The sequence below is a fragment of the Cherax quadricarinatus genome, chromosome 36 (genome assembly GCF_038502225.1).
Source record: "Cherax quadricarinatus isolate ZL_2023a chromosome 36, ASM3850222v1, whole genome shotgun sequence".
Taxonomy (NCBI): Eukaryota; Metazoa; Arthropoda; class Malacostraca; order Decapoda; family Parastacidae; genus Cherax; species Cherax quadricarinatus.
In genome coordinates, this window is record NC_091327.1 from 20,298,489 (window position 1) to 20,370,577 (window position 72,089).

The window sequence follows — 72,089 nt, forward strand, 5'->3', positions numbered from 1 at the left end:
GGTTCACTTATCTAGGTCTGGGGTGGGGGCACTGGCATCTGCAGTGGAGGGATATGTATTAATGTGAGTACTAGGAGAACTAGTAATATTCAAAATGAGGTGGATATTCGAAAGGCAGTGACACTAGGCGACAAGGACAGTAATAGGTTTAGTGGAAAAACAGAAATGAGCAGGAAGGGTAAAGAAAAAGGAGGGTCTTTAAATATACATTATGCTAATAGCCGTAGTGCTAGGAATAAGATGGACGAGTTGAGATTAGTTGCTAGTGCAGGTAACATTGATGTATTTGCCATAACTGAGACGTGGTTTAATTAAAAAAGTCGGGACATGCCTGCAGAATGTCACATTCAGGGTTTTAAATTGTTCCAAGTAGTTAGAAATATCGGGAAGGGGGGTGGGGTGGCACTGTATGTCCGAGATCGCTTGAACTGTTGCATAAAAATAACGTAGAACTTAGCCATACAGATTGCGAAAATGATTTGGGAATCATGGTAAGCAGCAACCTTAAGCTAAGACAACAGTACCTAAGCGTACGTAACAAAGCAAACAGATTACTGGGATTTATATCCAGAAGTGTAAGCAACAGAAGTCCAGCGGTTATTTTATAGCTTTATACATCATTAGTAAGGCCTCACCTAGACTATGCAGCTCAGTTCTGGTCTCCATATTACAGAATGGATATAAATTCTCTAGAAAATATCCAGCGTAGAATGACCAAATTAATACATAGCATTAGAAATCTTCCATACGATGAACGATTGAAGACTCTTAAACTACATTCACTTGTAAGACGAAGAATGAGGGGAGACATGATCGAAGTGTATAAGTGGAAGATGGGTATTAACAAAGGGGATATAAATAAGGTTTTGAGGATATCACTTCACGAAAGAACCCAAAATAATGGATTCAAATTAGATAAGTTTAGATTTCGAAAGGATATAGGAAAGTATTGGTTTGGAAATAGGGTAGTTGATGAGTGGAAGAGTCTGCCTAGTACGGTTATTGAAGCTAAAACGTTGGGTAGTTTCAAATTTCGGTTAGATAAATACATGAGTGAGAGGGGTTGGATTTGAGTGAGACTTGCATAAAGAGTAAATAGAATCATCAAAACTTATTTCTTGGGCAGCATTGTAAATTGGGTTGGGCAAATATTTTCTTTGTGGGAAGGATTGTTAAGGACCTGCCTAGTATGGGCCAACAGGCCTGCTGCAGTGCTCCTTCTTTCTCATGTTCTTATGTTCTTAAAACAAATACTAAACATCGTGTAATAAAAATGTTACTTAACATTTTAAAATAACAGTATAAGAAATGTCAAAAAAAAAACAGACTTCACAGGAGAGTTGCGTTAAAATTTGTTAACCTGAGTTAGGGCTGAAACAGACAAGTGGTCGAGGGTAAACTTTGGTAATTATCCCCCCAAAGTATCGCCATAACCCACACCAAAGTTACCTCATAATTTCCACACAGACCGACTTCGTTCAACTCAAAAAAATATATATAAGTGTGAAGTGAAATAAAGTATCTCTTAAAATTTTCTTATATGCGTTGATCTTTATTTCTGCTATTTTTTTTTTTTTTGGTGTGTAGAAATACGGCAGATATATTTATTATAAATATTTGTATCGTAAACTGGATTTTGTTGGCTGTTCGGATAATAATAATAATAATAATAATAATAATAATAATAATAATAATAATAATAATAATAATAATAATAATAATAATAATAATAATAATAATAATAACAGCAGCAATAATAATAATAATAATAGCTAAAATAATAATAATTATTATTATAATTAATAATAATAATAATACCATAATAATATATATCATGGACACCATGCCCAACCCTTCTAGGGCAGGGTAGGTGCCTGAGCCAGAGCTTGTACCTCACAAGACTGTCGTTCCCATTAGCCCCCTTCGGGCGGGGATGGCAGACCAGAGAGGCCTAGCTTCTCCCTTACGAGCCCGTGTGGGTGGGGAATGTGGCTAGGCCTGGGGGCAGTTGGTCCCAACGATGAGGGGGTACTTGTACCTCCTTCCATGGCAGACTTAGGTCTCAGACACTCCCTAGACAGGGAGCCAGGCCCGGGCCACCCCTTGGAAAAGGCCCGGGCTGGGAGGATACCGGCGAATCAACAACAAAAAAAAGAAGTAATAATAACAACAGCAGTAACAATAATAATTAAAATAATAATATTTTTCATTATTATTATTATAATTAATAATAAAAACAATAGTAACACTAATAACAACAATAATAATAACAGCAAAAATAATGACAACAATAATAATAACAACAGCAAAAATAATAATAATAATAATAATAATAATAATAATAATAATAATAATAATAATAATAATAATAATAATAATAATAATAATAAAAGTAATTTTGTTTAACGTACAACAGCCAACACAGATAATATGTGAAGAGCTGCAGCGGTAAACTCGGAGGAAAATCTTTGAGAGTGAACGTGACACACCAGTCGCTGTGCTGAACGACCAACCTTCAGGTCCACGCCTCCACACCGACCTAAAATCTTAACTCTTCCTCTCTCTTGCTTCCTTCACTTTATTTTATAGTAATAAGACTTGCTTGCCCTTGCTATATTTGCAACATATTGGTTCGTTAATATCTATCTTGTTTTGCATTATCTTCAAGAGTAAAGTCATGGTTAATTTTCTTTGATATTGTTTGAATATAACAAGTGATCAGGAGAACTAGACAATACTCACTGGGCAGGTTGGTTGGCTTATTGGGTTTGAAGGCTGTCGACTACACGATGAACATTGACTCTGCAGGTGACCTGTACACTTGCATTCATATATTTTTTACTTTCTAAAAAAGTGGCTAAAATAAACTCTCATTAGTTAGAAAATACTTATTAAATACACTAGTCCTGAAATTGATTATAATGCTGATCAGGAAGATATTGTTTATTTTAATTAAATTTGTAATTTTGGTATGGTTGGCACCACATAAAGTCATGTCTTCTTCATTTTTAAATAAAAGATTGTTGCTGGTTCCCTGAAGCCCAAGCTGCCTTGTGTTTGCGTAAGAAACTCCATTAAAAATAGACGCAAGGTCCATTTTCTGAGACTACTTAGTTTCTTTAGTAAAGAAGTCGACTCAGGGAAGAAAACCGCCAGAGGAACACAAAACATTAAATTAGTCATTTAAAGATGGCTGAAGGGTTCAACACAGATGTTTGGATGATGACATATGTTTGAGGCACACGTTTCTACTAGTTCCAGGGCCTGATTAATGCATGGGCTTCAGGGACTGCAGCCCAGGGGCCTCCGCCGGCTGGAGGGCCTCCAGACATGTTCTCAACAAGTTTCAATTTACTGAGGTTTTGGAGAAATTTGTTTCCAAGAAATTACGCAAAGCAAATGTTGAATTTTAATTGTGGTTAACTTTGTAAAAATAAATTTAATATTTCTTTAACTTTTTTCTGGTTGAAATATCACTGTAGGCCTCACAGTACCTGTAGCCCAGAAGCCTCACAGTACCTGTAGCCCAGAAGCCTCACAGTACCTGTAGCCCAGAAGCCTCACAGTACCTGTAGCCCAGAAGCCTCACAGTACCTGTAGCCCAGAAGCCTCACAGTACCTGTAGCCCAGAAGCCTCAAACTACCTGTAGCCCAGAAGCCTCAAAGTACCTGTAGCCCAGAAGCCTCACAGTACCTGTAGCCCAGAAGCCTCAAAGTACCTGTAGCCCAGAAGCCTCAAAGTACCTGTAGCCCAGAAGCCTCACAGTACCTGTAGCCCAGAACTCTCACAGTACCTGTAGCCCAGAAGCCTCACAGTACCTGTAGCCCACAAGCCTCAAAGTACCTGTAGCCCACAAGCCTCAAAGTACCTGTAGCCCAGAAGCCTCACAGTACCTGTAGCCCAGAAGCCTCAAAGTACCTGTAGCCCAGAAGCCTCAAACTACCTGTAGCCCAGAAGCCTTACAGTACCTGTAGCCCAGAAGCCTCAAAGTACCTGTAGCTCAGAAGCCTCAAAGTACCTGTAGCCCAGAAGCCTCACAGTTCCTGTAGCCCAGAAGCCTGACAGTACCTGTAGCCCAGAAGCCTCAAAGTACCTGTAGCCCAGAAGCCTCACAGTACCTGTAGCCTAGAAGCCTCAAAGTACCTGTAGCCCAGAAGCCTCAAAGTACCTGTAGCCCAGAAGCCTCAAAGTACCTGTACCTCAGAAGCCTCAAAGTACCTGTAGCCCAGAAGCCTCAAAGTACATGTAGCTCAGAAGCCTCCAAGTACCTGTAGCCCAGAAGCCTCACAGTTCCTGTAGCCCAGAATCCTCACAGTTCCTGTAGCCAAGAAGCCTTACAGTACCTGTAGCCCAGAAGCCTCAAAGTACCTGTAGCCCAGAAGCCTCACAGTACCTGTAGCCCAGAAGCCTCAAAGTACCTGTAGCCCAGAAGCCTCACAGTACCTGTAGCCCAGAAGCCTCAAAGTACCTGTAGCTCAGAAGCCTCAAAGTACCTGTAGCCCAGAAGCCTCACAGTTCCTGTAGCCCAGAAGCCTCACAGTACCTGTAGCCCAGAAGCCTCAAAGTACCTGTAGCCCAGAAGCCTCAAAGTACCTGTAGCCCAGAAGCCTCACAGTACCTGTAGCCCAGAAGCCTCAAAGTACCTGTAGCTCAGAAGCCTCACAGTACCTGTAGCCCAGAAGCCTCACAGTTCCTGTAGCCCAGAAGCCTCACAGTACCTGTAGCCCAGAAGCCTCACGGTTCCTGTAGCCCAGAAGCCTCACAGTACCTGTAGCTCAGAACTCTCACAGTTCCTGTAGCCCAGAAGCCTCACAGTACCTGTAGCCCAGAAGCCTCAAAGTATCTGTAGCCCAGAAGCCTCAAAGTACCTGTAGCCCAGAAGCCTCACAGTTCCTGTAGCCCAGAAGCCTCAAAGTACCTGTAGCCCAGAAGCCTCAAAGAACCTGTAGCCCAGAAGCCTCACAGTACCTGTAGCCCAGAAGCCTCAAAGTACCTGTAGCCCAGAAGCCTCACAGTTCCTGTAGCTCAGAAGCCTCACAGTACCTGTAGCCCAGAAGCCTCACAGTTCCTGTAGCCCAGAAGCCTCACAGTGTCTGTAGCCCAGAAGCCTCACAGTACCTGTAGCCCAGAAGCCTCACAGTTCCTGTAGCCCAGAAGCCTCAAAGTACCTGTAGCCCAGAAGCCTCACAGTACCTGTAGCCCAGAAGCCTCAAAGTACCTGTAGCCCAGAAGCCTCAAAGTACCTGTAGCCCAGAAGCTTCACAGTACCTGTAGCCCAGAAGCCTCACAGTACCTGTAGCCCAGAAGCCTCAAAGTACCTGTAGCCCAGAAGCCTCACAGTACCTGTAGCCCAGAAGCCTCAAAGTACCTGTAGCCCAGAAACCTCAAAGTACCTGTAGCCCAGAAGCCTCACAGTACCTGTAGCCCAGAAGCCTCACAGTTACTGTAGCCCAGAAGCCTCAAAGTACCTGTAGCCCAGAAGCCTCACAGTTACTGTAGCCCAGAAGCCTCAAAGTACCTGTAGCCCAGAAGCCTCACAATACCTGTAGCCCAGAAGCTTCACAGTTACTGTAGCCCAGAAGCCTCAAAGTACCTGTAGCCGAGAAGCCTCACAGTACCTGTAGCCCAGAAGCCTCTCAGTTCCTGTAGCCCAGAAACCTCACAGTGCCTGTAACCCAGAAGCCTCACAGTACCTGTAGCCCAGAAGCCTCACAGTTCCTGTAGCCCAGAAGCCTCAAAGTACCTGTAGCCCAGAAGCCTCACAGTACCTGTAGCCCAGAAGCCTCAAAGTACCTGTAGCCCAGAAGCCTCAAAGTACCTGTAGCCCAGAAGCTTCACAGTACCTGTAGCCCAGAAGCCTCACAGTACCTGTAGCCCAGAAGCCTCAAAGTACCTGTAGCCCAGAAGCCTCACAGTACCTGTAGCCCAGAAGCCTCACAGTACCTGTAGCCCAGAAGCCTCAAAGTACCTGTAGCCCAGAAGCCTCACAGTACCTGTAGCTCAGAAGCCTCACAGTTACTGTAGCCCAGAAGCCTCAAAGTACCTGTAGCCCAGAAGCCTCACAGTTACTGTAGCCCAGAAGCCTCAAAGTACCTGTTGCCCAGAAGCCTCACAATACCTGTAGCCCAGAAGCCTCACAGTTACTGTAGCCCAGAAGCCTCAAAGTACCTGTAGCCCAGAAGCCTCACAGTACCTGTAGCCCAGAAGCCTCACAGTTACTGTAGCCCAGAAGCCTCAAAGTACCTGTAGCCCAGAAGCCTCACAGTACCTGTAGCCCAGAAGCCTCACAGTTCCTGTAGCCCAGAAGCCTCACAGTGCCTGTAGCCCAGAAGCCTCACAATACCTCTAGCCCAGAAGCCTCACAGTTCCTGTAGCCCAGAAGCCTCAAAGTACCTGTAGCCCAGAAGCCTCACAGTACCTGTAGCCCAGAAGCCTCAAAGTACCTGTAGCCCAGAAGCCTCAAAGTACCTGTAGCCCAGAAGCTTCACAGTACCTGTAGCCCAGAAGCCTCAAAGTACCTGTAGCCCAGAAGCCTCACAGTACCTGTAGCCCAGAAGCCTCAAAGTACCTGTAGCCCAGGAGCCTCACAGTACCTGTAGCCCAGAAGCCTCACAGTTACTGTAGCCCAGAAGCCTCAAAGTACCTGTAGCCCAGAAGCCTCACAATACCTGTAGCCCAGAAGCCTCAAAGTACCTGTAGCCCAGAAGCCTCACAGTTACTGTAGCCCAGAAGCCTCAAAGTACCTGTAGCCCAGAAGCCTCACAATACCTGTAGCCCAGAAGCCTCAAAGTACCTGTAGCCCAGAAGCCTCACAGTTACTGTAGCCCAGAAGCCTCAAAGTACCTGTAGCCCAGAAGCCTCACAATACCTGTAGCCCAGAAGCCCAACAGGGCATCGAAATTATTATTATTATTTTTATTAACACACTGGCCGATTCCCACCAAGGTAGGGTGGCCCGAAAAAGAAAAACTTTCACCATCATTCACTCCATCACTGTCTTGCCAGAAGGGTGCTTTACACTACAGTTTTTAAACTGCAACATTAACACCCCTCCTTCAGAGTGCAGGCACTGTACTTCCCATCTCCAGGACTCAAGTCCGGCCTGCCGGTTTCCCTGAACCCCTTCATAAATGTTACTTTGCTCACACTCCAACAGCACGTCACCACGGTGACATCACACATCCTTGTCTAAGGCCTACTTTTACTGGGAAATAATCTCCCTCATTCCTACATACTCTAACTTGAGCCTCACTATCCTCGTAAAAACTCTTCACTGCTTTCAGTAACCTACCTCCTATACCATACACCTGCAACATCTGCCACATTGCCCCCCTATCCACCCTGTCATACGCCTTTTCCAAATCCATAAATGCCACAAAAACCTCTTTAACCTTATCTAAATACTGTTCACTTATGTTTCACTTAAACACCTGGTCCACACACCCCCTACCTTTCCTAAAGCCTCCTTGTTCATCTGCTATCCTATTTTCCGTCTTACTCTTAATTCTTTCAGTAATAACTCTACCATACACTTTACCAGGTATACTCAACAGACTTATCCCCCTATAATTTTTGCACTCTCTTTTGTCCCCTTTGCCTTTATACAAAGAAACTATGCATGTTCTCTGCCAATCCCCAGGTACCTTACCCTCTTCCATACGTTTATTAAATAATTGCACCAGCCACTCCAAAACTATATCCCCACCTGCTTTTAACATTTCTATCTTTATCCCATCAATCCCAGCTGCTTTACCCCCTTACATTTTACCTACTGCCTCACGAACTTCTCCCGCACTCACTGGCTCTTCCTCGCTCCTACAAGATGTTATTACTCCTTGACCTATACACGAAATCACAGCTTCCCTATCTTCATCAACATTTAACAATTCCTCAAAATATTCCCTCCATCTTCCCAATACCTCTAACTCTCCATTTAATAACTCTCCTCTCCTATTTTTAACTGACAAATCCATTTGTTCTCTAGGCTTCGAAATATACAGACCAATTAATCTTTTGAGTTTCTCTCACCGTGTAGGATATTATCGAGCATTGACAAGTGCTCTTTACACTTTCGTTATTCATAAGATGTTTAAACTTACGTAGGTCTGCTGTCATCTCCTTAGTTCAAGCCCAGTGGTGGACCTACATTTTTGGGGCCCTGAAACTTGTATTGTTATGGGGCCCCTTCGCAGCCCCTTCTCATACAATAGGCCAAAAACATTTAAGTAATGTGGATTAAAGTGGCTTCTGGGACCCCTCAGGGATTAGGGGCCCCTGAAGCTCCATTAGTCTCATAGTAGATCCGCCCCTGGTCAGCCCTCAGGTAAAGTACACGACTGTCAACACACCAGTCACGTCAAAACTTACCAATGTCTCTTCCTTATAAAATCCTCTCGCCCATAAAAAAAAATTATTCATACTGTAATTCTCACCCTGGTAAAGACATTGGTTGTAAAAAGGTACCAGACAAAGAATCTCATTCATAAACAAACAGCAGGAAAGTATCTGTGCTGCGCTATAGACACTTTTCACTCTTAAAGACATGACACAAGCTGTAGAACAAGCATTTTCTTGTGCCAACGCTTTGCTTTGTTAGAGCTCAGTGACTTGATGAAACTCTAATAGAACCTCAGTAATTTGAGAAAAGTGTAGATGAGAGGTAGACTCACACCTGTGAGAACCTTCAAAGTTCTTGGAGTGTTCGCTGTATTCTTCTGAAAGAAAATACTGTGAATGCACTTGAGGCTTATTTCATTTATTAATTATTACTGAGAAGGAAAGACACGCTGCAGGATAAATTTGTACTTTGACAACGTTTCGCTCAGAGCTCACTTCCGGCTTACTTCTTTTCGCTCTCTCTCTCAGTCATGGCATAATGAAATCCACAGCGGACAGAGACGTCGACGAAAGAGTTATCACCAATTTGTGGGTTAACTGTAAGCAGGTAGAGTTTAGGCTTTTGCGGGCATCAAGACATCAGTCAAAACATTAGATAATTGATCTGCTTTCAACAGTAAGGTCTCCAGCAAGGTTAGAGAACTTGTTATGATGGCAGAGAGCAAAGACGCAAGTCAGGATCTTTTATAGATCTACACATCCAGTTTTCATTACCCGCAAAGGTCGTCTGAAGGAATAAATAAGGCATACCACAGTTGGCTGGTTTATTGGTTCGAAGCCTGTCGACTATGCGAGGGTCATTAACGCTGCTTGTCACCTGTAAGCCACAAGTCATGAATACTTTAATTCCTAAAATAGGGATTAAACTCTCAGTGTATGTACGAGAGACACATACACACCTCTCGATGTATATAACCTGTACTCGACAAGGGAACAGATGTATGAAATAGAAGGAAAAAATTAATTTTCACTGTAATAAATTTGTATATAAAAAATGAAGCATCTCTCTCTCTCTCTCTCTGTGTATGTATATATATATATATATATATATATATATATATATATATATATATATATATATATATATATATATATATATATATATATATATATATATATATATATATATATATGTCGTGCCGAATATGTAAAACTGGTCAATTAGCAAGAACTCATTTAAAATTAAGTTCTTTCTAAAATTTTCTCTTATACGTTCAAACATATATTTTTTTCATTAATGTTGATGTAAAAATTTACAATTTTGCACCAAAAGAAATTTAGAAAACTTACCTAACCTTATTATAACAAGCGCAATTTATTTTAGCCTAACCCAACTAAATATATTTTAGATTTGTTTACAGTAATTTAATACCAAACAAACACAGTGAAATATATTTTTTTCGTTAGGTTCAGAATGATTTTGGCGAAATTATTGCATACACAAATTTTCACTTGTACTATATGGCAAGATGAGCATTGCTATTTAAGCCAAGATCGCAAGTTCTGCCTATTCTGCACGACATATATATATATATATATATATATATATATATATATATATATATATATATATATATATATATATATATATATATATATATATATATATATATATATATATATATATATATATATATATATATATATATATATATATATATATATATATATATATATATATATATAAATATATATATATATATATATATATATATATATATATATATATATATATATATATATATATATATATATATATATATATATTTATATATATATGTGTGTGTGTGTGTGTGTGTGTGTGTGTGTGTGTGTGTGTGTGTGTGTGTGTGTGTGTGTGTGGGCTGCACGGCATACAGCCAGTGTTGCCTCTTGGTTGCTATATATAGGCATGTGTTAATAATTAACAGATTTTACCTGCAGACAAAATCATTGCAAATTTAAATTGCTGACGATATCAACGAAAAGAAGCTTTAATCTCTTTACGATGTCAGTATCAGTAGGTTTTAACCTGCTTACGTTCTCAGTGAAGTTTTAAACTGCTTACGATATCAGAGGAGAGAAACTTAAATCTGCCTGCGATGTTTCTGAAGTTTTAGACTGCCGACGACACCAATGGCAAGGAATTTTAATATGCTTACAGTATAATTGGCGCTTCAACCTGCATAAATTCACACCTGTAGACTAGATGGAGTAACCTAGATAGTAATTAGCTTGTAACTCAAGTTAATTAATGGAGTGTTTAGAAGGTTAGAAGTATTTACAAGTGGCAGAGGACTCAGCAGCAAACCTTCCCTGTCACCATTAATACACGCAGCTGTTACAGCGATACACACAAACCTGTATTTTCTTGCTTCTTATCTGCAAGCAGATTGCAGTAGGATTATCATTACAGTACGATTACCAATATAGTATAATTACCTTAGTGTGATTACCCTCTATAATGTGTATACATTTGCCATAGAAATACTATAGGGAAAGGAGTATATTTCCTGTTTGAAATCCCAAGAAGTGCATGGTTGTGTATATACAGCGACATGTGTATATTTCTGTATTTACTGGTTAATGTAGTATATCTCTGTGTATATATACACCGAGAGATATATTTCTCAACGTCTGGTCAGTGTAAATACACTGAGAGAGTATTTTCATCCCGTTTTGAGGTGAGAGAGTGAGAGACCCTGATTATACTTCTCCTGGCATCGTGACAGCAAAAGTTGGTGCGGTGCCAACACTCCTGGCACCGTGACAGCTGGAGTTGGTGTGGAGCCAACAAGTAGAGGGATGCCTGGAGGCATCCAGCGTGCGTACAGTAACAGGTGGCTCCTGGTAATATATGACAGCCCCAAGAACTGACTTCATTCATGCCGACGAGAGAGAGAGAGAGAGAGAGAGATAATGAGGGAGATCATTCCTTCCTTCAGGTGCAACAAACTGCATTCAAGGACGATGAGATACGGTGCTCTTGATGAGAGGAATTTGGGGCTACTTTATCCGTCCCTCGCATCAAAGAACACTACCATTCACTCACTAGACTTCCTTATAAAAATAATAAACATAATAGCAATAATAATATCTATAATAATACTAATAGTATAATAATAGTAATGTAATAATAATAATAATAATAATAATAATAATAATAATAATAATAATAATAATAATAAGAAGAAGAAGAAGAAGAAGAAGAAGAAGAAGAAGAAGAAGAAGAAGACGAAGAAGAAGAAGACGTAGAAGAAGACGAAGAAGATGAAGAAGAAGAAGAAGAAGAAGAAGAAGAAGAAGAAGAAGAAGAAGAAGAAGAAGAAGAAGAAGAAGAAGAAGAAGAAGAAGAAGAAGAAGAAGAAGAAGAAGAAGACGTAGAAGAAGACAAAGAAGACGAAGAAGAAGAAGAAGAAGATGAACAACAACAACAACAACAACAACAACAACAACAACAACAACAGCTTGCTTGGTTGCTGATATTTTGAGGGCAATTAGCTGTGTTAAGTTAGGCAATATATCAGTCTGCTTATTAGTGGACGAAGGTTCGAACATCCACGGCTCATAAGAACATAAGAGAAGCACTGCAGTAGGTCTACTGGCCCATGCTAGGGAGGACCTACTGGCACTTGCTACCCGTCTTAGGCAGGCCCTGCTGACCCAGCCTAGACAGGTTCTTTACACGTACAACCATACCCACTCCTGTACCTGTTCAACGTGGTTTTAAAGTTTCCCAAGGAAATAGCTTCACTGATTAATTGTTCTGAATGAGCAACACTGATACTGCGATCCACATGTCTAATGCAAAGAAGATAAATGGGTCGAAGAACCGACAAGTTCTTGAGGTAATCAGTCCCTCAGCCTGGCTGAGGGACTGATTACCTCAAACTCTTTCTGATCTTCACCATTCTTCTTTGTATTGGACTGATGAAGCCACTGTGTGGCGAAACGTTTCCATAATAAAGATACCCAAGTGATGCACATATATCTAATTTATCAATGCAAAGATGAGTTGGAAGGAGGCTGTGAAGAAGATACTGAGAGGGAGAGACAGTAGCATCCATCAGATCTGTGTGAGTACAGTTGATCACAGTGACTGAAGCTTAGTGTTTTTCGGAATTATCAGCGCTCTTTGAGTGAAAGCATCAACAGATAAACAGATTTCAGTACATATACTCCGCGGAACTAAACTAAAGTTTAGACAAAAAATGTATCTCAGAGAGCAGGACTCGAAGCCAGGCTATCAGCTACAGATAGCTGACAAACTGACGATTGAACCACTCAGCTTGTCTGCTATCTACACTTGTGAAGATCTGGTGGCCTGAGTTCGAGTTCTTATGAAGAGATTCATGAAAACCAGTTGGCCGATCATGAAATTCCATCCAACTCTCCATCGATGTTCCCTGTAACTCCTCCTTCCACTCTCAGTAAATATATCTTGCTCTGTATTTATCACTGACCAAAGCATCTCAATAACCCTTCTGATCTTTGAATTATACCCTTCATATACCTGGAGTTTACCTGGAGAAGGCTTCGGGGGCCAAGGCCCCCGCGGCCCGGTCTGAGACCAGGCTTCATGGTGGCTCAGGGTCTGATCAACCAGGCTGTTACTGCTGGCCGCACGCAAGCTGACGTACGAACCACAGCCCGGTTGGTCAGATACTGACTTTAGGTGCCTGTCCAGTGCCTTCTTGAAGACAGCCAGGGGTCTATTGGTAATCCCCCTTATGTATGCTGGGAGGCAATTGAACAGTTTGGGCCCCGGACACTTATTGTGTTGTCTCTCAGTGTACTCGTGGCACCCCTGCTTATCATTGGGGAATGTTGCATCTCCTGCCGAGTGATTTTCGTGTGCAGGTTTGATACCAATCCCTCCAGGACCTTCCAATTCGTATTCCCAGCAAAATATATTTGCACATAACCCATTAATCTCGATACATCACTGCTTCCAGTCACCTCATCGCTACAACACTGAGCGTTTGATCAGTGTTCCCTCTAACACACTTCTTTCTTCAACCATTAAAAATATTTTTTTTTACCACAGATTCCTAAACACTCGTTGCAATTTATTCTCTTTACGTACCATGGGATTGGTCTCATGTTTCACAGACTCACAGAATGAGTGTTGACATGAGAGGGTTCCTGGGTTGGGGGGAGAGAAAAGGCAATCAGTTACCTGTAGTCAGGTGCTCAAATATGTTTCCACCAATTTAATTTGAAAGAATCCAGCTGGATCCATGTTCGTTCATTTGGATGAAATGTCAGTTTTTAATAAAAATTCTTGTTATCAGTTAACAGCGGAACTAGTTATGATTGGATACACTTTATACATAAAGGCTCCAGCCAACAAAAAAAAAAGGTGCTAACATGATGCTAGGTATTAACAACCAATTGCAGGTGATTGAAATACAAATAGCAAAATAAAAAAAAAAGGTACAAATGTGTATGTTAAAACTCTTTACAAGAAGAGTGACGAGAGTTTGCTCCGGGTGGTACAGTGTTTACCTCAACACAGCCAGGAAAGAGAACAACACCTTTCATCAGGCAGCTTGATGGAAATGAGGACGTTCTGGATAATACCAAGTATTCTGGAGCACTTTGTGATAGTAACTATTAAAAATTTTGATGAAGGCCATGAAATTTGATAGCTAGGAAACCTTAATACAATTTATTTAACGTTTTAAAAAATTAACCACTTAATCAAAATATAATTAAATTAGGCTGGATATTAGCAAGACGCAAATTAATCACTTATGTTTATAAATCTTTAGTAATTGTGAAAATATTACACTAGTACAGTGCGCATTACAAATGTAGTTACTGTACATGATTGGAAGAGCAATTAAATAATACCAGAAAGCCACGATGCTTAAAATTAAAATGATTGCTCAATGTGTTATGTAAATTATATCTGTATATAAATGGTTCAGAGAGGCGGCAAGTTGATAAACTAGACACATGTGTAACACTTCGGTATCTTTATTATGGAAACGCTTCGCCACACAGTGGCTTCATCAGTCCAATACAAAGTAATCAGTTCATCAGACTGGCTGAGGGACTGATTATCTCAAACTCTTTCTAATCTCCACCATTGTTCTTTGTACTGGACTGATGAAGCCACTATGTGGCGAAACGTTTCCACAATATACATACCCAAGTGTTGTACATGTGTCTAATTTAGCACATTTTATCTGGTTGCTGGACGTGTATCGGCATGTAGATTGCTCTCCAAAGTTCTGTTACAGACATTTACACCTTGAAAGTTCTGTGCACTTCCACTGAGCCGTCTTGTATGTACATCTCCCACCACAGCCATGTAAGTTCTTGCAGTTACACTTAAAAAGTTCATTGCATGTTTCTGATGCCATGGGGACCGTGGTCCACACAGGAAGCAAAGATTTGCCGGCCTTGTGCAGAGTCCAGTCTCGTATTTCAGAAGAGTTTCTTCATTGCAGTTGGTGCAACCTTCTCATGAAAAAGGGGGAAGAGTTGAGTGAGTTCCACCTGTAGCTCACCTGATACATCCTGGTGGGAGACGTGGTAAACTGGTCAAGATGCCGTGCCTTTCTTTTTCCCGATTACCCGTTTAGATTAGTTCAAATGCCTCCTTCAACCAAGTTTCTCTTCGCCTTGCATCTGCTAAGTGTTTGAATAAATGGTTTAGAAAAACCAACACATTTATAAATGGGGACACTTGAGTATCTTTCTTCAGGAAACGTTTCGCCAGCCAGTGGCTCCTTCAGTCCAGTGCAGAAGAAGCCACTTGCTGGAGAAAGGTTTCCATAAAAAAAGATACCCAAGTGTTGGACAAGTGTCTTATTCATTATCTTCTAGGTGTACTATCACAGGCTCCAACGTGCCAGAAAGTTCATGGACAGACAGAGGGGGGGGGGGTTTCCGGAGGACATCAGCTGGAACAGTAGTGAAGTTTTCAGACAACTACTGATGATACCTGTTTGGGTCTGAGAGTTATTCCATCCTAACAGACTCAAAAATGTGGACTTGGTCGTAATTCGAAATGGGCTGAAATAGGCTAGTGCTTGACAGATTGTGGTCAGTGATGTCCAGAACACCCACTGTGAGGAGCCGAAGTAGCAGCTGGGGGAGGGGACACAAAACACCGTTCTTCCTGGTACTGACAAGCAGCAGTTACCAACTAATTCTCATTCTGCAGGATTCGCTCGTAGCTTACAGTGAGATCTAAGTCGGCTGAGCGACTTCCTGAACCTCGTCTATGAATGGACGTTCAAACTGGTGTATACTGACAACAGTGATTCATGATTTAATGTATATGGACTTTTAACTGCTTTTTAAATGGTCTCGCCTAAGAGTTGAACAGGATAGTCTAGGAGCCAATGTGGCCCTTCTGGGACTCTACACAAGTAACCGCTCATAGGACAGAGAAAAGCTTATGACGACGTGTCGGTCCGACTTAATAATAATCATATTTTTATTTCTACAAGTACATGTACAAGGTATACAGTCCTAGCTGACATCAGTGACATTCTACTATATAGAAAGTCGCTTGTTATGCTGAACATTTCGGGCAAATTAGGTCAGTTTTGTCCCAGGATGCGACCCACACCAATCGACTAACACCCATTACCCATTGTTACTGATGGGGAACATAGACAACCGGTGTAAAGAAACACGTCCAATGTTTCTACCTTTGCCGGGAATCGAACCCGAACCCTAACCGTGTGAAGTGAGAGTTTTACCCACCACGCCACGGGGCACTTGGACCATTCATAAGCTTTTCTCTCTCTCCTATGTGCGAGTTATTTGTGTATTGTTCCAGTCACGGTATTGAGCCTTCTGGGGCTCCACTGAACCTTGATCGTTTAGGTCAACTACATACATGAGCAAATGAACCACGTAAATAAGAGCAACCTGACTCTGAGCCGAAGATGTGTCTTTGCAGCTTAAATTCTAGTGTATCTTCAATGTTACACAAATAAAATGTATTCTTTTCTTGATTATTTTGACCGATAGACAGGCAAAATAACTTTTGTGCCTGTCTATCGCTTATTATAATGCCCAAGGCATGACCTGAATCACTGGGTTCCACCATAAAATTCACACTTTGACCATAAATAAAGCTTGGAAAATCCGTAGTTTTCTTGCCCAGTCTGTCCCCATGTTTGGCAAACGTGACTAAGTTGGTGGCTGGGGCAACAAGCCGCCAAGCTGGTATAAGGACACGTACTGCAGCTTTATAAAGTCTCGCTCTTACGCGAAACATCGTCTAAAATAACAACAAAATTCTGTATGGTTAAAACCAGGTTCGTAATACCAACAAGTTGTAGGGAAAGACACTCGAGGGAACACTTAGGACATGGTGAATATTTTACGGTAATAGTAGTTAGTATTAAACGGTATTAGTAATTAGTATTAAACGGTATTAATAATTAGTATCAAAATATATTAATAATTAGTATTAAACTAATAATAATTAGTATTAAATGGTATTAGTAATTAGTATTAAACGGTATTAATTAGTGTTAAATTATATTAGTATTAAACGGTATTAATAATTAGTATTAAACGGTATTAACAATTAGTTTTAAACGGTATAAGTAATTAGTATTAAACGGTTTTAGCAATTCGCATTAAACGGTATTAGTAGTTCGCATTAAAAAGTATTAGTAATTCGTATTAACGATGCAACAAGTCAGTGAAACCAATAACACTAATACCAGTTTAAACAGTCACTCAGGCGAGCAAGAAGTTACGTAGCTAGACATAGATTATGTTAGAGAGCTCCTCCCTGTTAAAAAGAGTCACCTCCCCACTCCAGACGCTCTCTTATAATACAGTGGCTCGTGACTTCGATGGTGATCTTATATGCTCATGCGCAACGGGAGACAAACTGAAAGACTTTTTTCTTTAGTGTTGTGTTGAATTCAGTGTAATGATACAGAGAGGAGGCCTTTGATATGTTTCGAGACGTCAACAACACAAACTGCACGAGGAAGCCAAGTGTTGACTTGTAAGAAGAAAAACATACAAGTTGAGGCACTAGCTTCTATTAGGAAAGCATTTCGCTTTGTGTAGAGGTTCTTCAGCTCATGATAAAGCTCTATGCAGGGCGAAACATTGTCCCACTTACAGCTTGTTCTTTGTCTCCGCACGACCCAACTGGGTCAAACTGCAAAATACAAACAACGCAGAGACAACAGAGAAACAGCTTCCGTATTCAACACAGCCTTCAGTTCTGCATTTACAGCTAAACACAAGAAGAACATCGCCACGCTGCAAAATTTCTTCGTAGGATTGGTATGACAGGTTAATCTACCAAGAGCAGCTAAACATTAACAAATCAAGTGAGCTGGAAGACCTGCCTGCTAGAATTGTAAAATTTGTACATACTACTGGTATTAATATTTAACAGCATAATAAAAAAGGCCAGGTACCAAGCAATTGAATAGGCTTGCTAAATGTATGGATCACGGTTCAAGTGCCCTTTGTCCATTATTCTGTCCATTCAGTGACACTCCTTCATTGCCACTTATCTTGAGTTTATATATATATATATATATATAATATATATATATATATATATATATATATATATATATATATATATATATATATATATATATATATATATATATATATATATATATATATGTCGTGCCGAATAGGTAAAACTTGTTATTTTGGTTTAAATAGCAACGCTCTTCTTGTCGAATAAGGCAGGCAAAAATTTGTGTATCCAATAATTTCGCAAAAATCATTCTGAACCTAACGAAAAAAAAATTTCATTGTGTTTTTTATTGTTAAATTATTGTAAACCTATCTAAAATATATTTTGCTGAATTAGGCTAAATTAAATTTCGCTTGTTATAATAAGGTTAATTTTTTAAGGTTCTTTTGGTACAAATTTATTAATTTTTGCATTAACATAAATGAAGAAATATATATCTTTAAACGTATAAGAGAAAATTTTAGAAAGGACTTAATTTTAAATGAGTTCTTGCTAATTGAGACAAAACTTGTACACTCCTCTATCATCCCATTAACTCAGGTAAACAAATGGAGAATATTATTAGGCACAAGACCATAAAATTTATGGAAAATAATAAGCAGTAAGCGACATGGTTTTCACAGAGAAGAACAACTAAGCTCGTAACTTCATTAATAAAAACCCGCTCAGAAATACTTCTTGAAGGTGAGATCTTGATCCAAGGAATAGGAGTTACCCCTCACTCTTGTCTGATCCAACCTGATTACCTCCCATCCCCAGGCGCTGTGTCACCCTTACTATTTTACCACTTCCCCCTTATAATAATAATGTTAATGTTGCAGTTTTATAACTGTAGTGTAAGTGCGCCTCTGGCAAGACAGTGATGGGGTGAATAATAATGAAAGTTTTTCTTTTTCGGGCCACCTTACCTGGGTGGGAGACGGCCGACGTGTTAATAAAAAATTAAAAATTAAATGATTTAAAGACTCAGAGGCTCAAGCCTGGGGATACAAGGATTAGTGTCCATAGAAAATGTTAAGTAGGTAGTAAGGAGGATCAGGGAAGGATAGAAAGGGGTTGAACAAGGCGCATGGTAAATAAGATAAAAGGCTGGTTTAAGAACATAAGAAAATAGGAACACCGCAGCAGGCTAATGGGCCCATACTAGGCAAGTTCTTCTCAGACCCAAACCCATTAACAAAAATATTTGCCCAGCCCATTTCCAAGGTACTCGAACCCTAGGAAAGAGAGACTTCGAGATCCCATTCAAATCTTGACGATATTTAACAAATTCTGGCACTCAAATATAAGGAACTGTTTGAAGTGTGGAGTAATTCAATAACGTGAAACATGAGAATGAACTTCGTGGTTTAAGAGCTCATGAGTTTCCCTGTCTCTAATATCACGTTTATTTTCCCCTATAATCTACCTTGTCTATAATTACCATGAATTAAGGAAAGATCCTGGACTTCACCTTACTAGAGCAGACAAAGCAAATGCGATAGTAATTATGGACAAGGTAGATTATAGGGAAAAAATAACATATTATTGGAAAACATGGTAACTGACGTGGCTCTTAGACTGAGCTGCAGACACAACACTCGACAGACTGCCTTGACTGCCCTTTGAAGTCGTTATTGCTGAAACATTTGTGATCACTGGAAACCTGATGTTGGTTAATGAACCATCCAGGATTCATGAACCACCCAGGACCATCAGTAGTCCATAGCATAGTTTTAGTGGTAGCGGTAGTAGCTGTGGTGGTAGTAGTGGTGGTGGTAGTAGTAGTGGTGGTGGTAGTAGTAGTGGTAGTGGTGGCAGTGGTAACAGTAGAAGTGGTAAAAGTAATAGTAGTAGTGGTGGTGGTAGCAGTAGTAGTGGTAGCAGTAGTGATAATGGTAGCGGGGGTAGTTGTAGTGGTAGCAATAGTAGGGGTAGTAGCAATAGTAGAGGTACCAGTGATGCAAGTTTAAACTGTACTTCCAAATTTCCATTTAATACATCCATTGACCTTTTCCCTAGAACACGGTGTCAATCTTCGCCCACATCAGCAAGCCAGAAGTGAGGCCAGAGGAAATGAAGGGTAGAGAGATGGAGAGCCTTCTGCTGTGCTATCTTGAACACAAATGTCTAGACAGAAGAAGAGGTAGCCAGATCGAAGTTAGTCCTTCATAGTCTTTATATAATCTTTATATAGTCTTTATATAAATAGTCATGTCTTGTGTTGTCAGCCTCTTTCACGTCTGAATTCCTATATTTCAGTCCCTAAACTTATTTCTCTATTCTGTGTTCATTAAAACTTGCTTCTTTTATATTCTTCCACGCTGCTCCTCCTCCAGAAAACTGGATTATTATAATCAAAAAGAAGCGCTAAACCACAAGGGCTATACAGCGCTGTCCAGAAAACTGGAATTATATGAATCTTCCAAAAGAAATTATGTGTTTACAAACAATAAAAATGACAGATGACATGCCTCACCCAGCACACTGATATTCACTTCTTTCACAGTTCCCATCTGTAAACACAGTGATATCACACATCACTACACAATATTTTCTTATATTTAAAACTGTTCTTTTTTTCACCTACATACCTGAACCTGACCTTCTCTTTCCTCATAAAAACTCTTTACAGTTTTCAAAAATTTGCCACTTTTCTCCCCTAAACCTATATATATATATATATATATATATATATATATATATATATATATATATATATATATATATATATATATATATATATATATATATGCAATAAGATCACAGTAAACAGGTGATTTCAGAATATGTAAAACAACCACTCTGAAAGAATAGAGAAATTCCAAGCGCTTTCGTGACTACTCACATTATCAAGGTTCTTATCATAGTTCCTTGATAATGTGAGTAGTCACGAAAGCGCTTGGAATTTCTCTATTCTTTCAGAGTGGTTGTTTTGCATATATATATATGTATATATACGTGTGTGTGTGTGTGTGTGTGTGTGTGTTGTAACATGTACCGCAAGTTACAAGTCATTTATCTAAGCACATTTAGTTATAATTTCGCAGTAGTCATCTGCACCCGGTGCTCCTCCAACCTTATCTGTTATTTTTCACAAGTGTATCTCACTTTTGCGTTGAGGTCATCTTTAATAATTATTCTCTCATTTTTTGAAGAGTCCCAACCTTCTCTTTTGCATTCCTCTCACCACCAGGCGCATTAACACTTTCTACTGTCTACTTTTCATAATTTTCTTTTATTCTATGACACATCATTCAAGTATATATGAACATATAAATCTCTTCACTTCTTCATTTCTATGCAACTATTCATTCAAAATTAGAGGAACTTCCTCTCCGGATCTCGTTCACTCAGACTCACCCAACTATTTTATTTTTATGTAGTTCTTTCCTTTTCAAACTCTCTCACGTCTGTTAACTTGCGTTCGCTCAGTGCTAGAACTTTCAGTTCTATTCACAACACTAACAATCAGCTCTATTCTTAACGTCCGTATTGTAGCCACACGCATTCACACACTCCAACTTAAAATTTTCCGTTTTTTTTTTTTTTTTTTTTTTTGGGGGGGGGGGGGGAATTCCATGCCTGAAAAAACATAACCAGCCCGAGGGCTTCGAAATTTTAATCACCATTTTCGACACATGCATTGACGGGATTGGGGGATGAGGGGTAGGATTCTGAACTTACTTTCCCATTAGAAATGGAAAGGAAATATTACAAATTCCGAGAATTATAAAGAAACACTAGAGAGAAAAGTGTGTGCTAAATGTAAGACGATGTTAATAAGATATATCTGCCATTATAAATGTTCCAAACATAGAAAAAGAGACTGGCAATCCTGGCAGTGCATCAGACTTAACAAAATTCCGTTTTTTTCAGTAGTGTGACAGGACGGAAGTTGAGTAACTCCGTGGACAGTGGATGTCTCCTGTCTATCGTCAATGACCTCGTCAAGCAATTAAAAGTGGAAGAAGAACAGGCTAATATACAATAACATAATTTACATGAGGTGACTTCATATAGTCTAATTAAATTTTCATTATCTTTCTGATTGTTGTATCACTCTTATGAAGGGTCCGTTAAATTAATTATTTGTCCAGTATATACTAAACAGTTTTGATACTGGAAATAACATTAGTCATACTGTCAGCATTTTTTATGAACATAATTTCCATTTGCATCAAGAAATAAAGTTGCTGTTTTAGGTTTATTATAAAAAAAATCAGTATGTTGTGGAACAGCTTAAGATATTCTCTTTGACCTCGATATTACCTGGTTTAAACATTATAATACTGTTTAATTTCTTCAAGATTGATGGACTGATCACATCTGTACTTCTCCACCGCTTCTGTTGTCTCCAGTTTTAGTCACCTCTGTATGTGACTGAAGAAGCCTGCTGTGTGAGCGAAATTTTTCAGCAATAGAGACACCCAGATATTTTTCATGTACTTTAAAGCGTTATTATAAGAATCGGAAAATAACAAGTTTAATTTTCTCGCCAGTTTGACCATCGCATACTCTAGTATAACTCGCTAATATGTGTCATAGTATATTACTGCTACTTAGGATGCAAATTTTTTATATTTTTGTTTATTATAGAAGCAGCGTGGGTTAAATACATTGTGTTGTTGTCAAGAAATAGTTGTACCAGTTAATTGTCTTTGTTACAATGATCAAATAGTTACAAGTGTCTCGTTGTCTTCATTGAAGAAATGGTTCTATTACTTCGTTGTCTTCGTTAATTTTAGACACAATATTGTTCCATTAGTAAAATTAGTTCATTGTCTTTGCTACTTACAAGTCTTAGGTAACTCCGGTAGCTCATAGTAACCTAGTCATTCATTATCATCTTAGCATCGTGTCCTTCAGCGTGAAAACTCCAGCTGGTCTGTTAGGCTGGACCTCTACCCTCGAGGGTGCATTAATGACGCTCAAAGGCTCTTCATCCGAGGAATAGGAGTTGCTCTTCCCGTTATCGGATCAAGTCTGATTACCTCCCATACAACAGGCGTTTTATAACCCTTACGGATTCATATCCTATAAATCAGCATAAGGATTTTTTTTACGAATTATGCAGATTATTACTAACTTCTACCCACAAAAAAATCAGATGATTCTTAAACAATCCCCATAAATTTCACTGATTGTATCTATATCCCCCCTCTTCCCGTCCACAAAGCTCACAGATTATCATCTAATTCTACCCACAAACTCTGCAGATTATGACTAAGTTCCTCTTCCCAATAACTACACAAATTATCACAAGGTTCTTTCTGAAAACGACTCAAATTATCAATGTTTTCCTCCACAGACTGAACAGATTACCACTAACTTCTTCCTACGAATGCATAGATTATCTCTAAAATCTAGCAATAAACAAAAGTTGTCCCTAAGTTTTACCCACAAACTATACAGAAAATAATTATGTCTTGTCCACAATCCTCCCAGATTATCAATAAACTCTCACAAACTAAATACGGTATTACGTCGTTCTTCCTTCCCAAACTACATTAACTTAAGACACATGAGTGACGTAGATAAGTGATTCAAAGAACCGATAAGTTGATACATAAGACACATGTGTAACACTTGGGTATCTTTACTGGGGAAACGTTTCGCCACACAGTGGCTTTATCAGTCCAATACAAAGAAGAATGGTGAAGATTAGAAGGAGTTTGAGGTAATCAGTCCCTCAGCCCGGAGTCGTTGTGTATTCAACCGATTACCTCAAACTCCTTCTGATCTCCACCATTCTTCTTTGTATTGGACTGATGAAGCCACCATGTAGCGAAACGTTTCCTCAATATAAATACCCAAGTGTTGCACATGTGTCTAATTTACCACATGAGTGAAAGTTGTTACTCTAGCTTTTCCTAAATCAGTGAGTTGGTAGCTGACATGTGTGGTGGGTGAGCAACTAAACAGGAACACAAGCAAACAAGAATCAACCAACATTGCAATAGGCCTACTGACCCATGATAGGCAGGCTCAAATCATACGCACTCATGTACCCACCCAACCTATAGTTAAAGCTACCCAAAGTTCTTGCCTCAGTGACGCTACCTATGCGGAAGAACACATTTACAATATTACAGACACAACGTTTCGCTCTATGAAAAGCTTTATCATTGAGTTGATAATGTTCTAAATAAAGAGGAACTTTGTCACAATGAGAAGCTGTTCTATATCTGTCTTTTCTTCTTTACCGTCGGCAGTACACTGCTGTATCCAAACATATTCAGTAATGAAACTGTCAGTGTCTGGGAACCCTCTAGACACCATATTACAAAAAAACATTTCTTTCTGCGAGTTAAATCGTGAGCACAACTGGCGGATTTTCGTGTTGTCCTTCAAAATACTGATAGACTGGAATATAGAATTCATTCGTGGTATTTTTCTGGTATTAAATCCATTATTAACGACCAACAATCATCGATGGAAAACGAAGCTCTAATTCGTACTGAATCATAGTATTTTTTGCGTTTTATTCGTAATGGGAGTTGATTTCGCTCACTATTGGGACATACACAGCGTATACACAAAGTTCAAATATATGAGAGTCATGAGTCCAGGTTTTTTTTTTTACACTGAATCTCAAAAATAAAAAAAATCGTGCTAGTAACGCAAAAATCTATAATGCCAAGCTTGCTAGCTGCACTCTGATCTACAGATGGCATTAATAAATTCTATACTGCTTTGCTATTCATGCTTAAGCATTCAGTAGTCTTGGCTTCAGCGGAGTTGTATTGAAAGGCATAGAGAGCGTGCTTAAATCCTACAAACATGCGCTCAAAACCTCCTGGTATAGATGAACTACATCGGGTAAATGATCTCTTTGATGTAAAAAATATTCACTATCAATATTCCATATGGACAAACGTATTGTTACTTTGCAATTGGCTATGTTTTACATGCGATAATAGGCTTAGGCCTACAATATCTACGCTTTAAATAAGAAAAACAAGGCTAATCCAGGTCTATTTGCATCAGCCAGCATTCTTTCCAAGAGTAATCTATTTCTACTAGAAATAGAGAGGCATGCAGAGCAGAAGGGAAATACCAAAGTCACTGTCGGAAAGATGAGTGAGGAGTGATAGTACGAGAGTCACAGCCCAGAGACACAGTGAAGCCAGTCTCTTGCTTCCCCTCTCATCACTCCACAACCTGCCAGACGCACGAACTCAGCCTCTCAACACCACACACTCACTACACTCACTACATCTATACACACACACTTTCAGGGACCCCCTCATCGCTTACAGATGCAATATACTGCGAGATCGCGTCACCGTCAGATGGGCAATACGCTGAGGAAACTTACGTAGAACTGTTTTTGTTCGGTAAATGGGAATTCTCTAAGCAGAGAAGGGGTGCTACGCATGCTCAAGCTAGCCAGGGTAGCGGGGGGAAAATTCGATAGAAACTTTCCTCACTTGGTAATGTTCGGTCTGATATTCTCATTGGTGGATGCTTAAAGGATGAGCCTGGGCTTGCAGGCTCAGGGCAGGCGATAGGGCAAGGTAATGAGTAAATTAATGGCCTGGATAAGGCTATAAGCAGCCAGAGGAAGATTAGCGATACTTCCCAACAGGTTGAGTTGTACTCATTGTTCCCACCCGCCGAGAATTTAGTCGGGATTGATTCACATTCTGGAGAGTTAGCGGCAGCAACCTGTTACAACCACGCAGCGTTGCTGCCTTAAATTTTGCCTGCATCTCCACTCTTATGCAATCCACCCACACATACCTGTCAGGTAAAGCATATGAAATACCTAAATATCACACTGCCTAGTCTTCCCTCACACGTACACATTTATCTCGTATATGTGTATGTTGAAACAGTGCAACAAATCCTGAAATGAGCTACAGTGCATGCAAAGTGAATCGGGAAAGCAATGTTTCCCTCCTGCAATAAAGACTAAAGTTGTCATCACTGAATGCTTATTGAGAATGTCTGGAGTGCCACTGACTCGCTCTTTAGTTCACTGGAAGGAGGTATTTATGGGGATATTTTAGCCACGAGAAAACTTGTAGGGAACAGTCTAGGAAGGTAATATCGTTCTTGGATCTAAATGCCGACGATAGTAAAGACTCGCTGCAAAGCGAGGTTTTATTGGGATAATGTCTCGCACGATGAAGAGCTTTATAAAGAGCTACACTGAGCGAAATGTTGTCCCAAGAGAAGATTGCTCTGCAACACTTGTCTTTTGTTAATGTCGGTCTTGTTAGTACCCTAGATCCTGCTACTGTTATATTAATATATATCCTTATTTCTACAAGTACATGTACAAGGTATACAGGCCTAGCTGACATCAATGATATACTGCCATACAGAAAGCCGCTTGTTATGCAAAGCATTTCGGGCAAATTAGGTCAGTTTTGTCCCAGGATGCGACCCACACCAGTCGACTAACACCCAGGTACCCATTTTACTGATGGGTGAATATAGACAACCGGTGTAAGGAAACACGTCCAATGTTTCCACCCCTTCGCCGGGGTTCGAACCCGGACACCTCACCTTGTGAAGCGAGAGCTTATGCCACCAGCCCACGGGGCACTCCCTTCCACAGGGGGCACACCTGTTCTCGATGCGGGTATTACATTTGTTAGCAAAAACATTACCTTGTACGGGTCTTAAGAGCAGACTTGATCAGTGATACTTGTACTGGGTATCAGTGATCAAACAAGCACTGGTGTACTGGTACTGGGTATCAGTAATCAAACAACCACTGGTGTACTGGTACTGGGTATCAGTGATCAAACAAGCACTGGTGTACTGGTACTGGGTATCAGTAATCAAACAACCACTGGTGTACTGGTACTGGGTATCAGTGATCAAACAACCACTGGTGTACTGGTACTGGGTATCAGTGATCAAACAAGCACTGGTGTACTGGTACTGGGTATCAGTGATCAAACAAGCACTGGTGTACTGGTACTGGGTATCAATAATCAAACAACCACTGGTGTACTGGTACTGGGTATCAGTAATCAAACAACCACTGGTGTACTGGTACTGGGTATCAGTAATCAAACAACCACTGGTGTACTGGTACTGGGTATCAGTAATCAAACAACCACTGGTGTACTGGTACTGGGTGTCAGTAAAATTTCGTATTTGAACCTAGATTTCTAACATTTCCATCCCCCATTTTATTTCGATGTTAACAGAGTAAATAGGAATATACAAGTGGACACCATTAAAACACAGAATGACTCGACATTTCAAGAAAAGTTTAGCGAGCTTGGTACATCAAACAATTACCCACATTTGTCTTCAAATTAGTTGGCAAACATGCTTTAAGTTTGCGAGGGAAAACTCCTGTGTCTCAGAACTGCGCTGTTTACATGATATATTCTCTGTAGAACCGTATACAGTTTTCTATTTAAGCAAGTATTAACACTTTTCTTTGTAGATCTACATACAAGTAGAGAATATTAAGAGGATGATTCACTTTGAGTCGGGATAAGTATACGTAAAGAATTTCTGGTCTTCTAATTTTGACAATAAAAAGAATTATATTAACGATGATTTCTTTTCTCACTGAAGCTCCTTAAGTCAAGGGCCCTTGTGGAAAGTTGTTGAACTTGCTTTTATTGAGATGTTTCGCTCTGGAGAGAGCTTTAACAAGTCATGATAAAGCTGTACGTAGGGAGAAACGTTGTCCCAACAAAAGTTTGGTCTATAACTTGTGTCTAAATTGTAACCCATTACTTTCTTGGAAGTGAAGGCGAATGTTGGTGTAATTAACACTGTATACTGCGGGTTTTATTATTATTCCTGTTGTTACTGTTATTGTCAGGGTAACGTCTTCCGCCTGAACAAAATGGAAAAAATAAACAAGTGAATGACTCTACGAATAATAATGAAGATAATTTTCTAAGGATTTCAATTAAAAATTAAATAATGGTAGCTGTGGTTCGAGTAGGATGTTGAGGCAGAAGTTTCTTACGCCCGGCACGCGGGGAAACGGTAGGCTATCAAGTTCGATCTAAGGAAGGGCAGGATAGCTCCAATTCCTTGGATCAAGAGTCATTCGTCATCCTCCAGGAACCTCCCTGGAGGGTTCGTGAACCTCGAACCCTGGTATCAGAAGCTGTTTCTTAACTTTTATATATCTTAAAAGTAATTGTCGGACGTTCTATTATTTTTTAATGTAATTCGTATATTGTTACATTATAATTTATATTATTATTTTATTATTATTATTATTATTATTATTATTATTATTATTATTATTATTATTATTATTATTATTATTATTATTATTATTGCTGCTATTATTACTATTATTATTATTATTAGTATTAGTATTAATAGGTTCAAATAAACTTTAATCTGCACATAAATAAGTTTATTAATTTCACACAGTTTCGAAATAAATAATATAATCATTGTAGTTTCGAATGATGATAAGTATTATTTGTATCATTATTGTTGGAGTCAACGCTCGTAGTGCCCTTATTGTTAAGTGGAAGGGAGAGAGGGAGGAATACGAGGAAGGGAGGGAGGGAGGCAGGGATAGAGAGAGGGAAGATATAGAGAAAGGGAGGAACAGAGCAGGGGAGGGAGGAATATTTAGAGAGGGAGAGAGAGAGAGAGAGGGAGGGAGACACGTAGGTTAGAGATGGGGAGGGAGGAATTAAGAGTGGGAGGGAGGGAGGGGAGTGGGGAGGAAGGGAGGGGAGTGGGGAGGGAGGGAGGGGAGTGGGGGAGGGAGGGAGGTGAGTGGGGACGAAGGGAGGGGAGTGGGGAGGGAGGGAGAGGAGTGGGGAGGGAGGGAGGGGAGTGGGGAGGGAGGGAGGGAGAGGAGTGGGGAGGGAGGGAGGGGAGTGGGGAGGAAGGGAGGGGAGTGGGGAGGGAGAGGAATGGGGAGGGAGGGAGGGGAGTGGGGGAGGGAGGTGAGTGGGGAGGAAGGGAGGGGAGTAGGGAGGGAGGGAGGGAGGGGAGTGGGGAGGAAGGGAGGGGAGTGGGGAGGATGGGAGGTATGTGGGGAGGGAGGGAGGGGAGTGGGGAGGCAGGGAGGGGAGTGGGGAGGAAGGGATGGGAGTGGGGAGGGAGGGAGGGGAGTGGGGGAGGGAGGGAGATGAGTGGGGAGGAAGGGAGGGGAGTGGGCAGGGAGGGAGGGGAGTGGGGAGGGAGAGAGGGGAGTGGGGAGGGAGAGAGGGGAGTGTGCAGGGAGGGAGAGAGAGGAGTGGGCAGGGAGGGAGGGAGGGGAGTGGGCAGGGAGGGAGGGGAGTGGGCAGGGATAGAGGGGAGTGGGCAGGGAGGGAGGGAGGGGAGTGGGCAGGGAGGGAGGGGAGTGGGCAGGGAGGGAGGGAGGGGAGTGGGCAGGGAGGGAGGGAGGGGAGTGGGCAGGGAGGGAGGGAGGGGAGTGGGCAGGGAGGGAGGGAGGGGAGTGGGCAGGGAGGGAGGGGAGTGGGCAGGGAGGGAGGGAGGGGAGTGGGCAGGGAGGGAGGGGAGTGGGCAGGGAGGGAGGGGAGTGGGCAGGGAGGGAGGGAGGGGAGTGGGCAGGGAGGGAGGCTAGTGGGCAGGGAGGGAGGGAGGGGAGTGGGCAGGGAGGGAGGGGAGTGGGGAGGGAGTTTGGAAAGATAATCACAACTTATTAAATGATTATCATTATTATTATTATAATTATATAAATACTGAGTCACTAAACCCAAAAGGGCTATAATGCATCTGGGAAATGAGAGGTAAATAGGTTTGATCCTAGGAGAGAGAAGGTAGCACAAATTCCTCAACTCAAGAGCCCTTCACCACCTTATAACCTCTAACTCACTTCTAAAATATTATAGTATATAATGGCATATAGTGAGGTATAGTGTATATAGTGAGGTATAGTGTATATAGTGAGGTATAGTGTATATAGTGAGGTATAGTGTATATAGTGAAGTATAGTGCATATAGTGAGGTATAGTGTATATAGTGAGGTATAGTGTATATAGTGAAGTATAGTGCATATAGTGAGGTATAGTGTATATAGTGAGGTATAGTGTATATAGTGAAGTATAGTGCATATAGTGAGGTATAGTGTATATAGTGAGGTATAGTGTATATAGTGAAGTATAGTGCATATAGTGAGGTATAGTGTATATAGTGAGGTATAGTGTATATAGTGAAGTATAGTGCATATAGTGAGGTATAGTGTATATAGTGAGGTATAGTGTATATAGTGAAGTATAGTGCATATAGTGAGGTATAGTGTATATAGTGAGGTATAGTGTATATAGTGAAGTATAGTGCATATAGTGAGGTATAGTGTATATAGTGAGGTATAGTGTATATAGTGAAGTATAGTGCATATAGTGAGGTATAGTGTATATAGTGAGGTATAGTGTATATAGTGAAGTATAGTGCATATAGTGAGGTATAGTGTATATAGTGAGGTATAGTGTATATAGTGAAGTATAGTGCATATAGTGAGGTATAGTGTATATAGTGAGGTATAGTGTATATAGTGAAGTATAGTGCATATAGTGAGGTATAGTGTATATAGTGAAGTATAGTGTATATAGTGAGGTATAGTGTATATAGTGAAGTATAGTGTATATAGTGAGGTATAGTGTATACAGTGAAGCATAGTGTATATAGTGAAGTATAGTGTATATAATGAGGTATAATGTATATAGTGAAGTATAGTGTATATAGTGAGGTATAGTGTATATAGTGAAGCATAGTGTATATTGTGAAGCATAGTGTATATAGTGAAGTATAGTGTATATAATGAGGTATAATGTATATAGTGAAGTATAGTGTATATAGCGAGGTATAGTGCGTATAGTGAAGCATAGTGTATATAGTGAAGTATAGTGTATATGAGGTATAATGTATATAGTGAAGTATAGTGTATATAGTTAAGTATAGTGCATATAGTGAGGTATAGTGTATATAGTGAAGTATAGTGTATATAGTGAGGTATAGTGCATATAGTGAGGTATAGTGTATATAGTGAAATATAGTGTATATAGTGAAGTATAGTGTGTTTAGTGAGGTATAGTGTATATAGTGAGGTATAGTGTATATAGTGAAGTATAGTGTATATAGTGAGGTATAGTGTATATGGTGAAGTATAGTGTATATAGTGAGGTATAGTGTATATAGTGAAGTATAGTGTATATAGTGAGGTATAGTGTATATAGTGAGGTATAGTGTATATAGTGAAGTATAGTGTATATAGTGAGGTATAGTGTATATAGTGAAGTATAGTGTATATAGTGAAGTATAGTGTATATAGTGAAGTATAGTGTATATAGTGAGGTATAGTGTATATAGTGAAGTATAGTGTATATAGTGAGGTATAGTGTATATAGTGAAGTATAGTGTATATAGTGAAGTATAGTGTATATAGTGAGTTATAGTGTATATAGTGAAGTATAGTGTATATAGTGAAGTATAGTGTATATAGTGAGGTATAGTGTATATAGTGAAGTATAGTGTATATAGTGAGGCATAGTGTAGTATATAGTAAGGTATAGTGTATATAGTGAGGCATAGTGTAGTATATAGTAAGGTATAGTGTTGTATTGTGTAGTATATAGTGTCGGATCAGCCGGGCTGTTTCGTACGTTTAAGTACGTGCGGCCAGCAGTAACAGCCTGGTTGATCAGGCCCTGATCCACCGGGAGGCCTGATCATGGACCCCGCGGGGGCGTTGACCCCCGGAATACCCTCCAGGTCGTATAGTGTTGTATTGTGTAGCATATAGTGTGATATGTTATATAATGTGGTATAATGTTATATAGTGTAGTATACCCGTGCGAGGAGGAGGAGGGGGGGGGTTAACAAGGAGATCGTGTTTTATCGGCGTCACCCATCTAGTTGCTGGCCCGACTCAGTGGACCTTACCCTGACTGAGGGAGCAACGTGTTCAAGGATGTGGATGTACAGGTGGAAGACTCTTGCTGGAGAGTACCATGTGTTATGTACAGTGAGCTGGGTTAAGGAAGGAACAAACAAGAATAGGGTGGGCGCCACATTCATTGAAAGGTATTATTAAAAAAATGCCGAAAATAAAGTTGCCGAGATGAGCTGATCATGTGGAGAAAATGATACACATTACTTGAATAATAATAATAATAATAATGATAATAATAATAATAATAATAATAATAATAATAATAATATTATTATTATTATTATTATTATTATTATTATTATTATTATTATTATTATTATTATTATTATTATTATTATTATTATACAGGAGGGCCCCGCTTATACAGCAGGTTAGGTTTCGGGCTACTGCTGTAGAGTGAAAATTGCTGTAAAGTGAAACAGCCTTTTTTCACTTTCAGATGAATATAAAACCCTGTTAACATGTTTATACTATCGTATATTGAGTAATAGTGCTAGGCATTAAAAATACATATACAGTACACACATTACTTACCTTAAAATATTTTCGTCCTTAGCTTATAGTAGTGGTGAATATATTTATTGAATAAATGAATAATGGTTATGTATAATTGAAAACCACTGCATTATCAAAACGCTGTAATGCGAAGCGCTGTAAAGTGGAACCCCGCCTACATATTTTTTCCCCCAAGCTGCGACTCACAACAGTCAGCTAGGCAGATAGGTTGGCCAAGTATACATATAATACAGCCAAGCCCCCGCACACAGACAGTGAAATAGAAGATGGATTCTGTATTTTTCGCCCTCATACTCGACCCTCTACAACAAACTGTTGGCTGAATCAAATCTCAGTTGTAGGCTTAATTATACAGCAGTCGGGTTCTCTTTAGTTTTACTGTCTCCATGTGGGTTTATTGACTCTTTTAGCAGTGTTTCTTACACTTTTATGATGAGTGTATAAAAGTAGAACGGAAGTAAGATACATGGAATAACGAACAATGACATTTGTGCAGTGAGACACATGTTGCACAGTGTCTCATTCTTCAACTTGTCAGTTTTGTAAAGCATTTACATCACATGGAATAATGTGAGGATGAGCTGGAGGCAGGTGGTGAAGGAGGCGCCCGGAGGTTATTGACACACCGGACATTCAGTAGTTTCTTGTGAAGGTGAACGCTCAATGGAATTATAAATATTAATGAACTGTGAACATGAACAATGAAGACTCTCCAGGAAGTTTGCTAGCGAGAGTAGAGTTTTAGAAGGTGTGAAACTACAGTGTTTACTCTCTTGAAAGTTACGTGGGAAGGCTGGAGTTCAGTGGAGCAACAACACTGACTCTACGATGTTCGTGTCCTGGAGAGTCACCTGGTGGGAGTAACCGTGAATGGTTTCTTTCATTAGGTTACCTTCCCTAAGCACCTAACACTCAGCTAGTTACGTCAAATAATGATTACAGTTTTATGCAACTACTGTATCCATTGAAGTTAATCTCTGTAGATTTATTTATGATTAATCAGTTATGAATGCAGTTATTATCGTTATTATATCTAGAGCTGACATTTTTAAGAGAATGGAGCATTAGTCAGCTTCCTCCCAGAACAATGCTTGTAAGGTGTCGAGTCAGGAGCTATCACAGCTGCAGGTGGTTCTATATTTAAGTGGCTCCGGCTGTTTTGAGTGTCTGGCTCCATTATGAGAGAGAGATGGAGTCAGGTGGTATCGGCTGGTGTGGTAGGAGCTGCAGGTGGTGCTACATAGTGGTGTGCTCAAAGCTGCAAGTGGTGCCACATAGTGGTGGCTCCAGGTGTTTTGAGTGCCTGGCCCCAGTGCGAGAGAGTGATGGAGGTGTTGTAGTCAGGTGGTGGTGGGTGATTACTGTTGTCAGGAGAATTTCCCAGATAGAGCAAAGGTCCCAGCTGCACCTTCCCCACACCGTCTTCGACACCCCACTTGGAAGTGTACAACAGCTGCGGAAAAAACAGGTAAGCAAAATGGTCAACGTATAACAGAAGGACGGTGGTATAACTAAAAAAATATTGATAGAGTCTGCCCAAAATGGTTTTTGAACAGCCATTGTAGGAAGAAAGCCATAAATAATAACTGGTTGATAAGAGCAGAAAGGCACAAAGCCGTGACTGGAACAATATACAAATAACCCGCACATACGAGAGACGCTTACGACGACATCTCGGTCCGTTTCGGCATATAAAAGGTGATGGAGCCAGTATATATAAGGGCTCCCTCTCCTTCGTGTGTTAGTGTGACTTGTAAATAGTCCAAGTAGGACCGAAACTTCTCCATAACCTTCTCACTTCTATGTGCGGGTGATTTGTGTAAAAATTGCTTGGTTAGTTTCTTAGCTTCAAATTCTATCGACTGCATCAGAGTTATTAAGGCGGCACATTTCACCGAAATGTGGTCAGAACTGTCCTCTCCACAGCATGGGTTACTTGTGAACTTTTCCAGCCTCGGTATTTAAGTCTCTAACAGAAATAAATTAAAATATTGAAATATTTATAATTTTATATATGATAAATAACTCCCCGCTTGTATCAAAACATCTTGCTGCCGACAATAATGAGAAAAATGACATGCTGCAGAGGAAACTATTACTGGAACAACGTTTCTCTCATGGGTTTTTAAAGCTCTACACACAGCGAAACGTTGTCCCAACAGAAGCTTCCTCTGCAATGTGTATCTTGCCTTCAACTTCAACGTAAATTAGTCTCGTTGTAAGATGAATACTGAGTGACCTGTACCTTGAGGATGATGGCTGCGTGTTGCAGACTGTCTCGTCGCAGGATAAACACAGAACGACACCTAAACACAGGGTCGTGAGTCACTGGCATCTGTACAGGGCTGGAGGATTCTCTCTCGATGCGTTCACCCTTCACCCACAGAGCCACCCGACACACCACATCGGCCGAGTCTTCATATAAGATATATTATAATATAAGATACAGTACATTATAAGATACATTGTGGTTATATGCATCGATAGTTGTGTCTCTCCAGTGGTGGGTCATCATATGACTAAGACCCATGTAAGGAAACACTTGTACTCTTTCCTGATAAACTTTACCTAACCTAATAAGTGTATATACGCTGAGAGTTTAAGTTAACCCTTATTTTAGGGAATAAATTATCCTTGGACCGGTTGTGAACACGTTACATACCGACTTAATGGCCCTTATTTAATCGATAGGCCTTAATCCCAATTAAGCAATCATTTTTTTCCCACTAAGATGCATTACAGTTACAACAGCAAGTAACCTGTATTACTTAGCATTTTGGGCAGAAGGAAACAAGGTGAGTAAAATTTGTACAGCATGCATCTCAGGACGGAGGATCGAGCCGGCCCCATTTTTTTGTGGTGAAAATTCCACAGAGGGTTTTAACCGCTTCTCATAACAATAAACAAATGCCCGGAAACCTATCGGACTTCTATGATCTTGTTGCCATACTCCATCATACAGGATGATCTTGCTGTCATACTCCATCATACAGGATGAACTTGTTGCCATACTCCATCATACAGGATGATCTTGTTGCCATACTCCATCATACAGGATGATCTTGTTGCCATACTCCATCATACAGGATGATCTTGTTGCCATACTCCATCATACAGGATGATCTTGCTGCCATACTCCATCATACAGGATGATCTTGTTGCCATACTCCATCATACAGGATGATCTTGTTGCCATACTCCATCATACAGGATGATCTTGTTGCCATACTCCATCATACAGGATGATCTTGCTGCCATACTCCATCATACAGGATGATCTTGTTGCCATACTCCATCATACAGGATGATCTTGTTGCCATACTCCATCATACAGGATGATCTTGCTGCCATACTCCATCATACAGGATGATCTTGCTGCCATACTCCATCATACAGGATGATCTTGTTGCCATACTCCATCATACAGGATGATCTTGCTGCCATACTCCATCATACAGGATGATCTTGTTGCCATACTCCATCATACAGGATCTTGCTGCCATACTCCATCATACAGGATGATCTTGCTGCCATACTCCATCATACAGGATGATCTTGCTGCCATACTCCATCATACAGGATGATCTTGTTGCCATACTCCATCATACAGGATGATCTTGCTGCCATACTCCATCATACAGGATGATCTTGTTGCCATACTCCATCATACAGGATGATCTTGCTGCCATACTCCATCATATAGGATGATCTTGTTGCCATACTCCATCATACAGGATGATCTTGTTGCCATACTCCATCATACAGGATGATCTTGTTGCCATACTCCATCATACAGGATGATCTTGCTGCCATACTCCATCATACAGGATGATCTTGCTGCCATACTCCATCATACAGGATGATCTTGCTGCCATACTCCATCATACAGGATGATCTTGTTGCCATACTCCATCATACAGGATGATCTTGTTGCCATACTCCATCATACAGGATGATCTTGTTGCCATACTCCATCATACAGGATGATCTTGTTGCCATACTCCATCATACAGGATGATCTTGTTGCCATACTCCATCATACAGGATGATCTTGCTGCCATACTCCATCATACAGGATGATCTTGTTGCCATACTCCATCATACAGGATGATCTTGTTGCCATACTCCATCATACAGGATGATCTTGTTGCCATACTCCATCATACAGGATGATCTTGTTGCCATACTCCATCATACAGGATGATCTTGTTGCCATACTCCATCATACAGGATGATCTTGTTGCCATACTCCATCATACAGGATGATCTTGTTGATCTTGTTGCCATACTCCATCATACAGGATGATCTTGTTGCCATACTCCATCATACAGGATGATCTTGTTCCATCATCATACAGGATGATCTTGTTGCCATACTCCATCATACAGGATGATCTTGTTGCCATACTCCATCATACAGGATGATCTTGTTGCCATACTCCATCATACAGGATGATCTTGTTGCCATACTCCATCATACAGGATGATCTTGTTGCCATACTCCATCATACAGGATGATCTTGTTGCCATACTCCATCATACAGGATGATCTTGTTGCCATACTCCATCATACAGGATGATCTTGTTGCCATACTCCATCATACAGGATGATTTTGTTGCCATACTCCATCATACAGGATGATCTTGTTGCCATCCTCCATCATACAGGATGATCTTGTTGCCATACTCCATCATACAGGATGATCTTGTTGCCATACTCTATCATACAGGATGATCTTGTTGCCATACTCCATCATACAGGATGATCTTGTTGCCATACTCCATCATACAGGATGATCTTGTTGCCATCCTCCATCATACAGGATGATCTTGTTGCCATACTCCATCATACAGGATTATCTTGTTGCCATACTCCATCATACAGGATGATCTTGTTGCCATACTCCATCATACAGGATGATTTTGTTGCCATACTCCATCATACAGGATGATCTTGTTGCCATACTCCATCATACAGGATGATTTTGTTGCCATACTCCATCATACAGGATGATCTTGTTGCCATACTCCATCATACAGGATGATCTTGTTGCCATACTCCATCATACAGGATAGCTTTCCTATCATAATACATCACACAAGATGGTTTTCCTTTCATATTCTACCACACGGGATCTTTTCTTCATATCTGAATACACAGTATAGTCTTCCTGTCGCAATTCATCACAAAGATTCAATTTTCACATAACGTAATAAAGTCCGTCAGCTTGAGCTGGGAGACATTAGGTGGGAGACGAGGATATCGTCAAGCACTGCGCTACACAAATAACCCGCACATAAAAGAGAGAAGCTTACGAAGACGTTTCGGTCCGACTTGGACCATTGACAAAGTCACACTAACAGAGGTGGAGCAGGACGGCTATATATAGGCAGGAAGAGGTGGAGGTAGTAGTAGTAGTAGTAGTAGTAGTAGTAGTAGTAGTAGTAGTAGTAGTAGTAGTAGTAGTAGTAGTAGTAGTAGTAGTAGTAGTAGTAGTAGTACAAGAATTGTATATAATACCGACAAGATGAAATTAAGACACATGCACAACACCGCTAGGTGAGTGGAGCAGCAGGAGCATAGGAAAACTTGCTCGTGCGATTCGCTGAGTCTAAGAATTGATCCTCGGACGTTTCTTTTGTGAGCGAAACGCTGCCACCATTGCGTAACTAACTACCCGGAGAAACGTATGTGCTCCCCCTGCCCACGGTTGAGTCATGATTCCTGAATGTATCAGTCTTCAACTAGAGGAAGGTCAGTGATGTTAACCAGGATGACATGGCCACGTGAAAGACATGATATAGAAATAATCAATTATTTTTTAGAAACACAGCAAAAAGCGTAGCCACACAGGCAATAAGACACAAGCGAGCAAATTGGTTAATTATTTGGGTTAAAATCTATCAGTTGCATGAGTGTTATTGTCGATGTGTGTCACCTGAACACAACAAATCAATAGTTTACTCATGTAATAGAGACTACAGTAAACCCTCAATGTATATGCACGAGGTGATGCACACAATATACATTCGCTTTGGAGAAAAACGGCATAAAATACCGACAAGATGGAAAAAAAAACACAAATTGTTATTTCATGCAAGAGATCATTTAGACCAGGGTAGGCACGTATGGAAAAAAAACATGTGCTGGATGTATCACGGGATGAAAAAAGTACTTACAGAATATTTAATAACTGCAAAACAACCACTGTGAAAAAGTGAAATCCCTAGAAATTTCACTGTTATTCACAGAGGATGTTTTGCATATTGTGATATCATCTATTTACTGTGATCTTATTGCATTATTTAATAATTATAATTAAACAGATACCTTTCTTCCTGGCCTTGGAGAGAACGCTGGGGTGGTGCAGACGTAAGATCTTGGCTCTGAGGACTTCCAGTGTGAGAGTGACTTCGCTGTGTGTTTGTCCAGGAAGTTCTGCCTCGGCATCAGAGTAATCACAGCGCAGACTCACCTCTACTACACCCAGATCATCGGTCAACTGCAAAAACATGTCAACAGTGATATACCATGATATCTAGGAGTGGATAATGGCTGTACGTACACACATAAGTCATATTTCAGTCTTGGCGGCCGGGACGTACTGTCACAGGAGCAGTCTTGCTGACTCGACCCTCGTATTATTAACGTGAATCTTAACGCCAAGATTGTTTCTGTTGGGGAGTGTCTCTTCTGGTACTTTGTCAGTTGTTCTAATCTTCACAACGCACGTGATCATATCTGACCTTAACTGTCTTCCAACCTCTCTTCACTTTACCTTATTTCTGTCTTTCTTCCCCTTTTTTTATAATGACTGATAATGGTCCAGAACCGAACGAAACGTCGTCTAGTTTCATCTCAGTATATCCAAGACACATAGTAAACCTTAGTTAAAAAGACTTTTCGGTCAGCAAGAGTTTTATCCCTAAGCGAAACGTTGTTTTCAAGTCATCCTGTGTCCTCATGTCTTTTACTTACTAGGTGCCGGCTCACTGTCTATCTTTCATGAGTCATCTCCAGTTTTTCTTAATTCTCACTTATTTCACTTCTTGGGAACCTCAGCATTTCCCATTCGCTAAAGAGAAATCTGTAAGTAGTAGTTAAATTTATAACTATTCTTCGAAACATATTTTTTTTTCAACATGTTGGCCGTCTCCCACCGAGGCAGGGTGACTCAGAAAAGAAACACTTTTACCATCATTCAGCACTTTCATCATCATTCACACATAATCACAATCTTTGCACAGGCGCTCAGATATGACAGTTTAGATGTCACTCTAGACAGTCAATATCCCAACCCCCTCCTTTAGAGTGTAGGCATTGTACTTCCCATTTCCAGGACTCAAGTCCAGCTAACCGGTTTCCCTGAATCCCTTCACAAAATATTACCCTGCTCACACCCCAACAGCTCATCAAGTCCAAAAAACCATTCGTCTCTATTCACTCCTATCTAATACGCTCACACATGCCTTCTGTATGCCCAAGCCCCCTTCCATACAAAACCTCTTGTACCCCCTCCCTCCATCCTTTTCTAGGACGAAACCTACTACTCCTCCATCCCTACACTACAGATTTATACACCCTCCAAGTCATTCTATTTTGCTCTATCCTCTCTAAATGACCAAAATACCTCAATAACACCTCCCCAGCCCTCTGAATAATACTTTCAGTAACTCCACACCTCCTCCTAATTTCCACACTACGAATTCTCTGCATAATAATTACACCACACATTGCTCCACTGCCTCCAGCCTTCTTCTCGCTGCAGCGTTTACAACCCAAGCTTCACACCCATATAAGAGTGTTGGAACCACTATACTCTCATACATTCGCTTCTTTGCCTCCATGAATAACATTCTTTGATATATATCAAAGCAATAAACAAATACAACCGCGAAGCAATATGGATAGAGTTTATCCTTGCATTTACGAAATTCTCAACGCCCTTAGGAGCTATCAGGGCGGAAGAGAAAAATTGATATCAGACGTGATTTCTTTTTCATGCAGTTTTGATTAAGTTTTTAATTATGAGCCTAGTATGTAAAAAAACTGGCAGTGTGTTATTCCAAACCAAAACTGTTTTTTGAAATCAGTAAGATAGGTAGAAAAATACTGTCTCATAGAAAGAGAGAGTTAATTTTATTGAGTCATAATGTCCAATTTATGGTTTTATATTGTTGAATATCATAATGTTATTTTTTTTTTAAATAGCGCCAGAAATTTTGGAGATAGTGCAGAGATTCTGATGAGGTGTAATGAGAAAGCCAGACATAACTTTAGAAAAGGAGACAGGAGAGGGAGAGAGAGAGGGAGAGAACGAGAGAGGAAGAGAGAGAGAGAGAGAGAGATTAACCATTAATTTATAAAATTTTCTCTGACATTGCAGAGACTTGGAAAATGAGTCTCATCAGAGTTGAAAACTGTTGTACAACATATGGGAATCTTTATTAAAGAAACGTTTCGCCACACAGTGGCTTCTTCAGTCCAATACAAAGCACAGAGGAATAAGGAGAGGAGGAGTTTGAAGTAATCAGTCCCTCAGCCTAGAATCTATATGTTCAGTCCATCAGTCTTGTAGAAAGTACAGCACATGGCCGGAGAAGCAGCTTAAATACGCGAGTCGAAACAGAGGAGACGAGACCACAAGCTCCTCTCCTTACTCCTCTCTGCTGTGTATTGGAGTGAACAAGCCACTGTGTGGCGAAACGTCTTTTTAATATTGATTCCCATTTGTTGCACAACAGTCTTCAACTTGTCGATTTTCAAATCATTTATAACAACAGAGTTGAAAACATTGACTGATCCTCAGTTGATGTGTCATTTTTATGCTGGTAATGTAATCGCTGCCTCCGTTCACTGGTCATATATATTGGATATATTTTCGTAAAATATAAATGTCGTTAACTTACCAAACACGAATGATGAAAATTTGATAAGTAATTCGTTAACTATTATTATTATTATTATTATTATTATTATTATTATTGTTGTTGTTGTTGTTGTTGTTGTTGTTGTTTGAAGTATAATATCAGTAATGTTGGTAATAAAGATATTAATACTAGTAGTAATAGTAGTAATGGCGGCAGCAGTGGCAGTAGTAGTATTAGTAGTAGTAGTAGTAGTAGTAGTAGTAGTAGTAGTAGAAGTAGTGGTAATAGCAGTAATAGTAGTGGTAGCAGTAACTGTAGAAACAGTAGTAGTAATAATAGTAGTACTGGGAGTAACAGAATTTATAAGCATTGTTGCTGCTATCATTAATAATATTATTATTAATTATTAGCATTAAATAATATGTAAATTACTTCTTGTTTCAATTATTATAAATACTATTGCATTTGTTGGTCATCCTTGAATGTAATAATAATCAGACGTTGTTATACTCATTTTTAAGTGAGCTCTAGATGGTAGATAACCATGGTTTACCATGAAGCTGTAAGCTGGTGCGAGACAGACAAGCTTCCTAGCATCACTTGCCGAGCCTTGAGCCAAAAAATGTTTGTATATGTCGAGTATTGGATGTGACCAGACAAACTGTAGTGTATAGACGCATATACCAAAGAACCTTTATATTTAGAACATAAGAAAGAAGGAACACTTCATCAGGCATACTGGTCCATGCGAGGCAGGTCCAAGTCTCCTGCCGGCTTAAGCCAATGCCCCAACGTAGTCAGGTCGGGACACATTCACCTAAGGAAGGAGCACGGCATCTGACCTAGTAGCACAAGCTAGTCAGGTCCAGCTCACACCCACCCGCACCCACTCGTGTATTTATCTAAGCTATTTTTAAAACTACACAACGTTCTAGCCTCTATAACTGTACTTGGGAGTTTGTTCCACTCACCAACATTAATGAGAGTACAGCTGTTTATGACAGCTATGTACCCCTCACAGTAGCAAATTATTACGAGGTACAGATCCGTACAGAACCAGGGAAATGGAAGGCAATCAGTTTTAATCTTAGAAATGAAGAGTAGTTCTAATTCCTTTGAAAAAATAATGTCTTTACCAGCATCATGGCACTTGTCTTGAAGGATCTGCAGAAACAACATTCTGGAGATTTCTCGCTCGAGCTGGGAATGTCGTAAATATTGTAAATAAATTGGAAGGGAGATTAAGCACATATATGGGGTGTGGTGGATGATATGCCGGTGTGTGGTGGATGACATACCTGTGTGTGGTGATGAAGTGGTAAAATGAGAGCCTCTGAGGGGTCAGTGAGGAGCATGAGGGCATGACCTATGGCAGCGTACCTCCACACACGCCCACACACCCACACCGACACCTTCACCAAGCCTTTCTTCTTCATTTTGCTCTCCCGTGGGGACTTCACCACCGTTTCCAGCTGTAAGAAGTAGAATCATTGCTAGCATTATCTATCCAATGGACACCACAGCCTTCACAACCGTTTCCAGCTGCAAGAAGAATCATTGTTAGCACCATCTATCCAAACCTTCCGACGGACGTCGTGACCTTAGACACGAAAGTGAAGTATTCTTCCACATTGTTTCTCAGGCATACTGCCAGATAAGATTTATTTTTCACTTTTTCTTCTGTCGTTAATCTCAAGATATTTATGGTATAATACTTGTGGTTGTAATGGCGCATTAGTCACTACTGAAACTGTAAGTATCGCATAGTGTCCAGCAGATAAAAAAAAAAATGCATATACTGAGTATTTTACACGATATCTCAAAATTAATAAGTATACAAGATAAAAATGCAGGAAAACATTATTAAGGCATAAGTTTTGCAAGTTTTGAAGCCTTGATGGCCCAGATTAACACTACTTTGGCGTAACGATCCACAGATTTATTGAGGCAACATCAGTTGGGTACACGAAGTTCTGTTGACATTTTTGGTGGGTTGGAAGAATGTGTCAACACATGGCCTGGGGAGGGGAGGAAAGGAGGGGGAGGGGAGGAAAGGAGGGGAGGGGATTTTAGAAGCTGACCCATCACTGGATTCCATCTCTATTGCAGATACATGTTCCTATATTCTGGGGGAATCAATGACGCATATGTAGTTATAAGCTCTTGCAAATTTATTTATCCATATTAACGTATATATTTATTTTACACAAAAAAAAACCGACAGAAGGACGGAAACTCAAGGCGTTTCGCACTGTCCCCAGGGTTTTGTTAGGAGCTATACCAGACTACAATACTTATATGAAATGGAAATTCTCAGAGGTAAGCAGACAGTGTGGTCAGCGCCATGTACATCCTATCAGACCCTGGCCTAGAGTTGTCTTTCCTTGTGGCTCGTTTTGCACCTCCTGATCGCACGTTTGCGATTGTCTTGCATATACTACACAAATAATAATAATAATAATAATAATAATAATAATAATAATAATAATTAATAATAATACTAACAGAAAGACAATCTTACCTTGACTTTGACGTTGGGACCATGGGCGTGTGGAAGGACCAACCAGCGAGTGCGACCTCCAGGCTCCACGCTTACTTCCAGCATTAGACCGCCCGACCCGCCTACCCAAGGCAGCCCTGCCAGCCCACACACGCCCACGCGTACCCTGAGTGTGGGCGGATTCAGCGAGAAATGAGCGAGCGTGGAATGATAGAGACTGTGGTGTTGGTGGTAGCCTGGAGTCGGTGGGAAAGGATTGTTATTAAACCATAAGGGGTCATAAAGCGCCTTGAGGAACTGGAGGCAATCAGACTCGATCTGAGGAAAGGAAATTGCCTCTCTCACGGGTCCTAGGCTTTCTCATTAAGTCCTAGGCTCTCTCATTAAGTCCTAGGCTCTCTAATTAGGTCCTAGGTTCTTTCATTAGGTCCTAGGTTCTCCCGTTAGGTTCTAGGCTCTCTTATTAGATCCTAGGCTCTCATTAGATACTAGACTTTCTCATTAGTTCCTAGACTCTTTCATTAGGTCCTAAACTCTCTCATTAGGTTCTATCTGGCTCTATCATTACGTTCTAGGCTCTCTCATTAGGTCCTGGGTTCTCTCATTAAATCCTAGGCTTTCTCATAAGCCCTAGGGTCACTCACAGGCCCCTAGACTCTCTCACAGATCCTAAGCTCTCTCATAGATCCTGTGCACTCCTATAAACGTAAGCCACAAGACAGTTATGTAGACAAATATTTGTGACCTACATACTGTAAATAAATAAAATAATTCAAATAGGACAAATAACTGAGTTTGAGTTAGCATTGCCCCTTTCAACGGAGACTTCATGCGCTCTAAAACCGTTTTTTCGTGCGGTCTGATCATTGTACTCAGTGGATAACTGCGACTTGCAGAAGTAAGGTTTGGCAGTGTCGACAAATGGGAGGATGACGATGCAGGGAAGTGTTCAATGGTACCAATGGTTGTAGCAATGAATGGTTTATGTTAGGTAAGGTTTTGTCAGGAAACAGGACAAGTGTGTCCTGACGCGGGTCTTAGTCATATGATGACCCACAGCTGGAGCTTTTGGTCGTCTGACCAAGGAATTCCGCTTATGAAAGTTTGCCTGCACTAAGAGACTCCCCTTCGGTCGATCATGATTGCCTCCCATCACCCAGATGCTGTGTGACCCTGACGATTTAATGATTTTCCTTAACAAAATGATGATGGTGATGATGATGAAAATAATAATAATAATAATAATAATAATAATAATAATAATAATAATAATAATTAATAATAATAATAATAATAATAATAATAATAATAATAATAATAATAATAATAATAATAATAATAATAATAATAAAAGTAATAATAATAATAATAATAATAATAATAATAATAATAATAATAATAATAACAATAATGATAAAAATAAAAATAATACTTATAATAATAATAATAATAATAATAATAATAATAATGTTATTAAAAGAATAATAATAATACTAATAGCAATAATAACAGTAATAAGAATAATAAACATAATGATAATAATAAAAATTAGTAATAAGAATTAATAATAATAATAATAAAAATAATAATAATAATAATAATATTATTATTATTATTATTATTATTATTATTATTAATCACCATCGTCCCTGACGCCCGAGAATCTGCAGGGTGATGGAACCATAACATTCCTTGGCTGGGTTGCTGATGTTGCCTGTGGCTGGCCTAACACAAGTAGCTTCAGGCAGCTCCTCGTCCTCATCCTCACTACACGACTCCACTGTGGAATAAGATATATATATATATATATATATATATATATATATATATATATATATATATATATATATATATATATATATATATATATGCAAAACAACCACTCTGAAAGAATAGAGAAATTCCAAGCGCTTGGAATTTCTCTATTCTTTCAGAGTGGTTGTTTTGCATATTCTGAAATCACCTGTTTACTGTGATTTTATTGCATATATATATATATATATATATATATATATATATATATATATATATATATATATATATATATATATATATATATATATATATATATATATATGCAAAACAACCACTCTGAAAGAATAGAGAAATTCCAAGCGCTTGGAATTTCTCTATTCTTTCAGAGTGGTTGTTTTGCATATTCTGAAATCACCTGTTTACTGTGATGTTATTGCATATATATATATATATATATATATATATATTTATATATATATATATATATATATATATATATATATATATATATATATATATACACTGGTACTGTAACACTGAGACTGCATAGTGGATGTTGTGGAAGGTTTACTGGAAAGGATGTACGTGTATTATTCGTGTATTATTTGTGAGTGAATACGCTGTGAGTGAAGGCTGTGTTGTGTGCGTGAGTGGTAGGTGGGCGAACATTTGGAAAGTGTGTGTGTACTCACCTATTTGTGGTTGCAGGGGTTGAGACATAGCTCCTGGCCACGTATCTTCACCGGTCGCTACTAGGTCCACTCTCTCCCCGCTCCATGAGCTTCATCATATCCCTTCTTAAAGCTAGGTATGGATCCTGCCTCCACTACATCACTCTCCAGAGTGTTCCGCTTCCTGACAACTCTATGAATGAAGAAATACTTCCTAACATTCCTGTGACTCATCGGAGCTTTCAACTTTCAGTTGTGACCCCTTGTTGCTGTGTCCCATCTGTATGTGTGTGTGTGTGTGTGTGTGTGTCACAAAGACAGGTGTGTGGCTAGCAACGTGTACTCAGGTGTGCTAATCAGCTGCCCTGGACGTCTCTCACTCAAATACTTCATAAAAATAATCCGCCGGTGACATTTATTTGCGAGTTATTGAAGAGGCTCGATCCTCAGTCCTCTGATAATTGAGATATATACGCCGGTTGTTCTACCAAGTGTGCAACGTTACAAATTAGACGTTTGAGATCCTCTGCTCTCTAGTCTTTAAGGAGAAACTAGAGAGGAAGATCTCTTGATCCAAGTAACTGGAGCCACTCTTCCCTTTGCTCGGCTCGAAGTTGATAGCCTCTCATTCCCCATTTCACCTCCAAGGATGAAATGATATGTACACCCAGATAAGGTACATACTGGCTGTGCATACACAGTATGTACACTTAGATAATACACATGTTGAGTACATATTCACACGACTTGTACGCACACACACACGCAGCACGTTAACGATGCTATAACTAGATGGCGACAGCTGAAAAAATAATATATATATATATATATATATATATATATATATATATATATATATATATATATATATATATATATATGTATGTATGTATGTATATATGTATGTATGTATGTATACATGGAAAAGCATGATGATGCCGATGCCTTGTGGGTAAGAACTCAAGTACGACTCAGAACATTTACTAAAGTAAATGTTTCGTCCTGAGTGGCTTAATCAGTTCTAATTATTTGTGACGATACATTTCCTTTAACAAATGTCTTGAAATGTACATAAGTGTCCTTATCCAGAGACAGATAAGAGTACAGGGCTAGTGAGAAGCATTACCAGGATGTGGGAAGCCTGAGGACTGGGGAGGGTGAGGTGAAGAGACGACTGCTTTCATTAATGTGTTGAAGCCAGTACGCATCATGCCCCAGTTCCCATCACGACTGCGAGGAGTGGTCGGGGTGCTGGCAGACGACCCTCCCGAAGGGGTGTTGCCGCCCCTGCTGCGGGCGGCTTGAGTGGAGAGAGATAGATGAGTAGGGCGGTGGGTACGTGAAGAACGGTCTGGTTGAGGGCTGCCTGAGGGAGTGACAGGCAAGCAACGGGCTTCCCTGGGACTGACGGACACTAGGGACTGACAGGAGGAACTGAGCAGCATAGTGGAGACTGAGAGCTGGGAATTCGTGGTACCTGTCGACGTTTGACTGGGGGGTAGTCCACTCGGCTGGGAAGCCGTTAGCGGCTTAGATGGCTTACCCGGCTTTGTGACACCTGTAAGACATCCAGAGGGGTAATCACATTATCATAAGAAATAACATTCACAAATATAATGATTCTTGATCATTGATTTTAGTCTTTTAAAACTTAGAAACATTTATTGTTAACACAACCTTACGGAATACATTATATATATATATATATATATATATATATATATATATATATATATATATATATATATATATATATATATATATATATATATATATATATATATATATATATATATATATATATATATATATATATATATATATATATATATATATATATTTTATTTTTTTTTTATTATCACACTGGCCGATTCCCACCAAGGCAGGGTGGCCCGAAAAAGAAAAACTTTCACCATCAGTTGGACGCAGGAGGGAGAGATATATCATAATCTACACTTGGAAAATCTTGGAAGGAATGGTCCCAAATCTGCACACAGAAATCACTCCCTACGAAAGTAAAAGACTGGGCAGGCGATGCAAAATGCCGCCAATAAAAAGTAGGGGCGCCATTGGTACACTAAGAGAAAACACCATAAGTGTCCGGGGCCCAAAACTGTTCAACACCCTCCCATCAAGCATTAGGGGAATTGCCAATAAACCCCTGGCTGCCTTCAAGAGAGAGCTGGACAGATACCTAAAGTCAGTGCCGGATCAGCCGGGCTTTGGCTCGTACGTCGGACTGCGTGCGGCCAGCAGTAACAGCCTAGTTGATCAGGCCCTGATCCATCGGGAGGCCTGGTCATGGACCAGATAACCTCCAGGTATCATTCACTCCATCACTGTCTTGCCAGAAGGGTGCTTTACACTACAGTTTTTAAACTGCAACATTAACACCCCTCCTTCAGAGTGCAGGCACTGTACTTCCTATCTCCAGGACTCAAGTCCGGCCTGCCGGTTTCCCTGAACCCCTTCATAAATGTTACTTTGCTCACACTCCAACAGCACGTCAAGTATTAAAAACCATTTGTCTCCATTCACTCCTATCAAACACGCTCATGCATACCTGCTGGAAGTCCAAGCCCCTTGCACACAAAACCTCCTTTACCCCCTCTCTCCAACCTTTCCTAGGCCGACCCCTACCCCGCCTTCCTTCCACTAGAGACTGATACACTCTTGAAGTCATTCTGTTTTGCTCCATTCTCTCTACATGTCCGAACCACCTCAACAACCCTTCCTCAGCCCTCTGGACAACAGTTTTGGTAATCCCGCACCTCCTCCTAACTTCCAAACTACGAATTCTCTGCATTATATTCACACCACACATTGCCCTCAGACATGACATCTCCACTGCCTCCAGCCTTCTCCTCGCTGCAACATTCATCACCCACGCTTCACACCCATATAAGAGCGTTGGTAAAACTATACTCTCATACATTCCCCTCTTTGCCTCCAAGGACAAAGTTCTTTGTCTCCACAGACTCCTAAGTGCACCACTCACTCTTTTTCCCTCGTCAATTCTATGATTCACCTCATCTTTCATAGACCCATCCGCTGACACGTCCATATATATATATATACATATATATATATATGTATATATATATATATATATATATATATATATATATATATATATATATATATATATATATATATATATATATATATATATATATATATATATATATATATATATATTCTTCCTTGAGGCCTTTTTATCCACTTCTCCGAGGCTATGGGTCCCACAATTTGCACCAGAGGTGGACCCCATCCTATATAAATATATATATATATATATATATATATATATATATATATATATATATATATATATATATATATATATATATATATATATATATATATATATATATATATAACCTCAGTGACTCAGCAGGAATACAGGACCCTAGCTATGCCAGTGACTCAGCAGGAATACAGGACCCTAGCTATGCCAGTGCCATCACTGAATGGGAGACTCTTGCTGCTCCAGCACCAAACCCTAGTGCAGCACTGGCTTACAAACAGTCAGGCTGGGATGACCCGATCGCTGAAAATGTGCTTGCCGACATGCTCAAGGCTGCAACGTCAGATAGGGAGACTGCCCATCTTCAGGCTGTGAGTGCACATCACTCCGGGGACTTCCTCCAAACAGTTCCCATATCGGCAATGGGAGCGCGACTCGACCCTAAGACCCTCCGTATTGCAGTGACTCTGCGTCTTGCTGCCCCAATTCACACAGAACATACGTGTATTTGCAGCGAAGCACAAGCCGACCAATACGGTCTACATGGTTTTAACTGTTCCAAAACCAAGGGCTGGCATGCAAGACACAATGAGGTCAACGACATCATAAAGAGAACCCTTGCTACAGCTGGATGCCCAGCCGAGAGGGAGCCCCGATCTCTAGCAGCCAACAATACCCACAACCAGCTATCCGCCCCGACGGGATCACCATCTATCCTTGGAAGAATGGCAAGCTCTTAGCATGGGACTACACCTGTGTGTCCACACTGGCTGACACCTATATCCATCACAGTGTGGGGCGACAGGGAGGAGCTGCTGACCACAGGGAGGAGTACAAGATCAGCAAGTACAGGGACATAAGCCAACAGTATCAATTTGTCCCAGTGGGATCAGAGACCTTGGGATCATGGGGAAAAAATGCCACACGTTTCCTTAAAGAATTCGGTTACAGACTCATCGACACCACCAGGGACCAAAGGGCAGCCACTTTCATGTTCCAGCGCCTCAGCGTGGCCATCCAGAGGGGAAATGTTTGCTGTATACTTGGCTCGCGTCCGGCTTCGGAGAAGCTGGAGGAAATTCATGATCTTTAATACATTGTACCATTGTATTCATGTTTGTGTTTTCTGTAAGTGTATTCTGTTTATTAATAAATGTTCACATAGAATATAAAATATAGGTGGTGGTAGGAGAAGAAAATATTCAAACACCTCCGGGGAGAACCTTGAGTTTTCCATGAGGTACGTTTATTGTCTTCTCTGAGGATGAGGGTCCCATTCCAGCTATAGAGGTGGTACTTCCATATATATATATATATATATATATATATATATATATATATATATATATATATATATATATATATATATATATATATTTATAGTGATACTTATTAATGGTTACATAGTATATATTACGCAGTTTCCTCAAAAGGGATCCTCTTCCCGCAATCACCAAGAAGGTAACCATTTAACAAAGACTCTTGTCTGGGAACACTTGTCCTGTGTAATGACGAACAAAACTCCCTCTTTTCTCCTCCTCTTCTGACCGAGGAAATAGTGTAAGCTAAACAGAGATTAATTCTGCCTAAAAAAATGCTCTCCAGCAGAAGATTTCAGGAGCACAGAGAAGCAGGGTGATGCCTTCTCTCTAGCAGCGTGAGGAAGGTGCCTTGATGCAGGGGAAGATCTCTTGATCCAAGGAACTAGACCCCACATCTTTGCCCTCAGATCGAATCTGATTGCTTACCATTTTTTTTTTTTTTTAATTGCCGGTATTCTCCCGGCCCGGGTCTTTTCCAAGTAGTGGTGACCCGGCCTTGGCTCCCTATCTGGGGAGTGTCTCGAGACTTAAGTCTCTCCACCCATGGCACATGTATAACATTATGACTATAGCACTTTTCCTTGAATATAATAATAATAATAATAATAAGTAATAACAACAACAACAACAATAATAATAATAATAATAATAATAATAATAATAATAAGCAATAATAATAATAATAATAATCTACCAGCATATATAGTTCGTGGGAAGTCCCACGAACAGTATAATTATGTATCTAGGTCAGTATTGTGTGGCTGTCGGCAGCCCCCCTCCCCCCACACACACCTACCTATATTTTTGGTAGACACTCCACACAGGATGAGAGAACACTCAGTGTTGTCAAATGAACTGACTGGCTATTGCCGTTTGCTTCCTGGTGTAATCAGAAAGATATTGTTTGAGCACCTAGCAAAGGTCGAGTCCTGCCTCCTGGTCCTGTCTCTTGCCACATTCACTCCCTTCTAGTCTCGTGGTCCCTATGGTGTGTTAGTTACCAAATGGTAAAGGCACTTGTCGATAGGCACTTAGCCGCCTGTTGTTTAGTGTGTGTTTAGTGTGTGTGTACTCACCTAGTTGAGGTTGCGGGGGTCGAGTCCGAGCTCCTGGCCCCGCCTCTTTACTGATCGCTACTAGGTCACTCTCCCTGAGCCGTGAGCTTTATCATACCTCTGCTTAAAGCTATGTATGGATCCTGCCTCCACTACATCGCTTCCCAAACTATTCCACTTACTGACTACTCTGTGGCTGAAGAAATACTTCCTAACATCCCTGTGATTCATCTGTGTCTTCAGCTTCCAACTGTGTCCCCTTGTTACTGTGTCCAGTCTCTGGAACATCCTGTCTTTGTCCACCTTGTCAATTCCTCTCAGTATTTTGTATGTCGTTATCATGTCCCCCCTATCTCTCCTGTCCTCCAGTGTCGTCAGGTTGATTTCCCTTAACCTCTCCTCGTAGGACATACCTTTTAGCTCTGGGACTAGTCTTGTTGCAAACCTTTGCACTTTCTCTAGTTTCTTCACGTGCTTGGCTAGGTGTGGGTTCCAAACTGGTGCCGCATACTCCAATATGGGCCTAACGTACACGGTGTACAGGGTCCTGAATGATTCCTTATTAAGATGTCGGAATGCTGTTCTGAGGTTTGCTAGGCGCCCATATGCTGCAGCAGTTATTTGGTTGATGTGCGCTTCAGGAGATGTGCCTGGTGTTATACTCACCCCAAGATCTTTTTCCTTGAGTGAGGTTTGTAGTCTCTGACCCCCTAGACTGTACTCCGTCTGCGGTCTTCTTTGCCCTTCCCCAATCTTCATGACTTTGCACTTGGTGGGATTGAACTCCAGGAGCCAATTGCTGGACCAGGTCTGCAGCCTGTCCAGATCCCTTTGTAGTTCTGCCTGGTCTTCGATCGAGTGAATTCTTCTCATCAACTTCACGTCATCTGCAAACAGGGACACCTCAGAGTCTATTCCTTCCGTCATGTCGTTCACAAATACCAGGAACAGCACTGGTCCTAGGACTGACCCCTGTGGGACCCCGCTGGTCACAGGTGCCCACTCTGACACCTCGCCACGTACCATGACTCGCTGCTGTCTTCCTGACAAGTATTCCCTGAGCCATTGTAGTGCCTTCCCTGTTATCCCTGCTTGGTCCTCCAGTTTGTGTGTGTGTGTACTCACCTATTTGTGGTTGCAGGGGTCGATTCATAGCTCCTGGCCCCGCCTCTTCACTGATTGCTACTAGGTGTGTGTGTGTGTGTGTGTACTCACCTATTTGTACTCACCTATTTGTGGTTGCAGGGGTCGATTCACAGTTCCTGGCCCCGCCTCTTCGCTGATTGCTACAAGGTCCTCACTCTCCCTGCCCCATGAGCTCTATCATACCTCGCCTTAAAACTATGTATGGTTCCCGCCTCCACTACGTCACTTTCTAGGCTATTCCACGGCCTGACTACTCTATGACTGAAGAAATACTTCCTAACATCCCTTTGATTCATCTGAGTCTTCAACTTCCAATTGTGACCTCTTGTGTGTGTGTCCCTTCTCTGGAACATCCCGTCTTTGTCCACCTTGTCTATTCCGCGAAGTATTTTATATGTCGTTATCATGTCTCCCCTGACCCTCCTGTCCTCCAGTGTCGTCAGGCCGATTTCCCTCAACCTTTCTTCGTAGGACAATCCCCGTAGCTCTGGGACTAGTCTTGTTGCAAACCTTTGCACTTTCTGTTATTTCTTGACGTGCTTGACTAGGTGTGGATTCCAAACTGGTGCTGCATACTCCAGTATGGGCCTGACGTAGATGGTATACAGAGTCTTAAACGAATCCTTACTGAGGTATCGGAACGCTATCCGTAGGTTTGCCAGGCGCCCGTATGCTGCAGCAGTTATCTGATTGATGTGCGCCTCAGGAGATATGCTCGGTGTTATACTCACCCCCAGATCTTTTTCCTTGAGTGAGGTTTGCAGTCTTTGGCCATCTAAACTATATTGTGTCTGCGGTCTTCTTTGCCCTTCCCCAATCTTCATGACTTTGCATTTGGCAGGGTTAAATTCAAGGAGCCAGTTGTTGGACCAGGCTTGTAGCCTGTCCAGGTCTCTTTGTAGTCCTGCCTGATCCTCGTCCGATTTAATTCTTCTTATTAACTTCGCATCATCTGCAAGCAAGGACACTTCTGAGTGTGTGTGTGTGTGTGTGTGTGTGTGTGTATGTGTGTGTGTATTTATCTAGTCGCAGCAGAATTACCTGCGTGGTGTCCAAACTTTAAACTGCAGATGTTGTCCCACTTATCACTTACTCCTGGGTGCTACTACACTATTATGTCAATTTATATATAAATGAATTTCTTTTTAGTACTCTTTCTATGCCACTTTTTTATCACTTTACAACTGGTGACTCTTGATACGAGGAATTGGAGTCACTCTTGCCCGCCTCGGACCACAGCTTATCACCTCTCATTTCCCAGGCGCTGCATGACCCCTACATGTTTAGCGCTTCTCATGAATATAATAATAGTAAACGTCTTGCTGATAGTCCTAATAAATATTTTATTTTACATTTTTCACATTTTTTTCATTATATTTTGTACGTATATGTGAGTGTAGTATATTATGCTTATGTTACATATCTGTCTGTTTCACTCTAATACTGGTAGTATTGCATGTATTAGTGCACGGAGGATCGAGCCTCCTTCAGTCCTTACGCTGTATGATCCACACGGGTTTAGCGCTTAACATAAAAAATCCATCACAGACACCTCATTATTATTATATTTTGGGGAAGCGCTAAACCTATAGGGGACATACAGCACCTGGGGGACTTGGAGACATTCTGGTTCGACTCAAGGAAGGGAGAAAGACACTTCCTTGCATCAAGAGCCCTTCACCGGGGTCAAGGAACCTTCCCTGAAGGGACAAACACCTCATCATGACTAGGCTTTATACCCCCTTGATTCATGTCATATCAGATAACCATTAACATTACTTCACTGCAAACAATAAATTCCCCTTAGGCCGCATCAAACCCATTTTAACCTTCTAAGTTCCAGCATTCTTTGCAAACGTACAAACCAATAAACAATTTTATTTCCGAAACGTCCATAATTATTAAAAAAAAATTAAGGTGAAGTTTATTACATATACTTTTTCGAAAAAAAAAACTGGTTATGTGAAACATCTCGGGCAGACTAACACTAATATTTCAATACACTTATATTTGTACAATTATATAGCTAGGGTGAAATTATCTGAACAATAAATTTAATATAATCTAGTTGTCTGTATATAAAGTAATTAAATATTTCGATAATATTAAATAACAAACCTTTCTTTGTCTCTACACGTCATCACATCATGTCATTACATCCTGTTATAACATCACTCTGAGAGGACAAAGTAAAGTGATACCCATAATATCGACTTAAGAAATTAAGTACAAATACGTAGAACATATTTACTGTATCCAGTAAAGAGGTCCTAAATGTAAGCAATAGTGCCCTTTTACCCGCTTCATTCTACGTAAACATGTGATTTTTACATCGGTTCAAGACCGTTGCTCAAGCCACTGGAGTACTAAAGTGTAAGTGTAATTTGGGGACCAAATATGTGACTGTAATAATGACGAATAAGACACATGGGTATCTATTTCAGAAACGTTTTGCCTACACGGGAGGCATCTTCAGTCGTATTTTAGTCACCTGAAGTCGACTGAAGAAGCCTACTGTGTAGACGACCCGTTTCGGATACCAAAGTACTGTATATCTGTCTACTTCATTTACTTCCCCAGGAGGCTATACTCACCGTTCTTGGTGGGCGTGGGAGGGCAGTCGGAGTGGAGGCGGTGTAGGGCGCGTGCGGCTATCAACTTCTCCTGTGGGGTCATGTAGGCGTGGGTAGGGCGCTCACACAGCTCCAGGTTGTCCTTCGTCAGGGACTCAGCCGAAGCCACTCTGTTGTAGGGAGGTGTCGTATCTGAGGTCCACCCACTGCTAGATATAGCCTACCCACTGCTAGATGTAGCCTACCCACTGCTAGATGTAGTCTACCCACTGCTGGATGTAGCCTACCCACTGCTAGATGTAGCAGTGGGTAGGCATTAATTTATTTGGGTCAAGGCTGTGTGTGCTTTCCGCAGGCAGTGTGTGTTACCTGTCACCAACTCCTACTATCTTTCTCTTTCTCTCTCTCTCTCCCCCTACACACACACACACACACACACACACACACACACACACACATACACAGTTCTGAGGATCAATTGATGGCCAGCGGTAAACACTGACATTTCCCAGAAAGAAGAGATCACAAGATTATCTGACTGAGGAGAAATAGACGAAGTCAGAATATTTCGGTGTTCAATAACCCAAAGACACCTTCAGCAATACCATCTGACAACAACCCACACTGAGCCAAAGAGCATCACACTGTAGTGACTCGAAATAAGGAAGGTGGGTAACTTTTTTTTTTATACTGTTTGACGGTAATCACAGATACCATCTTTGAGAGCGAAAGAAATGTTAAATTAATAGAGAAAGGGTCAGATGAAACAGGTATTAATTAATGTTCAATGGAGAACTTGGAAAGGCTTCCCTGGATGTTGCACAAGTCAGTCATGAATAATAAACTGGTCATGGAGGAATTAAGGTCAAGAGTGGAGGCACTATTCATGCCATAGGGGCGCACTCTCCCAGTGAGAGCCAAATCATCCCTCGACCCTGAGACACTTTTCACCCACGTATGCAGTGATCTGGCACACACCTCTGTTGTAACTATCATGCAACAACTATTGGAAAAAATGGAAAAGAAACAGAGAAATAAACTATTATGTGACGAGTAAAAATTATATTACCGTGGCAGAAATAAGGCAAAACTGAAATATAAACTGGATAATATTTTGGTCTTTCCTGGAACATCATCAAGTGGCAAGTGTGTCCACATATGTAGAGAGATGTATTATAAACACACTATCTGGAAAAATTAATTAAAAAACAAGGGAATATTTTGATCTGCATCAGAGACCTTCAGATACCGAAATATTCAGCTGGACTTTTTAATTCTTTTCCAGACAGTGGAGTCTATATTACAGTGAGTAGATAGATGTGTATTAGGGATACACCTTGAGCAATAATGTAGTTATATACATTAGGAGAAATGACGACTGTTAGAGGTGGCTCCGTCAATCCAGTGAACCCCATTATTAAACTGGCCCTTTAAGGAGCGTGCCTTAGTGTTAGTGAAATACTCTTGATCCAAAGAATTAGAGTTGCCTCGACTGGTGTGGGTCGCATCCCGGGACAAAATTGACCTAATTTTCCCGAAATGTTCTGCATAACAAGGGGCTTTCTATATAGTAGTATTTCATTGATGTCAGCTAGGCCTGTATACCTTGTACATGTACTTGTAGATATTATTATTATATTATTAAACCTAATTACCTCCTATTCTCTAGGTACCGTATGATTCTATTCAGTTTAGCACTTCATCGTAAATATATATATAATAGTGGGTTGATATCATGGGCCTGTCACCAGGAATATACTCCACTGGGATTTGATTTTAAACATTTTCTCACTGAGGTACGCCTGAACTCATATATAATGTTCTATGGCACTCCAGTGACATTGTCCATTAAACCATACCCCCGGCCGGGATTGAACCCGCGGTCATAGAGTCTCAAAACTCCAGCCCGTCGCGTTAGCCACTAGACCAGCTAGCCACAATAACGCGACGCGACGGGCTGGAGTTTTGAGACTATGACCGCGGGTTCAATCCCGGCCGGGGGTATGGTTTATTTGCAATCGTGTCATTACGATTTCTTGAGTCATTGTCCATTAATTACGTTTTGGTCACGAAGGTACATAGACACCAACGTCAATTGTGTGGATGTATCAGCTGAATTTTTAATATTCAAAATTAGTACTCAGCCTTAAAATTTGGCTCACTCTATAAGTGTTTATGCAGTCATATTTTGGCTAATTTTTAGTATATGATATAACCAGGTAAACAAATGTTGCCTAAATTTATTTATTTTTTTGGTCATCTAGTGGCACACTCAGGTCTAGTGATATTTAGACTCTATGAATACTGAGCAGAATATTAAGAATATTAAGAATGTTAAGTTTTTTTTTCAGTTTTAACGCTGAGTACAAACAATTGCAACTTGCACAGGTAAGTTGTAGAAAGTTTCTGGAGAATTACTGGATCCTTTTAGTTATTTATGGGTTTTTATACTTAATTTCCTCGGTCACATTCGTATATACTTTAATTTTAGAACTGTACGATCGCTGCGTGTCCACTAATTCTTCTTGATCCGTGACATTAAATTGTAAGTGGTATTTGTTTCAACTGATGAATTTTCCAGACAATAATTGCTGTCAGTGGATATATGTGAAAAAAAACAAAAAAAAACATGAGCACTATTTTTCAATATTTCAACGTGCTCGCTGAGCAGCGATACGATCACTATTTTGTGTCCCACCAGAATTTTAAAATTACCATATTTCACAATCACTTTCCAGTTTCTCTCAAAACAATCATTCTTCCACTTGGTTCAAAATTCCAGTTTAGAATCTGTCTCTCTTCCTCCTCTTTTCTTCTCACATTTCCGGATGTTTGAACATTCAAAATTATTCACTTTTCACTTGACAGTATTTATTCTAAACAACAATTCTCTTGAATCTGAATCTTTATACCTCCCTTTTTTTGACTGGTCCAGTGTCTAACGCGACGGTCTGGAGTTTTGAGACTGACCGCGGGTTCAAACCCCACCCGTGGTATGGTTTACCTCCCTCTTTTCATTCTACCTTTTTTTCAGCATTAACAATATTATCTCTCTACCTTTCTACATGTGAATTTAACTCTCCCATGCAAACTCTCCCTTGCACCTTTTAAACTCCTCTAATTTCAAAGTGGTCATTCATAAAAGTAACAATTAAAATTTAACCTCTTTTCTACATCCATGTACGCTAAAACAACACAGTTTCGGTAATCACTTTCATTTTTAATGGTTAGTTCCTGCATTTAGGGGAATGATAATCGGCCCTTTATTCCTGCCAGGTTAGTCACCCTCTGTGACCCACATAGCTACAAAGGATTTTAATCCGCTTCCCCGAGACAGTTATAAAGATTAAGTAGAAATAAAGACAAAAATGGATAGTAAGTGGATTGTAAGTAAAGATTATAAGTATGTATACAGCAGCTATTATTAGTAGTTATACAGCAGTTATAATCTCTGCCAACTTTATTCTCATGATTAATATTCTCTCAGTAGTTTATATACCCTACGTTCCTAAGGTAGTGTGGGACACAGGGGGTTTTATTTGTAAGGAAAAAAATAATCATGACAGTCCCGAACAAGCTTTATTTCAGGAAATATTTCGCTCAGGATTGAGTTTTATCAGGACTTGATTTAATGCTCAGTCGTGTACTAAACATGGATTAAAATAAAAGAATGACCTACATTGCTTGTCTTTATACCCACTTGTCTGCGTGTTGTCCCAGCCACCCAAAATTCTCCAGATTCGGATTGGTAACATTGGAAAATCCAAGAAAGTCAAGCAGTTTGGCTTTTTTACATTGGGAGTCCATAGTTATATGTATTAAGATTCGAATCTCTGAGCTTTCTGCTGGCTTACTGCTCAACCTTGTAAAAAAAAAACTGACATAATATCTTATGATTTATTTTTCTAAAGTAGTGCTCACCGTGATATTTTCCTGTGTGTGACTACGGGAGAGGAGGAAGAGGCTAGGAGGGGATGGTGGGGACGAGCATAGAAGCAGCAGCAACATATCCTCTTCAGGAACGCCATGACTCCCCAGCCTTGATCATCCTTGTCTAACCTCGAGGAAGACGTTGATATTCCTCCTGCTTTCCGCCGCCGTCGCTCCTTCTTGAGGTCATCCGAGCCGAAGACGTCGTAGCCCTTATTCTTCATCTTAACGATGATTTCAGATATCTTTCCCTTCATCTGCAGGAGAGGAATGGCAGCAAGTTATGACGGAGGGACTGGGTGGATGTAGTTTGGCTGATGAACAATATACACTATCAGCTGTACTCTCATGTTTGTTTTTCGTGTTATTTACAACTTTTAAGAAACGTCATTGTTTATTATGCGTATGTTTTAGCCACACTATGATTTACTGATGCTGTTACACATAATTATCTCTTCACACGAGCAACGTAGTCAGAAGTACTATAATCCGAGGCTTCCATATAGCCCATGATAAGCGTCTGTAATGTGTCATTCTCAATGTTTTGATATGTCACTGTAGTTTGCATTTTCTCTTCATTATATGACAGGAAATTTCAGTAAAATTATATACATACACGATGTCTCCAAAGTTTGACATGGGCAAAAGACCTGAAAAATACTGAATACAGACTTGCAGTTAATTAATTTATTCTAATTATATTCGCTACCACTTGTAATTAATTCTACATTATAACCTTTCTTAAGATCTTTTGTTCTATTTAGCTATCGTGGGTGTGGGAGGACGGTGATGCACTACACCTCTCTAGCGTCGTGTCGCACAACTGACACCTTTGGAAGCACTGTTATGGGACGTACACCAGACCTGTCTCCTACACATACACTGATCATTTACATATAGGTTATAAATTTTCTTACTAATACGGTCGTATAATATCTGGAGATCTCGATTAACACGAAGACATATACTGTAATATGTATTCTTATCACTTAACTGGAAACTGTATATAGTATTATGCTGATAAAGATGAGAGGAAGTCGGTGTCAGATCTACAGCTTGGGACACAGGGACACATGTGCGGGCAGTCAGCAAGATAACAGGTGTACACTCAGCTTTCTAAAGGAACATTCTCAGTTTTGTATTGAATATTCATAAGTTTTATGACACTGAGATCAATATATTTCGACCATAACACCTTGAGCACATCGCGTCTCGTCCGATGAGCGAAGGTGAGAAAAATTAGGTTTGGTTAGTACTTAGGTGGGTGATAGCCTAGTTGCACCTAATGCTGTGGCACACTTTTTTTTTTTAATTAGGCAGTAGTGGGGCTCAAGTGGTAGCGTCTTCGGATCATAATTGAATAATCCGGGTTCGATTCTCGAACGAGTAGAAACACTTACCATGGTTCCTTACACCTGTTTTCCCCTGTTCACCTAGAAGTAAGTAGGTACAAGAGTGTTCGCTACATTACACCTGTTGCCTCTCTTCATCTAGTATTTACCTGTGTGTTAGCTACCTCACACCTTTTGTCCCTAGTCACTTAGCAGTAATTAGGTACCTGGGTTAGCTACCATATATACATTGGCCCTGATCACCCAGCAATAAGTAGGTACCTAGGTATTTGCTACTTCACACCTATTGTCCCTGTTCACCTAGCAGTCTGTAAGCATCTGGGTTTTAACTGACTTCTACGAGCTTAAGCTGAAGGAATCTAACAAGAGACAAGAATCACAGGAAGAACTAAAAGCCATAAAGGAAATTGAAAAAAAAATACTTCTTCTCTTATGCGAAATCTAAGGAAAAAACAACATCCAGTATTGGGCCCCTGCTTAGGCGGGATGGGACATACACAGATGACAGCCAAGAAACGAGTGAGATACTAAAGTCCCAATACGACTCAGTGCTCAGCGAGCCGCTGCCCAGACTAAGGGTCGACAATCCAAATGAATTCTTTATGAACGAAACCCAAAATCTGGTCATCTCAAAAATCTCGGATATTATCCTAACTCCACAAGACTTTGAAGAGGCAATAAATGACATACCCATGCACTCTGCCCCAGGCCCAGACTCATGGAACTCCGTGTTCATCAAGAATTGCAAGAAGCCTCTGTCGCGTGCCTTCAGCATTTTATGGAGAGGGAGCATGGACACAGGGGTCATCCCACACACACTAAAAACAACAGATATAGCCCCACTCCACAAAGGTGGCAGTAAAGGAACTGCAAAGAACTACAGACCGATAGCACTAACATCCCATACCATAAAAATCTTTGAGAGGGTTCTAAGAAGCAAGATAGCCAACCACCTAGATACCCATCAGTTACACAACCCAGGGCAACACGGGCTTAGAGCAGGTCGCTCCTGCCTGTCCCAGCTACTAGACCACTATGACAAGGTCCTGGATGCTGTAGAGGATAAACAAAATACATACTTTGCAAAAGCTTTCGACAAGTGTGACCATGGTGTAATAGTACACAAAGTGCGTGACAAAGGAATAACAGGAAAAGTTGATAGATGGATCTATAACTTCCTGACAAATAGAACACAAAGAGTAATAGTAAACAGAGTAAAGTCCCAGGCAGCCATGGTAAAAAACTCTGTTCCACATGGCACAGTACTCGCTCCCATTCTTTTCCTCATCCTCATTTCTGACATACACAGAGATGTAAGCCATAGTTCCGTGTCTTCCTTTGCGGATGACACCCGGATCACCATGGCAGTGACCTCCATCGAAGACACCGCGAGACTCCAAGCGCACATCAACCAAATCTTCGAATGGGCCACTCAGGACAATATGAAGTTCAACGAGGAGAAATTTCAACTACTCAGATATGGGAAACTTGAGGAAATTAAAAATGTATCAGGGTATACGACAAATTCTAACCATACGGCGGAAAAGTAATGCGAAGGACCTGGGACTGATAATGTCAGAAGATATCGCCTTCAAAGACCACAACAATGTGTCTACCTCCTCTGCTAGGAAAATGATAATAATACTAATAATAATAATAATAAAAAAAAAAAATAATAATAATAATAATAATAATAATAATAATAATAATATATTTACAACAAGTACATGTACAAGGTGTACAGGCCTACCTGACATACCACTATATAGAAAGCCCCTTGTTATGCTGAGCATTTCGGGCAAATTAGGTTAGTGTCCCAGGATGCGACCCACACCAGTCGATTAACACCAAGGTACCCATATTACTGATGGGTGAACATAGAAACAGGCCATACCACGGGCGGGGATAGAACCAGCAATCAGTCTCAAAACTCCAGACCGTCGCGTTAGCCCGTCCGTGATATGGTTTGTTTACAATCGTGTCATTACGATTTCGTGAGTCATAGACAATAGGTGTAGAGATACACGCCCAATGTTCCTACCTTGGCTGGGAATCGAACTCAGACCCTCGCCGTGTGAAACGAAAGCTTTAGCCACCAGGCCACCATCAAAACTAGGACGCCGAGCCCATAAAGATTCACTTCAAATCGCTTGTGCTCACTAGGCTGGAATACTGCTGTACAATAACGGCCCCTTCAAGGCTGGCGACACTGCAGACCTGGAGAGTGTACAAAGAACTTTCACGGCACACAGAAGTACGATAAGGCACCTAAATTACTGGGAAAGGTTGAAGGTCCTTGATCTGTATTCCCTCGAACGCAGGCGAGAGAGATACATGGTAATATACACTCAGAAGGTTCTGGAAGAATTGGTACCAAACCTGCACACGAAAATCACTCCGTATGAAAGCAAAAGACTCGGCAGGAGATGCAACATTCCCCCGATGAAAAGCAGGGGCGCCACGAGTACACTGAGACAACACAATAAGTGTCCACGGCCCAAGGCTGTTCAATTGCCTCCCAGCATACATAAGGGGGATAATCAATAGACCCCTGGCTGTCTTCAAGAAGGCACTGGACAGGCACCTAAAGTCAGAACCTGACCAACCGGGCTGTAGTTCGTACGTCAGCTTGCGTGCGGCCAACAGTAACAGCCTGGTTGATCAGACCCAGATTCACCATGAGGCCTGGTCTCAGACCGGTCCTCGGGGGCGTTGACCCCCGAAACCCTCTCCAGGTAAACTCCAGGTATGGGTCGCATCCTGGGAAAGAGATTCAAAGAATCCCAATGACTTTCTTAGGTTATTCTGGGTTATTAACCCTCCTGGTATTCCTGAGTTACTAACCCTCTGAGTAATCCTTAAAAACTAATCCTCCGGGTAATCCTGAGTTATTAAATCGTCATGTAATCATGGGTACCATCACCTAGGTTAATTGTGCTGTAAGTGTCGTGAACACTTCAGTAATATGAACTATTTGTGATTCGTAAGTATACCTATACTAGATAATTAAGTTTATACATTACCGATGTTGTTACTGATATTATTCTTATTGGCTGTGTTGTCTAGACGGGAGGGGTGAGACCTCTGAGAATACATATGATTGTCAAGCATAGGCGGCGCCAGAATTTCTATACTGGGAAGGAAGGGTGGCTTCTGACTGGACAGAGGCGGAAGACTAGGAGACTTGTTTTATTTGTGGGGTTTTGGGAAGGCCCATGACCCTATACCCTTTCCTTCCTTTGCGCCTCCTGTTGTCTGGCTTTTTCCATAGCCTAGGGGGAGCGCTAAACCAGTAGGATTATACAGAGCATGTGTTTGGGGGGATGGAAGGTATTCAGGCTCAATTTAGGGAACCAGAGCACAGATCCAATTCCCTAGATCAAGAAACGAGAAACATTGAATATTCATGGCAAGATACCTTTCAGGATGCAGTTTGCGTGAAGCAGCTGCCATCGATAAATATCTGTAGGGCTCTCAGCCACACCTTTCACAGGAGTTTGTTGTAGATTTTCCATGTGGATATCGCCAGATGATATTACTCATGAATTCTGTACACATGCTTACTTTCCCGTTAGACAGGATAGCCAATCAATCAAATCAAATCAAATCAATCAAATCAAAGTTTATTCTCTATAAGGGTTACAATGCGGGGTTTACAGAGTTTGGTTATTGTGTGGTTTACATGTAATAAAATACTAATTACAGAGGGGGCCACTAGAACACCTAGCAAGGCTAGGCATTTCGGGCAAACATAGATTAATTCTTAACCCTAAATTATAACAAATTGTGGAGTAAGTTGACTAAATGCTAAATGACTAAATACTAAGTGACTAAATACTAGTTTGTGAGTTTAGCAATGTGAATGCTTTTCTTTTGGCACAATACATAGTTTCTATATTGGAGTATCACAGGTAAACTTGTGACTAGTTAGGAATCGTTATTTTAAGATTAAGATACGTATTTCTGTGCTTATAGTCAAATGGGTGAGTGAGTGTAAGTGTGAACCACCAGGTGGTTTTTATGTACTATGTATATATTGTATGTAATTAAGCAGGAGATTTTCAAACTTCTCGTACAGCATACTAAGGAGTTCGTTAACCGAATCTTGTACTCTGGAGATAGTACTCTGGAGATGTGGTATCAAAGAAGAAAACAGAAGTATTGATCTTCGACGAGAACGACATCTTAAAGAAAAAAGGATCATAATATCAGTTCTCCACTTGTATGTGCTGTCCAGCTCAACCCGCACCGTTATACTTTCATAGATCTGTACAAGCTGGTGTGTATCATTGTGACTGGTGGTTTACCTGGAGTTTACCTGGAGAGAGTTCCGGGGGTCAACGCCCCCGCGGCCCGGTCTGTGACCAGGCCTCCTGGTGGATCAGAGCCTGATCAACCAGGCTGTTGCTGCTGGCTGCACGCAAACCAACGTACGAGCCACAGCCCGGCTGGTCAGGAACTGACTTTAGGTGTTTGTCCAGTGCCAGCTTGAAGACTGCCAGGGGTCTGTTGGTAATCCCCCTTATGTGTGCTGGGAGGCAGTTGAACAGTCTCGGGCCCCTGACACTTATTGTATGGTCTCTTAACGTGCTAGTGACACCCCTGCTTTTCATTGGGGGGATGGTGCATCGTCTGCCAAGTCTTTTGCTTTCGTAGTGAGTGATTTTCGTGTGCAAGTTCGGTACTAGTCCCTCTAGGATTTTCCAGGTGTATATAATCATGTATCTCTCCCGCCTGCGTTCCAGGGAATACAGGTTTAGGAACCTCAAGTGCTCCCAGTAATTGAGGTGTTTTATCTCCGTTATGCGTGCCGTGAAGGTTCTCTGTACATTTTCTAGGTCAGCAATTTCACCTGCCTTGAAAGGTGCTGTTAGTGTGCAGCAATATTCCAGCCTAGATAGAACAAGTGACCTGAAGAGTGTCATCATGGGCTTGGCCTCCCTAGTTTTGAAGGTTCTCATTATCCATCCTGTCATTTTTCTAGCAGATGCGATTGATACAATGTTATGGTCCTTGAAGGTGAGATCCTCCGACATGATCACTCCCAGGTCTTTGACGTTGGTGTTTCGCTTTATTTTGTGGCCAGAATTTGTTTTGTACTCTGATGAAGATTTAATTTCCTCGTGTTTACCATATCTGAGTAATTGAAATTTCTCATCGTTGAACTTCATATTGTTTTCTGCAGCCCACTGAAAGATTTGGTTGATGTCCGCCTGGAGCCTTGCAGTGTCTGCAATGGAAGACACTGTCATGCAGATTCGGGTGTCATCTGCAAAGGAAGACACGGTGCTGTGGCTGACATCCTTGTCTATGTCGGACATGAGGATGAGGAACAAGATGGGAGCGAGTACTGTGCCTTGTGGAACAGAGCATACAAACGTAGTTTAGATGCCTGCAATGACAAACTTATTTGAACAGTAATAGGCCCAGCAGAAATGATATTATACTTGTATTTGAAGCTGCGGTTAAAACAGAGGTCGTAAATAACTGGGGGAGGACCGAGGGCCCAAATTCGCATGTTCAGACTGCCAACGTGGGCTAAAAGGTGGTCGGGAATATGTATGGGAAGTAAGGATAGGAAAATGATCGCTGTCATGTAAATCTGAGACCACAGACCAGGTAAAATCGAGTGTAGTTGAAGAACGGCAAATAGAGATCTGAGCAAGAGAGAGTTTGAGTTCGAAGGTGAAAGGGAGTGGGAGTACCTGTATTTAAAATATGGAAGGGAAGAGAAGTAAAAAAAGCCTCTAACTGATCGCTTCTAGTACCAGTGAGACTCTCCTGCCCGCAGAGGAAATGATGAGTATATTAAAATCACTTAATAAGAGGAAAGGTGGAGGTAAGGAAGAAACTAGAATTCAACATCAGGAATAGATAATAGTCGAGGAGAAAGATGCAAAGAGCAGACTGTATACCACTCGTCCAAGTAGATGCGGGCTGTATTGTAGTAGGTTCGCCGGTCTTGTCCCAGCCCGGGTCTTTTCCAGATGGTGATTCGGCGAGATGCAGGCTGCAGTGTAATGCAGCGAAGTATGGACAAGGACCCGAGAATGTGGCACACAAGAAGTACACTTTCATTAAAAGTCCCGTCGGGAAAAGGATCCGATGAATGTAATAAGATCAATGTAATAAAATGTAATAAATGTAATAAAATCAACATTGTAATCCTTATAGAGAATAAACTTTGAAGATAGGACGGAAAACAGCAGAGCGCAATTTTAGTTCTTGCAAACAGACATAAATGGGAAAACTGGAAGAATAACACGTGAAGCTCTCCCCGATTACCCGAGGCCTTGAATATTCCATTGTAAATAAGCTATGATCAGCTAATGGAGTGTCATACTGGTTAATTCTTTTTTAATTCAGGACCTTTTGTTCCACTCCCTACGGGGACCCGGTGGCCTGGTGGCTAAAGCTCCCGCTTCACACACGGAGGGCCCGGGTTCGATTCCCGGCGGGTGGAAACATTTGACACGTTTCCTTACACCTGTTGTCCTGTTCACCTAGCAGCAAATAGGTACCTGGGTGTTAGTCGACTGGTGTGGGTCGCATCCTGGGGGACAAGATTAAGGACCCCAATGGAAATAAGTTAGACAGTCCTCGATGACGCACTGACTTTCTTGGGTTATCCTGGGTGGCTAACCCTCCGGGGTTAAAAATCCGAACGAAATCTTATCTTATCTTATCTTAACAGTAATATTCATAAGAACATAAGAAAGGAGGAACACTGCAGCAGGCCTGTTGGCCCATTCTAGGCAGGTCCTTTACAATTCATCCCACTAACAAACATTTGACCAACCCAATTTTCAATGCTACCCAAGAAATAAGCTCTGATGTGCAAGTCCCACTCAAATCCAACCCCTCCCACTCATGTACTTATCCAACCTAAATTTGAAACTACCCAAAGTCCTAGCCTCAATAACCCAACTAGGTAGACTGTTCCACTCATCAACTACCCTATTTCCAAACCAATACTTTCCTATGTCCTTTCTAAATCTAAACTTATCTAATTTAAATCCATTACTGCGGGTTCTCTCTTGGAGAGATATCCTCAAGACCTTGTTAATATCCCCTTTATTAATACCTATCTTCCACTTATACACTTCGATCAGGTCTCCCCTCATTCTTCGTCTAACAAGTGAATGTAACTTAAGAGTCTTCAATCTTTCTTCATAAGGAAGATTTCTAATGCTATGTATTAATTTAGTCATCCTACGCTGAATGTTTTCTAACGAATTTATGTCCATTCTGTAATATAGAGACCAGAATTGAGCTGCATAATCTAGGTGAGGCCTTACTAATGATGTATAAAGCTGCAGTATGACCTCTGGACTTCTGTTGCTTACACTTCTTGATATAAATCCCAGTAATCTATTTGCCTTATTACGTACGCTTAGGCATTGCTGTCTTGGTTTAAGGTTGCTGCTTACCATAACCCCCAAGTCCTTTTCGCAATCTGTATCGCTAAGTTCTACATTATTTAACTTATAAGTGCTAGGGTTATGGACACTTCCGAGCTTCAGAACCTTGCATTTATCTACATTGAACTGCATCTGCCACTTTTCTGACCAAGAGTAGAGTTTGTCTAAATCCTCCTGAAGTTCCCTAACATCTACGTTTGAATCAATTATCCTACCTATCTTCGTGTCATCGGCGAATTTGCTCATATCACTAGTAATTCCTTCATCAAGATCATTGATATATATTATAAACAACAACGGGCCCAAGACTGATCCCTGTGGAACGCCACTTGTTACTGATCCCCACTCGGATTTAACCCCATTTATGGACACTCTCTGCTTCCTGTCTGTGAGCCATGATTCGATCCACGAGAGCACTCTTCCCCCAATGCCATGAGCTGCTACTTTCTTCAACAGTCTTTGGTGCGGAACTCTATCAAATGCCTTACTAAAATCTAAGTAAATAATATCAAATTCTTTATCGTGGTCAACAGCCTCAAAAGCTTTACTGAAAAAAGTTAATAAATTAGTCAGACAAGACCGGCCTCTTGTGAATCCATGCTGAGTATCATTAATCAAGCTATGCTTATCGAGATGGCTTCTTATAATTTGAGCTATAATTGACTCTAGTAATTTGCCTACAATTGAGGTCAGGCTTATTGGGCGGTAATTTGACGGTAACGACTTGTCCCCTGTTTTAAAAATAGGAATTACATTAGCCATCTTCCACATATCAGACACTACACCTGTTTGAAGAGAAAAATTAAAAATATTAGTTAATGGTTCACAGACTTCCATTTTGCATTCCTTTAGAACCCTTGAAAAAACCTCATCAGGACCCGGTGACTTATTTTGCTTCAGTCTGTCTATCTGCTTCACAACCATTTCACTAGTGACTATGATGTTACATAATTTATCTTCTTCTGGCCCACTATAAAAATTAATTACCGGAACACTACTAGTGTCTTCCTGTGTAAAAACCGAGAGAAAATAATTATTTAAAATCGAGCACATTTCATTCTCTTTGTCAGTAAGATGCCCATAGTTATTTTTAAGGGGACCTATCTTATCTCTGACTTTTGTTCTATATACCTGTCTGTGGACCAGGAGGGTCAGTAAAGTCAATATGCAGAGGCATTGGAAAACTAGTACAGTAGCGAGTGAAGTACTGGAATGGCGTGAAGAAAGTCGGTGTGAAGAAGGGTACGAAAGGTGAGAATTTGAAGTACATAAGAACATAAGAAAGGAGGGACACTGCAGGAGGCCTGTTGGCCCATACTAGGCAGGTCCTTTACAATTCATCCCACTAACAAAACATTTGCCCAACCCAATTTTCAATGCCACCCAAGAAATAAGCTCTGATGTGAAAGTCCCACTCAAATCCAACCCCTCCCACTCATGTACTTATCCAACCTAAATTTGAAACTACCCAAAGTCCCAGCCTCAATAACCCAAATAGGTAGACTGTTCCACTCATCAACTACCCTATTTCCAAACCAATACTTTCCTATGTCCTTTCTAAATCTAACTTATCTAATTTAAATCCATTACTGCGGGTTCTCTCTTGGAGAGACATCCTCAAGACCTTATTAATATCCCCTTTATTAATACCTATCTTCCACTTATACACTTCGATCAGGTCTCCCCTCATTCTTTGTCTAACAAGTGAATGTAACTTAAGAGTCTTCAATCTTTCTTCATAAGGAAGATTTCTAATGCTATGCATTAATTTAGTCATCCTACGCTGAATGTTTTCTAACGAATTTATGTCCATTCTGTAATATGGAGACCAGAACTGAGCTGCATAATCTAGGTGAGGCCTTACTAATGATGTATAAAGCTGCAGTATGACCTTTGGACTTCTGTTGCTTACACTTCTTGATATAAATCCCAGTAATCTATTTGCCTTATTACGTACGCTTAGGCATTGCTGTCTTGTGTACGAAATGGTATATAATACCGACAAGATGAGAGTAAGACACATGTGCAACATCTGGGTATCTTTATTGTAGACGTTTCGCCATCCAGTGGCTTTATCAATACAAATTCTAGGACATAACTTGAAGACAGTAGAACTATGTACAGAAGATGAGGTAATCAGTCCCTCAAACTAGGAGTAGGTGCGAACAGCACCATAGTCGTGGAGATTCTGAAGCAGAAGAAAGAATCCTGGCGCTTATATAGTAACGTCAGGTGTAGCAGACGAGGGCATATTCACTGGTAGGCGGGATTCCCCAGTGGAAGTAGGTCCTTCCCAAAGAGATGGGTTAGTTGTAGAAGTAGTTGTCGTAGTCGTGAAGGTTATGTACATGTCCTCAGAATTAAGATTCCATGATGTTGCAGTGTCTGACAAGTTGTGTACGAAATGGTATATAATACCGACAAGATGAGAGTAAGACACATGTGCAACATCTGGGTATCTTTATTGTAGACGTTTCGCCATCCAGTGGCTTTATCAATACAAATTCTAGGACATAACTTGAAGACAGTAGAACTATGTACAGAAGATGAGGTAATCAGTCCCTCAAACTAGGAGTAGGTGCGAACAGCACCATAGTCGTGGAGATTCTGAAGCAGAAGAAAGAATCCTGGCGCTTATATAGTAACGTCAGGTGTAGCAGACGAGGGCATATTCACTGGTAGGCGGGATTCCCCAGTGGAAGTAGGTCCTTCCCAAAGAGATGGGTTAGTTGTAGAAGTAGTTGTCGTAGTCGTGAAGGTTATGTACATGTCCTCAGAATTAAGATTCCATGATGTTGCAGTGTCTGACAAGTTGTGTACGAAATGGTATATAATACCACTGGTAGGCGGGGAATCCCGCCTACCAGTGAATATGCCCTCGTCTGCTACACCTGACGTTACTATATAAGCGCCAGGATTCTTTCTTCTGCTTCAGAATCTCCACGACTATGGTGCTGTTCGCACCTACTCCTAGTTTGAGGGACTGATTACCTCATCTTCTGTACATAGTTCTACTGTCTTCAAGTTATGTCCTAGAATTTGTATTGATAAAGCCACTGGATGGCGAAACGTCTACAATAAAGATACCCAGATGTTGCACATGTGTCTTACTCTCATCTTGTCGGTATTATATACCATTTCGTACACAACTTGTCAGACACTGCAACATCATGGAATCTTAATTCTGAGGACATGTACATAACCTTCACGACTACGACAACTACTTCTACAACTAACCCATCTCTTTGGGAAGGACCTACTTCCACTGGGGAATCCCGCCTACCAGTGAATATGCCCTCGTCTGCTACACCTGACGTTACTATATAAGCGCCAGGATTCTTTCTTCTGCTTCAGAATCTCCACGACTATGGTGCTGTTCGCACCTACTCCTAGTTTGAGGGACTGATTACCTCATCTTCTGTACATAGTTCTACTGTCTTCAAGTTATGTCCTAGAATTTGTATTGATAAAGCCACTGGATGGCGAAACGTCTACAATAAAGATACCCAGATGTTGCACATGTGTCTTACCAACATTGCTGTCTTGGTTTAAGGTTGCTCCTCACCATAACCCCCAAGTCCTTTTCGCAATCTGTATGGCTAAGTTCTACATCATTTAACTTATAAGTACTAGGGTTATGGACACTCCCAAGCTTCAGAACCTTGCATTTATCTACATTGAACTGCATCTGCCACTTTTCTGACCAAGAATAGAGTTTGTTTAAATCCTCCTGAAGTTCCATAATTTGAAGTTATCTCTTCGATAAACGCGGATATGGCTTCAATAGATGAGATGAAGGAGAGAGAAGGCGGAGAGAGCATGGCAGCGGAGGAAGATGTAGTTTGGCCAAAAACTGGAGAGACAATGAAAAACACCAAAGAAGGGGTAGAGGTATCTTGGGAGGAAGAAATTTCCGGAGGGTGGATGAATTTCCACAACAGTATCAGATGCATCTCGAGGTAAAAGCCTAGACTCAGAGATAAGGAAAGAACAACATTTGGGAATGTCATGTGGTTTGGACATAATTGA

At 40.7% G+C, this 72,089-nt stretch overlaps 1 protein-coding gene across 1 annotated transcript; it reads right to left on the reverse strand.

Annotated features, from left to right (window-relative positions):
- Positions 1 to 32,575: 32,575 nt before the first annotated feature.
- Positions 32,576 to 60,111, reverse strand: LOC128691299 (uncharacterized). Its single transcript, XM_070091543.1, has 10 exons — positions 60,024 to 60,111; positions 59,279 to 59,544; positions 55,379 to 55,527; positions 47,141 to 47,572; positions 45,230 to 45,368; positions 43,610 to 43,754; positions 42,387 to 42,560; positions 38,549 to 38,720; positions 34,463 to 34,632; positions 32,576 to 33,670 (listed from the first exon to the last, which is right to left on the reverse strand). The coding sequence occupies exons 2-10, from the start codon at positions 59,542 to 59,544 to the stop codon at positions 33,470 to 33,472; spliced, it is 1,848 nt and encodes a 615-aa protein (XP_069947644.1). The 5' UTR covers positions 60,024 to 60,111; the 3' UTR covers positions 32,576 to 33,469.
- Positions 60,112 to 72,089: the final 11,978 nt, after the last annotated feature.

Bases quoted from the DNA above. Each gene is read 5' to 3' on its own strand.
- LOC128691299 (XM_070091543.1), bottom strand. From the start codon at position 59,544: ATGAAGGGAAAGATATCTGAAATCATCGTTAAGATGAAGAATAAGGGC. The intron at 47,573-55,378 runs GTGAGTATAGCC...GATGTCTTACAG, and splicing joins TCCCACGCCCACCAAGAACG to GTGTCACAAAGCCGGGTAAG. The intron at 43,755-45,229 runs GTGATTAATAAT...GCCCACACTCAG, and splicing joins CTCGGGCGTCAGGGACGATG to GGTACGCGTGGGCGTGTGTG.